This window comes from Microtus oregoni, unplaced genomic scaffold (assembly GCF_018167655.1).
Source record: "Microtus oregoni isolate MIOR12 unplaced genomic scaffold, Mior012 000050F_003, whole genome shotgun sequence".
Classification (NCBI taxonomy): Eukaryota; Metazoa; Chordata; class Mammalia; order Rodentia; family Cricetidae; genus Microtus; species Microtus oregoni.
In genome coordinates this window covers 1,478,532-1,550,620 of record NW_024543227.1, presented here as the reverse complement: position 1 = coordinate 1,550,620, position 72,089 = coordinate 1,478,532, and the positions used below count along the sequence as shown (strand labels likewise).

Genomic DNA, 72,089 nt, shown 5'->3' with positions numbered 1-72,089 from the left:
GTTTATTTCATGTGTATATATGCTTGCCTACATATAGGTATGAAGAGCTCATGCATGCCTGTTGCTCATGGAAGCCAAGAGTGGACATTGAATCCCTTGGCACTGGAGTTAACAGTTGAAAACTGCCGTGCTGGTTTTGGGAAATGAGTCTTTGCCTGTTGCCTGTTGCTGAGGTTGTTTTCAATTTCAGTGTCTTGTATATAAAGCTGTTGTGAACTGAAATAAATAAGTCTTTAAAAGAAAATATGTCCTCTTTCTCCAGGTTATATATTTGGGTTGTGATGGCCAGATGACAATTAACATATGAAGAAACAGAAAAAGATTTTTCCAAGTTATCATCCTGTTTTCCATGGCCACCAGCAGTGGGTATTTGAGAGTCATCCTCCACAAACTTGCCAGGTCTTTGTATGACAAGTCTTTATTTCTGAGTATTTTATATGGGTGTCGAGAGTCCCATCAGAATCACCTGTCTCTCTTCCCTAAGTGTTAAGCATGTTGCTGCTGTATGTTTCTCTTAGTGGAGCATCTACTCACCCTTCTGGTCAAGTTTTATTTCCTGAATTGTTTATTTTCTTAGTGTCTCCTTTAGAAGCTTTCTGTATTCTGGATACAAGAAGACTGTCATCTGATATACAATTTCCCACATTCATTTTCCCAGGTAAGAAAAATATGTTTCTATCATATATTTGGAAGAATAGACATTTTCTCACTTTATGGAATTCTTAACACTCCTGTTCTTCATTTAATGAAAGGGGGTTTGCCGTATCTAAGAAGTTTGTTTGTAATTCATGAACCTGAACATCCAATTGTATTCTGCTACAAGATTCATGTTTAGGTTGTAATTTGGACTTCTTTTAGGTTTATTTTCCCTATTTACTGAGGGTCTGCCTGTATGTCTGTGTGTGCCATATACACGTTTGAGTGCAGATGCCCACTGAGACCAGAAGAGACTGTCAGTTCCCCTGGATCTGGAGTTACAGACATCTGTCACCCACCATATGGGTGCTGGAAACTGAAGTCAGGTCCTCTGCAATAGCAAAAGGCACTCTTAACTTCTGAGATGTCTCTCTAGTCCTGTGTAGATCATTTGTTCATTCTCGATTGACTTTTGTATCCTGCGATATACGTTTGTCTATATTTATATTTGTGCATGGGGAGGTCTGCTTGTCCCAAAATAAGACAGAAAGACAGGGCATTGAAGGGGATATGAGAGGGAACACACAGCCCCTCACCCTGTAATCATTTTTACATTTTTCTGACATTCAAGAAACCTCAAGCCAACTGATAGAGCCAAAATTACCTGCAGATATGATGCAACTATTCCTAAAGACATCCCAAATAATGTTTAAAAATAACAACAAATAAACTAGAGTCTGAAGATAGGGTGTCAGGAGCTGTTTCCTCCTGAAGTCATTACAGGAACCATCACCCTGGGGAGTCTGCAGAGAACCCCACACCCCTAATTGTGTTAGGAATCGTTCTATTGACAGAGCCTACCCCATACCCAAATTGGCTGTTAATGGAGAGCTATCTGTTAGTGGAACCCGCCCCACATTCCAAACTATCTAGAGAACTAGGTGTGTCAACTCCTAGTTGTGAGTTCCCCGCCTATGTGATCTGACCGAATGTAACCTCCTGGCCTAGTGACCAACGTGAACTACGTGAACCATGCGACAAGAGTCCAGGCCCCTGTGCCCCCCCCCCAATTCCTTACCCTATATAAACTGTAAACCTGTCTCTAATAAGCGCAGGCTTCGACAAATCTACCTAGCCTTCTTCCTCTTTCCCCCCATATCTTCCAGATAGTGCCTCTCCGGGACCCTGGAATAGCTGAACTGCCAGGTGGGTTACAGACCCTAGACTGAGTAACCCACCCAAAGCGGTTTACAGTGGCGCCCGAACCAGTGACTCGGAGCACGGCCAACTATTGGATGAAGATGCGCTGTCCCGGGACAACAACAAGAAGAAAAAAGAAGATTCTGTGGCTGTAGAACTCAGACACATCTGCAGAATGAGGTAGGCGCAGGATCACTGTCGTCCAAAAAGATATGGGACTTTCAAAGGAAGAGAAATTCATACAGGAATTGGCGCACGCCTTTAATCCCAGCACTCGGGAGGCAGAGGCAGGCGGATCTCTGTGAGTTCGAGACCAGCCTGGTCTACAGAGCGAGTTCCAGGACAGGCTCCAAAGCCACAGAGAAACCCTGTCTCAAAAAAAAAAAAAAAATCAATCAATCAGGGAGAGAGGAGTAAGAGTCAAAAAGAGAGATTTATGTGTTTGCTTTATGTGTTTGCTTGCGGACTCAAAAGGGAGTCCCTCGAGGTGCGAGAAGTTAGGGTACAATCCACACAGCTATGCCTGCCAAGCAGGCTGGCTGCTAGGGCTAGAGAGCCTATGTCTTTAACCCCCTGCCATATGGAGCAAAAGCTGACAGGCAGGTTTGCTATAAAGGAATCTAGACTCAAAAAGCTGCAGCTTCATTTAGGACAGTAAATATGCTTCTTTTCCATTTTTAAAAATCTTGTTTCTTGGTCAAAAATCTTTAGTTTGTAGGTGTCTAAGTTTATATCTAAGGTAGATTAATTTCAGTACTGTGTTTCTGTAAAAAAGTTTTAAAATCAAAGATTGTAATACATTCAGAAAATTTTTAAAATTGTTTAGGCTATCCTGAGTTTTCATTTCTTTCTCATAAAGTTGAGGTTTGTTCTTTCGAGTTCCGTGAAAAGTTTTGCTATAATTTTAATGAACATTTACATTAAAATCTGTATGTGAGTTCTGTGAAAAATGTTGCTATAATTTTTTTTAATTTATTTATTTATTGTGTATACAACATTCTGCCTCCATGTATGCCCACACACTAGAAGAGGGCACCAGATCTCATTACAGATGGTTGTGAGCCACCATGTGGTTGCTGGGAATTGAACTCATGACCTCTGGGAGAGCAGCCGGTGCTCTTAACCACTGAGCCATCTCTCCAGCCCGTTGCTATAATTTTTAATGGACATTTACACTGAATCTGTAGATTGCTTTCAGTAAAATTGTCATTTTTGCTGTGTTTCTTCTGCTTTCCCAAGAAAGTAGGGGATCTCTCAAGATTTAAAATTCTCATACAAGTTTTTCCATTTGTATGGCCCGCTCTTGGGTGGGAGTCGTATTGTTTCAGCTTGAGGTTCTTTCCTGCTGACAGGTGTTGCTTCAGGCTAAACTGCTGAGACTCCAGCCTCTCACTAAATTTATCAAGGGCAGGAGTTATACTCTACCAAGTGATAATGGTTAAAAATAAAAAACATTTCTGCCTTCACACGCAGAGATTACGGGACTCAAACTTCTGTCCTGCTTGCTTAAAGTTATTCCAAGATATTTTGTGGTATTCATGGATACTTAAAAGGATGATGTCTCATTTATCCTAGGTGTAAAAGAGGTACATTTGGGTTATTTTCAGATTCTGGCTATGATAAGTAACTCTGCTGTAAGCAAGTCTGAGCCCATGGTCTTATGGTTAAACAACTTTGTATTTAGGCCCAAAAGGGTTATTGCTAAGTTTTGAGGTAAATATTTGCCTAATTTTAAAAAAATAGACATAATGGGGGTCCCCCAGTGCTGGGGAGACTCTCACTCAGGTCTCCCCATGGCTCGCTGGAGGCCATCCTTGCTGAGGTAGTGCACGTGGCTTTAGTTGGGGGGGGGTGGGGGGAGGAGTTCAGCCTCTAGTGACCTAAAGAGAAAATTTTTAAAAAGGGGCCACAGCCCAGTGGTCCAGGAGGGTCATAAATTCCAAAAATACAGTGGTGGTCGCAGGAGGACAGCTGCCTGCCTTGGGACCACTCCCAGGGTCATAATCCGCTAGTTCCTAAAACAGTACTGTGATAATTGCAGCTGGAAAACCCGTTTTTCGAGGTAAAGGTCTGGCTTTGTCTTCAGACAGTTCCTGGTACAGGGTCGCTGAACAGGCTAGTCCTGGATTTTTGATCCTTCTCTTCCTGATGAGGGAGTCTGGTTTATCCAGGTTTTTCAATACTATGTGTGATCCAAAGGTGACTGTCAGTTTGCACTTCCAGCAATGGAGTTTTTTCCCTACCCACATTTTCTTAAGCATAAATTGTTAGCAGTAATTTTTAATCTTGGTCATTTTTGCAAGGATAAAATAAAATCTCAGAGTTTTGGTTTGCATTTCTCTGAGGGCTAAAGGATGTTCTGCTTAAACATTTTTTAGGTGTCTCTCATTTTTAAGTTCGTCTGAGAGAGTTCTTCATATATTTTTGAAAGGGATTTATGGTAAGTAAAGATCTTTTCCCACTCTATAGCCTTGTTATACAAAAGTTTCTCAATTCAAGAGATCTAGTTTATGGTTTCTCACAATGTTTGTGCCACTGAGGCTGTGTTTGAGATGTGGCAAAGTGTACTTCAAAAAATTTTTTCTCTGTGAGGTTCAACATAATTTTTATATGCTGAGGCCTTTGGCTCATTTAAACTTAAGTTTTGTACATGGAGATGAATATGGATCTATTTTCATTCTTCTACATGTTGGTGTCTAATGAGGCCAGCATTATTAGTTAAAATGCTTCCTTTTTCCATTTTCCTATCTGTAAGGCAGACTTAAAACTTAAGAGGAGGATAGCTTGCAAACTTTTGGTTGGATGTCCAATGGTTAAAGCTCTAGTTATAATAGTCTTATGAGGGACCTTGAGCCAATAGATAAAATTCTTACAAAAAAAACAGTTTTCAATAGAAAGCTTAAGCAAGCTGCCTAACAGATACTCAAGCAGGTAAAATATAAATCAAAAGGTAAAGTATGCAATAATCAACAAATACAGTATATTAATTATAATTCAGCTATGGCAAGTGTGTATATTAAGTACAAACTTATTCTACAACAGTTTTATAAAAAAATGCTGTTTGTGGCTAAACCTTCCCAGTTTTGCCAGTTAAGATATTAAACTCTTAATTTAAAACAGTAGCCTGTCTGATACAAAAGGACAGGATAAAAGCTGAAAAATTGTTTGACAGAATATTGACTATGATCAGTGTTTCTTATACTAAACAATAGATTCATTGATAATTTTAAGACTGATTCCTGGACAATTGTCTTTGCTCAATTCAAAGGCAAAAACAATAATCTTTTCCCAGATCATTGCTACAATTCACACAACTGTATTTTGCTAATGTTATAGCAAAAAATCCCTTAAAGGATTTTATGCTAATTTTTAGCACATTTCCCCAAATTTATTTTTGTTTTTATGCTTATATCAAATACAAAAACATTCATAATATTATAGAATATTATACACTCACTAGGAATGTTGATAAAGATATTTGTTTATTCATTCACTTGGAGTTCTTAAGTAAAACAGTATAATAGAAAATAAGTTAGAAAAGACTGTATATTCCAAAATCCTAAAAGTGATCACTTAGGGGCAGTATAAAAATACACAGAGCATTGCTATCATGAAAGTTAACTAAACCGAGGCACTTGTGTGAGCCCCCATGCTCACATTCTCACTCAGGCTTCCCCCAACGCCTCAGCCACACCCCCTCCCACTACTCCCGCCCCACTCCAGGCCATGTGGGCTAGAAGTTACTTTCTCATACAATCCATTGGGTGTCCACAGTATTGGGGTGGTAGTCCGAGGCCAGCCTGAGACCCTTCCTGTGTACACACAGGACTCACAGACTCCCACTGTCCCACACAGGTCATCTGACTGTGACCTTGTCCAGCTCTTCCCTCTCAATAAGAGAACCAACTACAGAAGCCTGAAAGGTCTGTCAGCTATGAGGAATAGGTTCACAGCAGAGGTCTAAGTGTCACGGTTAGGCCACAGGAGATATCCATTTCAGGACCCTAAGAATATTTTATTAACAATTAACAAGTTTTCCTCTTTTTATGTGTGGTATTAGGGCAAGAACAGGTCTACGGGACTTCCTTCTAAGGGGCAAAAAACCCCAGTCAAGAACAGCGAAGCTCACGGTCTCTGCCACCAGGTGGCGTCATAGAGCAGTCCACAAGAACCTGGATGGGTGGTGGCAGCCACTCTACCTATCTCCTCCCTCCTCCTGGCTCCACAGCTGTCAACAGCTGACCCAGAAGAGATGAGGTAGGGCAGGAGGGAGTTTTCTTAGCCCTGGCAAGACAGAATGAAGACCCAAACGCCTTTCTTCTCCTTCTCTTTTAATCTCTTTTAATACCTAGATATAAAGATCCCAGAACCGACCACAGTAACAACAGCTGCATGTTGGCAGGTCCCTTCCAGGGCTGTCCTGAGCACCTGCCACGTGCCCAGCTCGCAGGCCCCGTTCTAGGAGGAGCTGGGGCTAGGGACTGCCTTCAGCCCACAGCCTCTCAGACCTCTGTTGGAAATGTGTGGTCCCAGTGGAGGAGGTCTTCCCTTGAACCAAGATGAGGGTTATTACTTGTGGAGAAACTTCATTTTATTGCCCAGACCCTTTAGGAACTTATTGACTCCGCTGTGTTCTCCGCTGGGCAAGGTTTCGAGGTATTCCTGGGCTCGGACCTCAAACAGACCTTTGGCATCCTGCCTGCGTAGTTCCCGCTCCTGGATGAAGCCACGGAAAGTCTGGGTCTCCATGAAGACCTGCAGGAAGCGGCGCAGGCTCTTGGAGGAGACAGCTTTTCTGAAGGCCTCTCGCTGCAGGCTCCTCTCCTCGTCCGAGGTCAGGAACGAGGAATAGTGGCCCACAATCTCCACGAAGAATCGGACAAAGGCTTCAGACGCCACCGCATTCAAGGGGCTGAACTCAGGGCCATGCACGCAGTCCAGTGGGCCTCCATCCTAGTCACAGGCCAGGTCATTCCTCTGCTCCAGAATGTGTTCCAGGGCTACCTGAAGCTTCCGGGGCAGAATGGAATCCTCGTCCTCCATCTGTCTGAGGAACCGATCATTGATGAGATGCACCACAAGGACCTCTTCCAGTGGCAGCTCCCTGAGCAGCGGCAGTGAGCTGGAGAGCAGCCCGATGAGGAAGGGCGTGGGTGAGCACACTATGTCAATCGTGGCGGGTGGCAGCACTGGGATGTAGGTGTGCTGCCAGCTGAAGGGGTAGATGAGCGCCACCACGGCATGGCAGCACTTGGACAGCGTGCTGAGTTTGTCCGCAATGAAGATGACCCTCCTTTCCAGGAGCAGGGAGGCAAAATCACTGATGAGGTGCCAGACGCTGAGGGAGGAGAACAGAGACTCAAAATCCACGTGCTCCAGCCGGGAGTCCAGGGGCCAACACAGCTCAATCACAACAGTCCCCGAGCTTGGCAGGAAGTTCTTGACAACGATGATTTTGCCCAGGACTGGGAAAGGGGCTTCCATGATGCTCCTCATGAGGGGCTGCACCAGAGCAGGGGAAATGCCTCTTCTCTTTTCCACCTCATCCAAGAACTTTGAAAAGAGGCTGAAACATCCCAGATGGCTCACAATGCAATAAACTTCAGGAAGCCTCTTCCCTTTGCCTCCAGGCAGCAATCTTTGGCAATAACCGAACCTTCTGCTCCCGTCTTCTCCAGTTAAGACAAATGAGAATGTTTCACTGGTAAACTCCTGGATGGAAGCCCAGTCCTTGGCGTCAGGAAAGCCGAACTGGGGCATTGCCTTCAGCTGGTCCTCAGCCTCCCTTATGAACTTGAATGACTTTTCTAACTTCAGAGGAAACTGCTGGGTGAGTTCTGGCACATAGGCAGCCCCTGCCTGCTTCTTGTGCAAAGACACGACCACAAAGTACTCGAAGAGTTGCCTCTACTGGTACTCGCTGAGATCCCGGTCAAGCGTGGAGTAGCGAGGGGCCTGCTTCAGGCGGGACTTCACATTGACCAGGCGCTGGCTGTGGGCTTTCAGCTTCTCCTCGGTGTCGCTGTCAGACTCGCTGTTCTTGTCTGTCACTTTTCCTGAGTTGCTCTCCGTGGACTGGGATAGCCTCTTCACCCGTTTCTTTCCTCTCCGGGCCTCATAAAAGGCATTGATCCGCAATACCAGCCTGGGGATCTTTTTCTTCTTCCTGCCATTCTGTAGGTCTCCAAGGTTAAAGAAAGTGTCATCCGGGTTGCTAGCTGTTTAGGGGGGGGCTGGCTCTCACTGGGGACCCAGCTCCCTCCCGACTCAGCTTCTGGGTGTCCAGCAGTTTGAAGTTTCTTCTCTCTGAATTTTGCCTGAAAAATGCAGACTTGGACAAGGATTGCTTGGTGAAAGTGTCCGGGATGGAAGAGGTGGGAGATCCAGGGAAAGTCAAGACACACTTCTTGCCCAGGCAGCGGCCATGTAGCTCGATGTCCTCATACGGATTTTCCTTCATAGGTGGATCTAGAATGTCTTCGTAGACGTTCTCCGATAAAGTGCATGTGAGTCCCAGCTTGGTCTGTGCGTACCAGTCCACCCTGCTGCTCTCAGAGGAGGACTGCAGTAGGTCTTCAAACTCATAGGACTTCCTGTGGTCAGCACTGGGTCTCTGCTTCCCAGTCCACAGTCTTCTATTCACAGAAGTAGGAGGCGGGGAGGAGGGTAGCGGTGGGGGAGGGGGAGGTAAAGTGGGCAGGGGAGGCAGGTTTCTCTTCTCTTTCCTGAAGCCAATGCCTGAGCTCCCAGGACTGCTGTCCTTGTCCCCTTCTCCTGCATGTTTGAACGTTCTGCGGGGCTTGGGAAGGGGGTTGATGAAAGGCTTCGGGGACACTGCCTGGAGCCCGGGTATACACTCTCCTGGCCTTTACACTTCTCTGAAGCCTCAGCCCCTGGCTCCTTGTCCTCCAAGGGGTGGGCCCTGCGGCCAGCTGCAAAAGCACCCCCACTTCCAGGACTCTCGGGAATGTGCTGGTCCTCTTCTGCTTTGTCAGGCAGACAGTGTGGGGAATAACAAGTCCCCAGCAACTGGGGGTTCAAACCAGCAGAGCCATCCTTCAAGGCCTTCTCCAGTCTCCTGACCTGTTTGAGCGCGGAGAGGTGGTCACTCTGAAAACGCAAGTCACTGGGCTTCAGCTCGACACCTCGGCGCTGGCTGGGCTCCGGCTGCCCATCACTCTGCCTCAGGCCTGGCCACCGGTCTGTGTCCTGACACGTGGTCTTTGCTGTCCTTCTGCTGTCATTTTCCAAGCTCTCTGTTTCAAGCCTCAACCCATTCTTTGTTCTGGTGACCTCGCTGCCTCTCCGCTCTACCCCGCAGGGTGGCAAGTAGTTCTCTTGGCCCTCCGTTGGCCTGGCAGGCTCAGGAGTAGGTGGCTCCTTCTTGCCTTCCCACTTGGATATCTTGTCCTTTATGCTGAGGGGCTCGGTCTCGGGTGGATGGCCCAGGCTTCTGGACACTGCCAGGCTGCTTCTTCGAGGGCCTGCTGGCCTCTTTAGCACCGAGGTCTGCAGCCGGGCCATTGATGATCATACTGGAGCCGAGCATGTCCACTCTTGCCTCCAGCATGAGGTTGTGGGGGTTCCTTGGGGAGCTCCTTCCCAAGGGCAGTGCTGGATTAGACTCTCGAGAAGGAACAGATCTCCCAAGTGGCCGCCTTCCAAGAACTTCCCCAGCCTTTGAACCCTCTGCCTTGATCCTCCCCGCAGGCGGGTTCCTGGGCGCATATTGCTGATGCCCATGGCGGCGGCAGGGGGGGGGGGCCCTGGGGCGCCAAGGCCTGCTGCCCTCAGCGCCTTGGTCCACATGGCCTCCCCCGCTGCCACTAGCTCCTTGGGTCCCTTGCGGGCGTGCCTTTTATGCTAAATTTTACAAATGGCTCTTCCAATGGAAGAACTGCATATAGGGCTAATAAAAAAAATTGTGGAGCATAACAAGGGTCCTTCAAAGCAAATCATAAAAGTTGTAAGCAGATCCTGATGCAAACGGATCTGACATGATAAAACCAAGCTGACCTTTGCTAGGGCAAGGTGGAAAAAGCCCTTACAATGCATTATGAAAAAACCCGACCTATATATATTTGGGGTCGATGATATGTTTATGCTTTTTTCACAGAAAGAAAATAAAATCTGGACCTGGATGATGTTGAGGCTGCAGATGCCCCACAGAGGTCTTCCAGAGGCAACTGGGGAGAGGTCCTTGGTCTGGCCTTTCCTGCCCCCAAGGAGAGGAGTGCCTGATAACAGAACCTGCTGCTCCACTCTGCAGGGTGTCATACTGCCTCTAGAGAGTCAGGGAGACCCGGCTGAGATAAGTGCCAGGATGTGCTCCAGATAGCTGAATCCAGCTCACCTCACTCAGAAATCCCACCTGCCCTGGAGCACAAATGCTAAACAGCTTCTGCAGCTTGAATTCTGGTTTGCTTTGGAGCTAAGGTGCAGACTAAACAATTGTTTTAATCTTTGGGACACAAAACTCATTTTAATTTAAAATATTAACCCTTCTTCACTAAAGAAGGGTGAAGATTGGGGTTCCTGTCACTGTTGCTCAGAGACTGGAACTGGGTGCTGGAAACTGAAGTCAGGTCCTCTGCAATAGCAAAAGGCACTCTTAACTTCTGAGATGTCTCCCTAGTCCTGTGTAGATCATTTGTTCACTCTAGATTGACTTTTGTATCCTGCGATATACGTTTGTCTATATTCATATTTGTGCATGGGGAGGTCTGTTTGTCCCAAAATAAGACAGAAAGACAGGGCATTGAAGGGGATATGAGAGGGAACACACAGCCCCTCACCCTGTAATCATTTTTACATTTTTTTTTGACATTCAAGAAACCTCAACTCAACTGATAGAGCCAAAATTACCTGCAGATATGATGCAATCATTCATAAAGACATCCCAAATAATGTTTAAAAATAACAACAAATAAACTAGAGTCTGAAGATAGGGTTCATTCTTTTATATCACTAGATGTCTTCCAGAGGATTCAGGGTTGATACCCAACACCTACCCGATGGTTCACAACTGTCTGTAACTCCAGTTCCGAGAGATCTCATAAAGTCTGGTACCCTCTGTGGGCTTTAGGTACTCACGTGGTGCACAGACTTCTCTGTGGAAAAGCATTCAAAAGCAGAAAATAAAAAACGCAGTTATGCTTTCTTAGGGGCAGAATACTTGTAGCCTTGAGATGGATGATGATAGCACTCTATTCTATCGCCTAAGTCACATAATCACCTTACAATTTAATTTACTGAAAGAAACTTTAAAAGGAATAAGCACATTTAAAAGCATTGCTTTTTATTTTCATTTTTTACTTTTTAATTACCTATTGAATATTTTTTCCTAATGGAAAAATAGAACCCATTTAAAGAGTAAAAATATTCTTATAGTTAATTTAAAAACCTGAATATAGGCTTTAATGTAATTTAATCTTGAAATTTTCTGAATTACATTCTTTCAGCAATGTAACTTTAGAGCCATAAAAATCCTCCCATTTCTCCCTCTCCCACTGTACCTCCCTCCCTGCCCACCTCACATACCCTTTGCAATGACACCTAATCTCAAGTCTCTCTCCAGTCCACTCTCAGGCCATCATGCAGGAGCCATCCTAATTCTGTGTGAGCTTCTATCCACAGGATTAATAAGCTCACAACCTTTGCTTCATCCTGGCTGTTTCTGAAATTCTTTACTGCATCCTAGATTCATCTTTACCAGGGTCAAGGTCATCAAAGGGACAGGGTTATCCTCAGGCTGCTGGTCACTGTGCTGGGCTGTACCTCCCTACCACCACCAAGAGTCCCAGAAAACCTCGTGAAGAGCATATGTTTTGTTCACTGAAGTGTCTTTGTGTCTTTGCTAAAGGTGTCCCCTACACATGTGTGACTCTTCTGTCCCCTTCATATTCTTTTCTGTCTTATTGTCATTTCCAATCAGGCACACTGTCTACATTTCTCTATGTTTATAAGGAGTCTGGAAATCATGTGTTCATCCTCCAAGTTTGTTCCTTTATAAGGTTGTTTCAAGCTGGGGTTTTTCATATTCACTGTGAGTTTCAGATTAAGCCCATTAGTTTATGAAAAGTCTGTTAGAGTTCTGTTGGTATTGCACTGGATCTATAGGACTGTATGAGGAGAACAGACACCTGTATATTCCATCACATGAAGATGATTGTAGCGTGAGTTCTAATTGGTCTTAATAATAAAATCTGGAGTCAGATATTAAGTGGTTGGAGCTATAAGATCAGAACAGCAGAGCAGCCAGACACTAGTTCTTTCCTCAACAAAACCCTCAGACCAAATGGAGCATCCTGTCTCTACAAGACCTCAGACTGACTGCCTGGATCTCCTATCTCCTCCCACCTTATATTCCTCTCTTTTCCCAGCCACATTCCTTTCATTCTCCATCTCCCTCGTGCTGGGATTAAAGGTGTGTGACACCAAAGCACTTTGATGAAAGATGTGAGTCACCACTGCCTGACTCTGTTTCTCTTTTAGACTGGATCAATCTAATGTAGCCCAGGATGGCCTTGAACTCACAGAGTTCTGTTTCTTAAGTGTTGGGAAAGGTGAGTTCCAACACTGCCTGTCTTCTGTGGCTAACTAGTGGCTATCTGCACACACTGATTCTCAGGCAAGCTTTATTGTCATGGAAGAAACAAAATATCGCCACAGTCGATGAATCTATACATCTTTACTCTCAGCAATGAGTTGTCCCATTCAGTGTCTAGGCACTACAGAGAAGTGGGCAGAGTTTTCCTAATTATTTCATATTTCCTGATGCTATCTCCAGTGACAGGGATTTTAAATTACAGCTTCCACACATTCATTTCACTGTGGTCAGCTGTCTGTGTTAAATTTAGACAGAGTTATTGATGAATCTTTTAGGTTAAAATATTTAATTACATTCTCTATGATGAAAATGTCTTTGATGCTAACATATATTTGCTGTGTTTAAAATTCAGTACTTTGAAGTTGCAAGTGAATTATGAGAACAGAAACAAATGTCCAACACCCAGTTTGGGGGAAAATTTCTAAGGCAGCCACAGGTCAAAGGTTTGCCCCAATGGCATCTTTGGAATCATAGAGATAGTCCTTTACCTCCCAGCTAGCTCCATCAGGGAGGTGCTGAGATCACGGTGGAGAGAAAGAAGGGGATACATGTGAAGAGTTAGGTATGTATGTGTAACTCCAGAAAGGTTTGTATTATGAAGAATACTTAGGTAATTATTTTCAAAATATCTAATATTATTTTCCCCAACACAAAAAGGAAAAGGTTAGTACTCGTGTGTTTTCCCTCTTGTTTTCCCATCCAGTCATGCAGATTTTAGCAGTGTTGCTGTGGACTTGTACAGAGGGGGTGTTTTATGTATGGTTCTTTCCATGTTTATTATAACCATGACGCCTGCTAAGTGTTGCTCTGATACCTACTTCCCTGTGCAGTTACTAGTATACAAGCATTGCTTGTCTTTGAGTAAAGTTTCCCTTTTATCTTTTGTTTATTAATGGATTTACTCATGCGTTTGTGTCTACTAAGAAACACCCATTTCTTAAAGGAGTACTCCTTTGTCATCATTATATACTGTGATGCTTAAATTATCCCATAACATGCCCGTGGGAGTACATTCAAGTGGACCTGCTCTTCATTTGTTATCTGTCTAGAATTCTGGATTATCTGACCACCCCTGGGAAGAAAGCCAAAAGCAAATGCTTCTTGTCAGTGATACTTTGTGTCCTCTGTCTATCAATGTCAGGTCTCTTCTATGAGAAGAACAGCAGACCTGCAGAGAGAACACGCAGAATGTTGACAAGAAGCTGACATGAGCCCTTGTTTCCAGTATGTGAGTCATCATTGCCACCAATGTGAGTGTGTGTGTGTGTGTGTGTGTGTGTGTGTGTGATGTGTACATGGCTGTGTATAAAGGGTCTGTGAAATGAACAAAGAAAAGGAAGATGTCACTGCACATCTTTGACTTGACTGGATGCAGACAGACTACTCCATCCTTATATTCAGTACAGTAGAGTGACAAGATCATGTGGGACTCACCAGGTGAGTCATTTCCTTTTCTCTTCCCATCTGTGTGACCAGCAGCTGGTCTGTGATGCCTTGTAGGAACACATCCTGTTGAGCAGGTCGCAGCAAAGAGCAGCACACTGTGAAACACTGGCATTCATAGACTCCCCAGATGACTGAACCCTGTAGGGGTCCCTTTAAATGACCAGGACTGAAATGGAAGCAATCCCCATCAGACCATTTCCCCGAATGGGCCATGCATGACTGCATCACATTTGGAGGGATTGCTTATTAAGATGGTAGAAATCTGGATCCACAACAGACACTGAATCATGCTTATTAAAATGGTAGATATCTGGGTCCACAGCAGACACTGATTCAAACCCTAGGAAGTGAGTGTGGCATAGCCACTTCTTTCTGATGGCTGTCCATGTTAAAACGTATTGCTAGTGTGTTTGATATTCTGTCTTCCAGGATATGAAGTCACAGACTGCTTAAGTCCATGCCATGTTCTCTTGTTACTGCCTTAAATACCACTGTGTTGCATGGCATATCAAATAGACAAATCAATTCCTTCGTGTACGTTTATCCAGATATTCACATAGTGGCCTCTTTAGTGAACACCTTGTTCCTGCACTGTGTAGACTAGCACGGGTCCTTGTATATCGTGTTAGATAGGCAAACTGTCAGTAAGCAGAAGAAATCAGTAATCACAGCAATTCCGTGTATTATTGGCGCTTTAAAGATCATAAAGGGGACAGGAAATAGTTGTGATGGGGATTGTCGTATGTGATGTTACCCCCAAAGGTTTCAGAAGTTAGCATGTGATCTGAGTCCTGAATGGCAAATAGAAGCAAGACCGTGCACAAACCAAGTTGTGGGCGTGCTTGCTTCCATGGAGAACAGTGGATCTAAGAGCAGAGAACAAGGCTAGTTGCCAGAACCTTGAAGACAACGTGGACACTGTTTGGGGATAGGACAGAAAGTAAAATGTTGTCATTGTCAGCTGTGTATGACATTTGGATTATATGATCTGTGTGGAAGGTGAGTTATGGAATTGTCATGATATGTTTCCTTTTGGTAGAAGGTGACTTGGCACTGAACAGAGAAAGGCCTGGGGAGGGCGGGATGAGGTAGTGTGTGGAGACAGTGGAGATGGTTCCGAAGACAGGGGAGGGATGGAGGTATGAAAGAGGGATGAAGCCATGCTGCAGTGATCAGCAGGAGAGCTGCCCTGTGCAGCCTTGTCTGGGAGAGGGCAGATAGCACCTGGATGCGCTGTGCATTTTCCTTGTGGAGACATTGCTCTAACATCTCTGGATTTGTCTGACCACATGGAGACACGGTGCTTCCATTTACTGACATCAGTTATTCCACGTGTATTGACACAGGATAGTTTGAATACCCAATCTAGTCATTGTAAAACTTAACAATTTGATAACGAGTTGCTGATGAATAATTTTCAGATGTAAAGTTTTCTAAGTACAGCTAACTGTAGCATAATTTCCAACAGAATAAGAATCTAACATTTGTCTCATAAAAAGTGAACACAAAATTCAGTGTATTTTTGAAAATGGCTGTTCTACAGCATGTACTGCTCTTGGTAGGTTTACAGATGAAGGAAGTGAGTAGGTTTTAGGCAGAGTTGAAGTGAAATCAGTCTCTAAATTCTGTAGCAACTGCTTGTCCCTATTCTTTCTCCAGAAGAAGACTGCCTTTAGAAATGCGTATTTTTGACATCTGGGCACGGAGCAAACATTCACAAGACAGAGGCAGTTGGATGTCTGAGTTCAAGGCCAGCCTGTAATTCCAATTGCATATATCAACATTAGTCTGTCACATATGCAGGAACTTGTGACTGGTATTTAAAGCAGGTATTATCACTAAAGACCCCCAAATTAGCACATGAGCAGTGTGATGCTCTCAATTCACAGAGTGGGAAGCACAGCTCAGAGCAGAGGGTCTCACTCTGTTTTCTCCTCACAGAAATTCCCAGCCTGTGTTTGGAAAATGGGTCCAGGACATCCTGGCTCAGGGAACCAAAGTTGCTGGGGCTAGGAAGGTACCACATATCTCTGACTCTAGAAAAGTGGTTCAACCTGTGACTTGACCCCTTCAGCAAACGTCTATCTCCAAAACTATTTCCATTGTGATTCTTACCTGTAACAACTTTACAGCGATGATGAAGCAACAGAAATAATTTTCTGGTTGGGATCACCACGCATGAGGGACTGTATTAAGAGTCATGTCACAGGGGGCTGGAGAGATGGCTCAGTGGTTAAGAGCATTGCCTGCTCTTTCAAAGGTCCTGAGTTCAATTCCCAGCAACCACATGGTGGCTCACAACCATCTGTAAAGAGGTCTGGCGCCCTCTTCTGGCCTTCAGGCATACACACAGACAGAATATTGTATACATAATAAATAAATATTTAAAAAAAAAAGAGTCACGTCACAGCATAGGAAGGCTGAGAACCATTGCTGTACAGACATCCAAACACAGAATCCGGCTTCTCAGATATCTCTGGGATCCCTTCATCATTGTCCCCATACTCCTAGGGAGGCACAGCCCCACATCAGGACACATACACTCACATCTCCGTGCAAGGGAAATCCTGTTCTTCTTTCTCCGTCATTTCTATTTCCACACACTATGCTATATTTCCAAATTTTCTTTTTTTATGTCTTCAGCACTGAGCTTAAGGATGTGTCTGATTCTTTGACCAACCTTTTTCCTGTTTTGTGATTCTTCTGCAGGGTCTGGGTCGTTGGCTTTGCACACACATCCACAGACAGTACAACAACAGCCTCTAGTCCCTTGTTGCTGACCTTTGGGAAGCTGGGCATGTAAGGTAGGTTTGCTGGCAGGAGACTTGCTCTCGGGAACAGGATGTCCTTGCCAGAGGCTGGACTCGAGGATGCTACAGCACTTAGATCTGCCCAGCATCTGACGGCCCTGTCCCAAGCTCTTCACAAATGTGGTGGGAGCACATTTGGGGATTTTTAAAAGTGGTCCCTAGACACTGCTATTGCTCCCCTGGCTGTGCACACATTCCCAGCTATATTCTTGATTTCTCTGGTAGCTGTTCAATGAGAATGCTATACCATGAAAAGAAATCACTGGTGAATTTAAAAAGCCACAGTATGGGGACTGGCGACATAGCTCTCGTGGCAGAATGATTGCCTAGAATGGAAATTGCTCTGTGTTCTTTGACCCTCTGGGCATGTTCACCCTCACCTGTAATACCAGCACTCAAGGCGTAGAGGGAGGAGGAAAGAGACAAGAGAGTCATTACTGTTTATGAGAGTATGGCTCCCAGCCCCCATGGCAGATAGCTCACAACTGCCTTTAACTCTAGCCCCATCAGGAGTCAATGCCTCTGCCAATCATGTGCATACCACAGACAGACAGACAGACATAATTAAAAGTATAACTAAAATCTAAACAAGAAAATAAAAGAAGCATCAGTGGAATTTAAAATATGAACATTATAAAGGCTAACGGAATCTAACAGTCTACAGTCTGGCAGGGGAGATGACTCAGTGGTTCAGAGTGCATTCTATTGTTGCTGAGGATCCAAGGTAGTTTCCAGCATCCATTTCCAACATCCTTGAAGGACCATACCTCAGCTCCAGGAAGGTATGACCTCTCCTGACCTTTGGAGGCACAGGAATTCATGTGTACATACACATAGGAATATACACAACGTAATTATTATTAAGTTATGTACATTTTAAAATTATGTACAAATTAAAATAATTGTTGTGAAACAATGAAGAAAAATGGTCAAATGCCAGGCAGTATTGAGAACAGTTTTCATCAGCGTTAGGTGGCAAATGCGTGCACTTCCAGCTATTTGAACACTGGGGTTACACGATCGATCATTAGTGCTAAAAAGTTTCAGAACAGCCTGAATAGCATAGAGAGGCCCTAACTAACAATGAAAACCAAGCAAAAACCTAAAATATCTCGTCAATGCTAAATTTCCTAAAATAGCAATCTTAGAATTCATGGTTTTTCAAGAGATGTGGATCATTATAAAATAAATTTTTGCAGGGAAATCAATGATAAAATTACTTATTTCTTGGGAATTCAACCATATACATGTAGAAATGGAATGAAAATGTTACTGGGCCGAGAAGAAAACAGTAGCATTAAGAATGTGTTTACATTAAAATGAATACTTGAGCTGTGGCAGTGTGCTAAGCTTGGAAGACCAGCAGCACTCTGAAGGCTGAGGGAGGAAGGGCAAGAGTCCCAGGCTGGGCTGGGCTTCTCTGAGACTCTGCACTAAACACACAAAGTAGTTAGCAGGACTATTATCATTCCATTCACTGTTGTAAAGTTTCAGCTTAGTTCTGGCATGGGAAGCCATCCTCTTTCCCCGGATATGAGGCACAGCAATGTACGCCCCTGGCCCAGACATTTTAAAGATTACCATCCCCTAAATGGGAAGGCAACTTCCTCACCACCACATACAGCAAGGCGTATAGAAAATGGTGGCTTGGACTGTACTCAGATTGCTCACTCTCAGGAGATTTCCCTGCAGACAGCCCTGTGCCTTAGGGGTAGGAATCAGCCCAGCGACAGACACAGATTTCCTTATGGTAGTACATGTGCTTTCCTGTGGTGTTTCAAATTTCGTATCCAGGAAGGAAAGTACTTTAAAGTGTAAACTGAGAAAAATGCTTGTGCTCGGGTGGTAAAAGTGGGGCTGGGGAGACAGCTAAATCAATAAATTGCTGGCCTTGTGGGCATGAGGCCCTGAGTGTCATTCACAGAGAGCATCATCAAGAAAATGAAGATAAACTACAGCAGGAAAAGTAGTAGGTGTGGTGGGACATGCTTGTGTGTGAAGGTGGAGGCAAGCTTTCCCTGGAGTGTGCTGCCCAGCCAACCCAGCCTGCCTTGCTTGTTCCAGGCCAGTTGGAAACCTTGTCTAAGAAAAACTTCAGGGGGATGGCACCTGAGGTACAACACCGGAGGCTGTCTTCTGTCCCCTGACCTCACGCGCGCGCACACACACAAACACACACACACACAATTGCTCACGCATTCACAGGCATGCACGAACCCACAATCGCACTTTGGATAAAGGATTATACACCTTCCATACTTCAGGAGAAGTAGTCATTTTGTTCAGTTTCTGGACCAGTAAGGACGAATGTAATCTATTTTGATGCTGTGTGCATGCCTCTGTGTGTGTGTGTGGTGTGTGTGTGTGTGTGTGTGTGTGTGTGTGTGTGTGTGGTGTGCATATGTGTGTGTGTGTTTGCACACAGAGCTCCACCATCTCTATCTAATGAGGCTGCTTTATCTTAGCCTTAGACTGGGATTGGTCTCCAATCTCGGGTTTACATTTGATATACCTAAGATGTCAAGTATTATGTGACAGGAAATCATAATGAAGTGAAAAAACACTGCCTTATCTTATCTAAGGTCCCTTCAAGTCCAGGTCACAGCCAATGTTCCCTCCCATCCAAACATAGACTCCACTGGGCCCAAGACTCTCACTGATGTAGTTCCCATTATGGCCAGGAGGTGGCATTCAAACTACATGCCTACATTTATTTTCTTCAAAAGGGCTGATGTTTTATGGAATAGCAATGCGTTTTTAGTGTGTTTGGAAAGCTGGCACACGTATAGAGCAGTTCCATTTATGGATTGCAGCAACTGTAGTGCTCCACAACTCACTTCATCCTCCCTGAGTGTAAAGTGGGCAGTGCACACGGGATACAGAGTGGTGCTCTGTAGAGAATATGAATGTGGTGGGCACCTTGAATCCCCTGACTCTGGGATGGATGGATTTCCTAGACTTTCCATCCCCTCTCCAGGAGGCTGTGGTACAGTCCCCAGATCGCTGCCTGCCAGGCAAGTTGTATCCTGGTCAGTCACTGCAATTGTGTTGCACCATGCCTGCTGGGGACTTCCAAGAGCAACCTGGTGTTTGTGGTGTGGTAGCCAAGTATGTTTCCACGGTGTTTGTGGTGTGGTTGCCATGTACTTTTCTATGAATATGCTCTGCATATGACTCAGATGTAATATGTATTCACCCTTACGATGTAGAACAAACTTGGGTTCCCTTCTCTATTGCAGGAAGATCTCCAAAGTATTTCCTTTACCTCACCATCATTTTGTAGCCACTAATTTGATATTGAAATAGAAATTATCCCCTGTGCCCTACAAGAAGAGATAACACAGAAGAAAAGAGGCAGGAACTGCAAGTCCCTTGACAGCCACAGGACATTGACTGAGCTACTGTTCTATTGCTGGGAAAAGGCGCTGTGCTGAAGGGAATTTACAGAACAAAGCATTAAATTGGGAGCTTGCTTTCAGTGTCAGAGGGTTAGTCCAGTACCATCACTGTGGGCAGCATGGCAGCAGGCAGCCTGGCAGGACACCGTAGCAGTAACTGAGAGTTTACATCCTGATCACAGGCAGGAGGCAGAGGTCTTTTTTTTATTTTATTTTATTTTTTTTATTGAGAAAAGAAAAAAAAAACAAATTTCCTCCTCCTCCCAGCCTCCCATTTCCCTCCCCCTCCTCCCACCCTTCTCCCTCTCCTCCCACCCTTCTCCCCCTCCTCCCACTCCTCTCCCCCTCCCTCTCCAGCCCAAAGAGCAGTCAGATTTCCCTGCCCTGCGGTAAGTCCTAGGTCCTCCCCCCTCCGTCCATTTCTAGGAAGGTGAACATCCAAACTGGCTAGGCTCCCACAAAGCCAGCACATTACGTAGGTTCAAAACCCCGTGCCATTGTCCTTGGGTTCTCATCAGCCCTCATTGTTCGCCATGCTCAGAGAGTCCAGTTTTATCCCATGCTTTTTCAGTCACAGTCCAGCTGGTCTAGGTGAGCTCCCAGTAGATCAGCTCCACTGTCTCAGTGGGTGGGTGCTCTCCTCGTGGTCCCGACTTCTTTGCTCATGTTCTCCCTCCTTCTGCTCCTCATCGGGACCTTGGGAGCTCAGTCCAGTGCTCCAGTGTGGGTCTCTATCTCTGTCTCCATCCATCACCAGATGAAGGTTCTATGATGATATGCAAGATATTCGTCAGTATTGCTATAGGATAGGGTCATTTCAGGTTCCTCATCCTCAGCTGCCCAAGGAACTAACTGGGGACCTCGGCTTGGGCATCTGGGAGCCACTCTAGGTTCAAGTCTCTTGCCAACCCTAAGGTGGCTCCCTTAACTAAGAACCGTGCTTCCGTGCTCCCCCATCCAACCTTCCTTCATCCCAATCCTCCCCCTTCCCCAAGCTCCCCCCATTCTCCCCCTATCCCCCTCTCTCCCCATCTCCCCTTACCCCCATCCCACCCCACCCCCAAGATCTCAATTGTCTCCCCGGCAATTTTGTCTACTTCCCATAGCCAAGAGGACATCTATATGCTTTTCCTTTGGTTCACCTTCTTACTTAGCTTCTTTGGTATCACCAATTGTAGACTCCGTGACCCTTGTTTATGGCTAGAAACCAATTATGAGTGAGTACATCCCATGTTCCTCTTTTTGGCTCTGGGTTACCTCACTCAGGATAGTGTTTTCTATTTCCATCCATTTGCATGCAAAATTTGAGAAGTCATTGTTTTTTTACCGCAGCATAGTACTCTAATGTGTAGATATTCCACACTTTCTTCATCCATTCTTCCATTGAAGGGCATCTAGGTTGTTTCCAGGTTCTGGCTATTACAAATAATACTGCTATAAACATAGTTGAACAAATGCTCTTGTCATATGATAGGGCATCTCTTGGGTATATTCCCAGGAGTGGTATTGCTGGGTCCAGGGGTAAGTTGATCCCGAATTTCCTGAGAAACCGAAACACCGATTTCCAAAGTGGTTGCACAAGATTGCATTCCCACCAGCAATGGATGAGGGTTCCCCTTGGAGGCAGAGTTCTTTTGAGTCATCAGAACTCACACCCAGTGACACGCCTTGTCCAAAAAGGACACACATCCTAATCTTTCTTAAATTATTCACCACTGAAACATTAACCATAGGAGCTTACGGGGACCATCCTCATTCAAACTACCACTGTCATGTAAGGGATTTCCTCTGCCCCATCAGCAGCTGCAAAGGGAGAATTGGGGCTGGTTGAATACTCATAAGTGCCTTGACTAGAATCTGTTCCAAGATGTCAGTCATTAATACAAGAGACTACTGTGGGACATTTGGGCAGAGCAGGAGGCCATTCCAGTTACTTGTCTAAAATAATGTGCTCTTCAGAAAACAGTAGTCCCCCTTTGGCCCTCTTCATGGACAAACATGTGTATACTAAAACTGTAAAGACCTTGAGCACACAGGAATTTATGAAACACCATCTGTCTTGGTCACTGTTCTATTGCTGTGAAGAGACACCATGAGCAAGGCCACTCTTATCAAAGAAAGCATTCACGTCCCTTGCTTATAGTTTCTGAGGTTGGTCTGTTACCATCACGGCAGGGAGCATGGTGGCACACAGGCAGACATGGTGTTGGAGAAGTAGCTGAGAGTTCTATTACCTGATCCACAGGGAGAGAGAGGCTGACACTGGGCTTGGCATGGGATTTTGAAATTCAAAGCCCACCCCCAGTGGCACACTTCCTTCAATGATGCCACATCTACTCCAACAAGGACACCACATCATCTAAGCCTTCTCAAAGAGTGCCCCTCCCTGGAGACTAAGCATTCAGATACATGAGCCTATGGGGAACATTCTTATTCAAACCTCCACACCACCTCCAGACTCCAAGAGATTTGAGCTCTGTGTTTGCCAGGCGCATATCCCTGGGATGGTCTATGCTGTAAAGCTTCCCTTTTATCCCACATTGATGCTTCCCCAATTTTCTGCAAAGAGGATGTGGGAAATTTCTCTCTTTTTTAGCATAAGGTGACCTTCTCCCAACTTTGTGCTCTTATAGGGGTAGCATGAACACAACTTGGCCAGTAAGGTTTCCCTTCCAATTCTGCAGTTGCTTCTAAGATACAGTCTGAGTCATTATACCAGGATAACAGATGTGCACATAGCCAGAGTTTTGTGGAACTCATCAATTTCTCAGACATGCACAGACAGGTGTTCTCTTCGGGTGCTTAGCTGACTTGGGGCAAATGAAAACATCGTGCAACTAACTAAAACGGGAAACTCGGAGATTTGAATTGTCAAGATGCTTGAAGAATCAGGCCCACTGGTAAAAGGAAGTGTCCTTTAGTCATTTCTTGTGAGTGGGCACAAATATCCACAGGGGAATTTCCTTTTGTAAGAAGCAGCTATAGAATGAGATGGTGGCGCATGCAGACAGGCTACCACCATAATAAATTCCTAATGCACTGAAGTAAGTTAACTATGTACGCCACCGTTGGGGAGCTGGAGAGATAGATGGTCCATGGCGAGAAAAATAATCTGTTAAAATTGGAGGCAAGTGGCTGGGCAGTGGTGGCGCACACCTTTAATCCCAACACTCGGGAGGTAGAGGCAGGTGGATCTCTGTGAGCTCAAGGCCAGCCTGGTCTACAAGAGCTAGTTCCAGGAGGGCTCCAAAACTACAGAGACACCCCGTCTCAACCCCACCCTCCAGTGGAGGCAGGTAACATCTGATGATTCATGTCAGAATGGCAGGATCACAAGCCGTCTAGACAGTTGGTCTATAGCCATGAGAACTGGGGTGGCTGTCGGGGATTCAAGGATCCATGCATTCGGGGTAACAGAAAAATCAGTACGCTCTGGTTGGTGGCATCTTCTGGACATAATAGGAAAGCTTTTGAGAAATTACATTTCCAGTGATTATCTCTCAAATGAGCCGAGGGATTTTTACAGAATTGCAATCCTTCACATACTATATGGTACATAGAAGGACCTTACCCTAACCCTAACCTTAACCCTTGGGGAGCTGAGGCAGTAGATGGTTCATTGGTTAGGAGCGATACTTGCTTCCCCAGAGGACCTGAGTTCAAATCCCAGCACCGATGACAGGAAGCTCAAACCATGTGCAACTCCAGCCTCCGGGATCCAACACTGCTGGACACTGACATTCACATACATAGCCCTCCTCCCCAGGATTAAAGTAAATCTAAAGGCAAAGACAACCAATGAAAATTGGGAAAAGTTTTTCCCTGTCCTGTTATATTTTGAGGAAAAGTTTTGTTTCTGTTCATTAACAACAACAACAAAAAAAGCATTTAAAAAATTTTGAAAGATGCCATTTCATGGTGATAAAATAATCTGTTAAAAATGGAGTCAGGAGACATCTCCTGATCCATGTGGGAACAGCAGGACTGTTTCCTATCACATACCCCAATCCAGAGCCCCTGCACATACAAACTCACTGTCTCTATTACGCTCCCACACTACTGGTGGGGATTTTCCACTGTAAACATAGTGAGGCCTGCTACCACATAGCTCAGGGAAGTCCATGAATTCCAGAGCTTTCTGACATTTTTTAGAGGGCTGGACTCCAAGCCCGCCTGTCACCTGGTGTGGAAGGAATACTGAAGGTTCCTGCCACGTTTTCCCCCTGTTTTTTCTTAATCTCATCTGCTGCTTCCTCTTGTGGAGGTTGTGTGGCAAGAGAGGCTGCTCATCTCAGCAACTGGGAGGACCAGACTCTTCCCATTTCTGCGGCCACCTGGACACTTACCTCACCCTGCAAGAGCAGGGATGGAAGGAACATTGTGAAACACCGCCTCAGGGTCAGGGTTCCCGAAGGAAAGGCTCTAGGGAAACTGGGAACATGGTCACCTCTGCCCTGAGCAGTGTGGACAGCGGGAGAAGAGGGACTGCTTCCTTAAGCAGTAGAAAAATTCATAGCTTTAACAAGAATTTATTGTATATATTTATTGTGGTGGTATGTAGCGTGTTCAAGATCAGAGGACAATTTACAGGAGTTGGCTCTTTTCTTCCACCAAGTAGCTTCCAGGCCTCAAACTCGTTGGGCTGGGCTGTAAGCACCTTTGCCTGGTGAGCCAACAGATGGGCCAAGAATTCCACAGTCTTGGTTCTTCCGTGTGCATGTACCAACCCTGCCATAAAAGAATGCATGTATGTTTCCAATTGGCCAAAATATGCAAGTCACCCAATTTTAGTAGATGTTGTCTATATTCTTCTAGTGTTAGAAAGTAGAATTGCTTTTTATTTTCTCTAATTTCCATGTGTGTGCAATAGTTTACATTGATGCCCCAACATATGTCTTGGGGTAATTCTGGACTTCATACTCTAGAAGGGAAAGCTTAATGACTGAGATGTCTCTATGCTACACCCATTTAAATGGAAAATGTGACAGAAGAAAAGCCCATACATTGCTGGAGGAGAAATTCCATGTACTCCCTATGTAGAAAAACAAATGCTGCCTTGGAAACCAAGGAAAATTTGGCCCATCCTTCCCACAGTCTTCGCTATCAGGCCCCACTCTTCTCCTGGCTATATCTCCCTTACAGAGGGGAGGGAGAATAAACCTTGTGTGGTGTCTGTCTTGGAAGTTATCCTCGGTGCGGAGTAGATTTTTTTCTGATTCTGCTTCCATTTGATAGTGCAGTTAACATGTATGGATGATCTATAAGAAAGCAATTTGTTTAAGGAGGTCATTGAGGTTACACCAAGCACGTGACTTCCCTTTCCCACACTGTGGGCCTAGAACCAGAGCCACAGGACTCAGAGAGGAAGAGGAACCACATCTTCAAAGACAAAGACAGGCAGAGGGTCCAGTCTGAGCATGTCACTCTCCTGATTTCAGGAAATGCTCACCACAGGTTTCTCACATAGCAGTCACCTCCTCTCAGCTCTCCCCGTGGGTAGTCTGTGAGCAAAAAGACACTCTTCTCCATTGCTGGAGAGAATGCAACTGTTCTCCAAGCCTATGGATGGATCTTATGCTAGTGAAAACCACAAGCGTGCATTCTGGGACCAGGGGTCTTTCTTCTAAGGATCCATCCCAAAGAACACGGAAGGGGACACAAAGAATCTGACAGAGCAACAATGTAGAACTCCAAGAGCAGAACTATGAAAAACATCTGTGGGAAGGAAAGAGGGACAGCATGATCTCAGGTGTATCTACCACTCAAATGACTAGGTACGCATGTGCTTAGCCAGGTATGATGGTATGCATCTGTGATGCCAACAGGCTGATGGTAAAGACAAGAGAATAGTCGTTTTGAGGCTATCCTGAGCTACATAGTGAGCTCAAGTTTTACCTGACTTATATACTGAGATTCTATCTCAAAACAAACAAAATAATTTTTAAGAAGGCAACATGAAGTCCATGATTATAATTATAGAGTGATCTCCAGGATATATTGTGAATACACAACACAAGGTGAAGAAATGAGGCCAGGGTTATCTGCCTAATGTTTTCCTCAGTTACATGCGGCACATGGAGGTTTATAAATTATATAACCCTATTTAAAATAAATAAAGTCAGCTTTAACAAACAAAATTTAATCATAATTATAAGTGTCACCTTCAGCACTGCTCAGATTTCCAGTGGCCAACAGCCACAGACAGCTAGAGCTTCCTGGGCTGGGCAGTGCAGATGCAGAGCATTTTCATCAATTCAGAAAGGTGCATTGGGAACAGAGAGTGCACACCTTTATTGTGAGTGGGAGAATTGATAAAATATGTATGCTTGTGCTTTGAAACACTGGATAGTTGAGCGCCCCCCAAGAAAAGAAAATGATCTCCTATAGAGTGCCCTGGAAGAAACCAGGACAGAGGCTGACATTTATGCTCTCGAAGATGCAGAAGTACTCATTCCATGCACTGATTCCAATCAACTACTTATCACCAACAACTCCATTGCTCAGATTGAGTACACTAAAAAAACTGCCCCCTCAAAGATGCCTGGGGAAAATGGCTGATTCCAGATTTGGGGCCAGGAATGCAACAGAAAAGTGCACAGTGACCTATCGCATCAGGAAGAATTTGGAAAAGACTAAAAAGTCCGTGTTAAAATGGAGATCTTCACTTGAGTGCAGCAAGTCAGACTTATCAGGGAGATGTGGAATATTTTCTCTTACAGACCGAATTAAAGACCAGATGTGATAGTAGTAGCCAAACCTACTATTTTATAATATATATGAATTTAATTGGAGTTACCTGACGAAAGGGATGATGCTTCTCCCAGAAGCCATGGATTATTAAAAAGCCCAGTGCCAAGTGTGGAACACCCCCTCCAGCTGTTGGTCAGGGCTGTTCCAGTGATCCCCCAAAACAATGCAGGTATTGTTTTGATCTTGTTTCCTATTGTCATTGCTCTTGATTCCTATTGCTTAAGACACCACACACGTTGGCCACAGGGTATGGAGAAATCAAGTTGACACTGACCAGAAACCTTCCTTCCTATTACCTAGTTTTCCTATTACCAGAAGATACTACCAGGCTATTGAGTGGAGGAAAGTTGTCAATGTTCTTATTCCTCTGTGAACTACAATAATGGCCAACATGGCAAGATATACCCATGGGTCAACAGTGGCATGAATATCACAGAGGTAACCAAGTAACTTTATGTTTCAATTTAAGGCCCACTCCACAGGAGGAAACACTTGCCTAGTACTATAAATCTGATCATGATCCCATGGTTGGCGAGTTCAGAGGTCCCAGAGGTGAAACTACAACCACCACCACCACCACCACTACCACCACCACCACCACAACTAACACCATCACCACCACTAACACCACCACCACCATCACCACCACCACCATTACCACTAACACCACCACCATTACCAACACCACCATTAGCACCACCACCATCACCACCACCACCATTACCACCACCATCACTACCACCACAACCACCACCACCATCATCACCACCACCACCACTAATACCACCACCAAAATCATCACCACCACCATCATCACCACCACCACCACCACCACTAACACCACCACCAAAATTACCACCACCACCACCACTAACACCACCACCATTACCACCACCACCACCATTACCACCACCATCACCACCACCACCACCATCACCACCATCACCACCACCACCACCACCACCACCACCACCACCACCACCATCACCACCACCACCATCACCACCAGCACCACCACCACCACCACTAACACCACCACCATTACCACCACCATCACCACCACCACCACCACCACCACCACCACCACCACCACCACCACTAACACCATCACCACCACTAACACCACCACAACCACCACCATCACCACCACCACCAATACCACCACCACTATCACTACTACTACCTTTACCACTAGTGCCATTACTACTACTCCTCTGGGAGGTGAACATTGTATGACACTTCCAGGTGTCACTAAGGTGAGCAAGTATTGCTGGAGAGATGAGAGAAGCTTCTTCATCAACTGATGTGTGTCATTAAATCACCAAGTTTCACGATAAGGGTCATTGGGTTTCCAAACCATCCAGGGAATGTCTCAAAAATACAAGAAACAACTGTTATCAGAAAACAGCACCACTATGTGGACATGGAGCCAGAAAAGCCCAGGAATTTTTGCCCCGCCTCTTCCCCATAAGCCCCATGCACAGTCACTGCCCTGCCAACAGCAGCCATGGCCAAAGGTCCCACTCTCTACACACTGCAGCTGCATGGCTCCTGTTGATCATAATGGCTGTTCCAACCCACTCTCGCAACAGTTTCTACTCAGTTCATTCTACACACAATAACATAACAACAACAAGAGTGAAATTGTGACTCTCTCCAAATCTTCCTTTCATAGTCATAATACAACTGAAAGACTATGAGAGTCATCTACCCTTTCCACCTCACACCGACATGACTACACTGTCCGCCAGCCTCTAGGCTTGTCCTCTGCTCGTAGACCAAATGAGGTCCATGTGGACAAGCCCACCAACAAGGCTTGTATATCCCTTCTTCTTCTTGTCAATCAGGACTCGAGTCAAATGCTACCTGATGAAACCGACCTTTGGGGGGAACCCCACCTACAACAATCCCCATCACAGCCATTTTATGTCCACCTTGAGTTCTTTAAAGCACAAATAACATATGGAGTTGCTGCAATTACTGCTATCCTCTACTTACTGACAATTTAGCCATCTAACTCTGCTAGTCTTCTCAGTGCAGGAACCCGGTGCTCACAAAAGAGGCCACTATGTGAATATCTGGATAAACATACATGAAGGAATTGATTTATCTATTTGCTATGCCATGTAACACACTGGTATTTATGGGATTAACAAGAGGACATTGTATGGAATTAAGCAGTCTGTGATCCATATCCTGAAAGACAGAATGTAAAACCCACTAGCAATACTTTTTTTTAAATTTTTTAATTTATTTATTTATTAAAGATTTCTGTCTCTTCCCCGCCACCGCCTCCCATATCCCTCCCCCTCCCCCAATTAAGTCCCCCCCTCAGCCCGAAAAGCAATCAGGGTTCCCTGTCCTGTGGGAAGTCCAAGGAACCCCACCTCCATCCAGGTCTAGTAAGTTGAGCATCCAAACTGCCTAGGCTCCCACAAAGTCAGCGTGTGCAGTAGGATCAGAAACCCATTGCCATTGTTCTTGAGTTCTCAGTAGTCCTCATTGTCTGCTATGTTCAGAGAGTCCGGTTTTATCCCAGGCTTTTCCAGACCCAGGCCAGCTGGCCTTGGTGAGTTCTCAGTAGAACATCCCCTTTGTCTCAGTGTATGGGTGCACCCCTTGCGGTCCTGAGTTCCTTGCTCGTGCTCTCTCTCCTTCTGCTCCTGATTTGGACCTTGAGATTTATGTCCGGTGCTCCAATGTGGGTCTCTGTCTCTGTCTCCTTTCATCGCCTGCTGAAGGTTAATATTCAGGAGGATGCCTATATGTTTTTCTTTGGGTTCTCCTTATTTAGCTTCTCTAGTATCACTCATTATAGGCTCAATGTCCTTGGTTTAAGGCTAGAAACCAAATATGAGTGAGTACATCCCATGTTCCTCTTTTTGGGTCTGGCTTACCCCACTCAGGATAGTGTTTTCTATTTCCATCCATTTGTATGCAAAATTCAAGAAGTCCTTGGTTCTTACTGCTGAGTAGTACTCTAATATGTATATATTCCATACTTTCTTCATCCATTCTTCCATTGAAGGGCATCTAGGTTGTTTCCAGGTTCTGGCTATCACAAACAATGCTGCTATGAACATCGTAGAGCATATGCTTTTGTTGTATGATAAGGCCTCTCTTGGGTATATTCCCAAGAGTGGTATTGCTGGGTCCAGGGGTAAGTTGATCCCGAATTTCCTGAGAAACCACCATACTGCTTTCCAAAGTGGTTGCACAAGTTTGCATTCCCACCAGCAATGGATGAGTGTACCCCTTTCTCCACAACCTCTCCAACAAAGGCTATCATTGGTGTTTTTTATTTTACCCATTCTGACAGGTGTAAGATGGTATCTTAAAGTTGTCTTGATTTGCATTTCCCTGATCACTAAGGAAGTTGAGCATGACCTTAAGTGTCTTTTGGCCATTTGAAGTTCTTCTGTTGAGAATTCTCTGTTCAGCTCAATGCCCCATTTTATAATTGGGTTGGTTAGCCTTTTACGGTCTAGTTTCTTGAGATCTTTATATATTTTGGAGATCAGACCTTTGTCAGTTGCGGGGTTGGTGAAGATCTTCTCCCAGTTAGTGGGTTGCCTTTGTGTCTTAGCGACAGTGTCCTTTGCTTTACAGAAGCTTCTCAGTCTGGACAGCCATCAGAAAGAAGTGGCTATGCCACACCCCACTTCTCAGGTATTGATTCAGTGTCTGTTGTGGACCCAGATATCTAACATTTTAATAAGCATGATTTAGTGTCTGTCGTGGACACAGATATCTACCATTTTAATAAGCACTCCCTGCAAATGTGATGCAGTAATGCATGGCCCTTTCGGGGAAATGGTCTGATGGGGATGGCGTCCATTTCAGTCCGGGTCATTTAAAGGAACCCATGCAGACTTCTGTCATCTGGGGAGTCTATGAATGTCATTGTTCTACAGTGTGCTGCACTATGCTGCTACCTGCTCAACAGGATGTGTTCCTACAAGGCATCACAGACCAGCTACTGGTCACACGGATGGGAAGAGAAAAGGAAATGACTGACCTGGTGAGTCCCACATGATCTTGTCACTCTTGCTCAGGTAACAGGCTGACCAGACCACACCACACTTGGTTCTTCTCCAGGAGTTGGTTCTGCATGGAAAGTTCACTGTTTTCTCCCCTGCTCTACTAGAAGGCAGAGAAGGAGGAGAGAAATCTCATGGAGAGAGGAGGAAGGCAGATGAGAATGCTCATGCACTCTACTGTAGTGAATATAGGGATGGAGTAGTCTATCTGCATCCAGTCAAGTCAAAGATGTGCAGTGACATCTTCCTCTTCTTTGTTGATCTCACAGACCCTTCCTATACAGACACACACACACACACACACACACACACACACACACACACACACACACACACACAAACACACACACACTCACACACTGGTGGCACTGATGACTCACATACTGGAAACAAGGGCTCATGTCAGCTTCTTGTCAACCTTCTGTGTGTACTCTCTAAAGTCTTGTTGTTCTTCTCATAGAAGAGACCTGACATTGACAACCTTGAAAAGGAACAAACTTGGAGGATGAACACCTGACTCCCAAACTCCTTATAAACATAGAGAAATGAAGACAGTGTGCCTCATTGGTAATTACAATAAGACAGAAAAGAATATGAAGGGGACAGAAGAGTCACACACGTGTGAGGGGACACCTTTAGCAAAGACACAAAGACACTTCAGTGAAGCAGGCATATGCTGGTCACCGAGTTTTTCTGGGACTGTTGGTGGTTATAGGAGGTACAGCCCAGCATCGTGATCAGCTGCCTAAGGATAACCCTGTTCCTTTGATGACCATGACCTTGGTAAAGCTGGATCTATGATTAGGCTGCAGAAAAGAATTTCAGGAAAAGCCAGAATGAAGCAAACTTGTGAGCTTATTCATGCTATGGAAGAAGCTCACATAGTATAGGGATGGCTCAGGAATGAAGGCCTGAGTGAGGACTAGAGAGACTTGAGATTAGGGTGTGTGAGGAGGGCAGGAGAGTGAGAAATGTGAAGATTTTTATGGTTCTCAGAGTTACATTGTTACATTATTACATTGTTTGAAAATTACATGCTTTGAGTCTTTGAAATGGTTCTGTTTTTCCACTTGAAGAAAATATACAATAGGTTATTAAAAGTAAAAAATAATAATGCTTTTAAATGTTCTTATCCCTTTTTAAAAAAAATTAGTAAATTAAATTGTAAGGTGAATATGTGATTCTGCAAACATTCTGGTCCTAAGTAAGCATAATTAATTAATTTTTTTAATGTTTTTCACAAGGAAGTCTGTGCACCATCTGAGTGAATACCTATTGCTCACAGAGGACACCAGAGTTTGAGATCTCTCAGAACTGGAGTACAGACAGTTGTGAATCATCAGGTAGGTGCTGGGTATCAACCCTGGATCCTCTGGAAGACATCCAGTGATATTAAAGAATGAACCCTATCCTCGGACCCTAGTTTATTTGCTGTAATTTTTAAACACTATTTGGGATGTCTTTAGTACTACTTGCATTATATCTGTGGGTAATTTCGACTCTATCAGTTGGGTGGAGGCTTCTTGAATGTCAGTTAGAAAAATGTAAAAATGATCACAGGGCCGGGCAGTGTTGGCTCACGCCTTTAATCCCAACACTTGGGAGGCAGAGGCTGGCAGATCTCTGTGAGTTCGAAGCCAGCCTGGTCTACAAGAGCTAGTTCCAGAACAGGAACTAAAAAGCTATGAAGAAACCCTGTCTCGAAAATCCAAAAAAAAAAAAAAAAATGATCACAGGGTGAGGGGCTGTGTATTCCCCTCTCATATCCCCTTCAATGCCCTGTTTTTCTGTCTTATTATGGGACAAGTGGGCATCCTCATGGACAAATATAAATATAGACAAGTTGTTTATCACTGGATACAAAAGTCAACCAAAATTAACAAATGATCTACATAGGACTAGAGAGACATCTCCGAGGTTAAGAGTGCCTTTGGCTATTGCAGAGGACCTGACTTCAGCTTACAGTACCCATATGGTGGCCCAGAGATACCTATAACTCCAGATCCAGGGGAGCTGACAGTCTTTTCTGGTCTCAGCAAGCATCTGCATTCAAATGTGCATATGGCACACACAAACATATAGGCAGATACCCAGTAAATAGTGAAAGCAAATCTAAAAGGTAATTAATCCAAAATTCAACCTAAGCATGAATCTTGTAACAGAAAGCAATTGAAAGAATTATAGACAAAATTCATAGATATAACAAACCCCTTTTATGAAAAGAAGAACTGGACTGTTAGGACTTCCATAAAGTGAAAAATGTACACTGTGATATAAAAGATATTTTCCCTGCCTGGGAAAAAATGAATGTAGGAAATTGTGTATTAGATGACAGCCTTATTGTTTCCAGAATACAGAAAGCCTAAAAAAGAGTCACTAAGAAAATACACAATTCATGAAATAAAAGTTGTCCAGAAGGGTGAGTAGATGCTCCACTAAGCGGAACATACAGCATCAACATCCTTAACACTTAGGGAAGAGAGACAGGTGACTCTAGGGGACTCTTGACACCCCCACAAAATATTCAGAAATAATAATATGAAGACCTGGCAAGGTTGTGGGGGATGAAACTATCATACTGACTGCTGGTAGCCATGGGAAATAGGACAATAACTTGGAAAAATATTTCTCAGTTTCTTGATATGTTAATTGTCATTTGACCAAAGCTGTAACAACTTTCCTGATGGAGCAGAGCTGTTACTTTGAGGAAAGCTTTCCCTGAAGCAGATCTGTAAGCTGCTAAGCTTATACTGACTTTGTGGTATTCCTTGCATCTGGACGGCCAGGATCCCTTTACATTTGAGCTGAAATGTTTACACTACACATATATGTTTTTAATTGTACTCATTGTCTGGCAGAAAGACATCTCCACTCTGCCTTATGGCATCCAGGTCCAGAAGGTGCTAGCCAATCACAGACCAGCCAGAGTCCTCAAAGCCTGGTCTGGCTGGTAGACAACCAGAGGCCTGCCCAGAGCTACAAGGCTTCCATTACAATGAGCAAAATGTGTGGTGGAGAAACAGGAGAGAAAGAGTAGCGGGATGGTTCATGTGCTGTGAAAAGAGGGGGAATAGAAGGTGGTAAGGAACAGGCTGAGGGGGTGGTCTTCTTGTCATTCATGGTCATGGGGTCATCAGGACCGAGGTTGCTACCAAAGGTCATTTCTGGGTCTCTGGTCTTATTGCAGCTTGGGTCTATGTTAACATCCATGGTCCACGCTGCCACCAAAGGTCACACAGGAGCCTGGAGTCTGGGCTGTGTCCTCTGGCCTTGTTGGGATCTGAGCGCTGTGTTGCCATTGGAGTGACAATGATCTGAGAGACCCGAGCTGCCAACCTGGGCCATGGTGTTGTCCATGCCTGAGCTGCTGACCAGGGCCATATCTGTGACCCAGCAGTAGCCAGGGTCTTTGTCTTCCTGACTCCTGTTACCAATGAAGGCCATGCGGATGCCTGAGGTGTGGGCCACCACCTGAGGCCACGTTGGTGTCCAAAGGCTTTGCTGCAGCTGGTGCCATCCTGATCTGTGTGGTCTGTGAAACCACCCGGGAAATGGTGACATCAAGGACGAGTTGCTGCCAGGATCATGTTGGGTCTATGGTCCTACCAGAGCTAGGGTATGTGCTGATGTTTGTGGCCCATGTTACTACAGGGGGCCTTAAGAGCCATGAATGATGATATCCAAGGGCCAGAGTGAGCTGGTTCTGCGCTTTGGTGGACATTGTGTCAAGAGCTGGCCCTGACTTTCACAGGAGAGCTAGTCCCACACCTCACCATGGGCATTGGAAAACTGGGCCTGGTGCCATGGGCATAGGTGAGCTGGCTTCGGCCCTATCCTTAGGCAGGCAGCTGATCAGCTCAGCTACCACCCAGGTCCATATTGGGGTTCTTGGCTTGGCCCATCCTAACATCTACACCATCTAAGGCCTACTGGAATGCTGGAATTGACTGGTCCTGGGGAACAATACCTGCAGAATCTCTGTTACTTGGGGTGACTGCAGGATATCCTAGAGGAGTTTTGTTGAGGGTCCCATGATGATAGTGTACCAGAAACTAGAGGCCATGAACAAGTTCAATGACTCATTGCAATGAATGTTTACAAGTAAATATGTTGGACAAAAAGGTATACTGTATGACTCACCTTATATGTAGATCGTATTAAAGTGTAATAGAAGCCCGAGTACTGCTTCTGATGACTTCAGTTGGATCCCCAGGATCCACATTGTGGAAGCAGAGAAATGACTCCTGCAAGTTGTCCTCTGACCTCTACAAGTACACTGTAGATCATGTATGGCCTTGCCAGACACACAAAATAGGCAGACAAATAAATGTAAAAAATGTAAATGGACATAACTTACCAAACACAAAACAAAAGCCAAAAATAACCGATGTTCTTATTGCTGACTGAAATAGACTCTAAAATGATTGCTTTTTTCAAGACATATATCTGAAACAAAGGCATTAAAATGTTAACTTGAACACTTAAAAAGAAGTAAACACATACCATCCAGGAACGAATTATTAGAAATCTAGAGTTATAATCTTAACGTTTAAGAAAGAACTAAAACTAAAGTGGAATAAAACAATTTTAAAACATGCAGTAATGTTATGTGTAAAATTCATTAGGAGAATGCTAATCTTTCATACTTATATTTCAGTCACACAGCAAAATATGGATTGAAGGAGAATTACAAGAAAGTATAAAAGCCGGTTAATAATTGCAGATGAATGCAAAGTAGTTTTCTCAATGTGACCACAATCATAGGAAAATAATTTATTAAATGAGAGGCCCTGCATAACCTAACCTCAAAGGCATATGCCCTGGGAAGACATATGGAACTCTTAAGTCTGATATAATCTTTTTTGTTGAAAGCATGGATTATTCCGTGATGGGAACTTCATTTGATGTGTAATGCAGTTTCTCCCCCTTTCCTTATCAGCATTTACAGGTTATTATTGACAGTCAGAAACAAATGAGAGAAATGTCCCAGAGACAAGTCCATGGCCATCGTCACAGATATCACACGCAAAAGACATACATAATTTTGTAGCTCTCACTATCCTGTGTGTGGTCAGAGATGAATCTGTTTTAACGTGGTTGTACCCCTTGAGCTCTCAGTAAACACCAGGGAGCTAGGAGAGTGAGAATGAGAGGTGTCGTGTGTGTGTGTGTGTGTGTGTGTGTGTGTGTGTGTGTGTGTGTGTGTGTGTACAGGAATTCCTTGGCAGAGGCTGGTCTGCAAAGCCTGGTTGATTGACTCTTAGACCTGCAGTGATATGGAGATGGTGGAAGTCGCAGTCCCAGGGCCTAATTACAATTTCCTTTGTGTTCTCTTGAGCCCATGAGTAGCCACTCCTTGGGCCCCCTGTGCTGGACTTACTTAACAGCTTGTCACTAACAGATGACGTTGGACCTGACATTTAAAATATCAGAATATGTCTCCTTAACAAAGCTTTAATTTTCTACCAGTCAAAGGACTGCTTTTCATCACATAGCAGCTAGTGCCTGTAGCTGAGCTTTCTCTGCTTTACCATAACAGTCTACTTAATATTATCACCCATGTATTTAAGGAGAGTCTATAGTTTCTTCATTCTGTGATTATAAAAACTTCATGAAACTGTTTCCACATTGTAACATGCAATTTGTACTAACATAAACCTGTCTCACTCATGTTTACTCACATATATTTGACTCCAGAATGAACTCTCTTCTTCCTTCGAGGTGAGAGCTGTATGTTTACATTGACATTTGTTAGTGTGTGTTGTGTATATACTCATGCTTGTGCAAATATGTCCCTGGATATATATGTGTGAAAGTTAGTTAATCACTTACTGCTGTGATAGGCTATGTGTTATAATTCTCCTGGTCCTCTTCAATGATGACCTGGTGTGTAGTATACTGCTTACTTATCTCCATAGTTCTTTACTCATGTGCTGACCAATATCAGTATGGCTCAACACCCATTTTCCCAAACTGTTTTCCTCTATTGCTGTTCTCTATTTCCATGCTCCCTTTGTCCCAGTATGGCTAGAGGAATCCTTTTAAGATGGCATCTGTGTTCATCTGGTGCCTCTGGAGAATTTCCTGGGTCTACGCATTGTACTCTCTGAGCCCCTGTATGGAAAGGAAGTAATGATGCCTACCTCAAAGAATCATTTTCAGGGCCTGAATGGAGAGGAAACAAAACCTGTGTATTTTTGTGGTTGGCCGATTTCCCTTGCCCCCTTTGTGCTGCCCATGGAAGGCTGTGGCATGAAAGTAGGGGCCTGAGTGCACACAGAGAAGGGGAGTTCTTGCCATGGGAATGGGAAATGCACAAGCTCACATTCCCAGTATGTGTCTGCAGTCACAGTTATCACTGTATATGCCCAGGGTGGTGAGATGACCTGGGAGGAGGAAAAACATCATTGTGTACCTTCCATTGATGTCGTCTGCACAGACAAGGCACCATCATTCCATCCCCTGGGATTTATGTGCTTCCTCATCCTGGTTTCCTCTATTTCATGAGTTTTCTTTTCCCTTCTGCTACCTTCTAGTGTAAACATAAAGGGAAATATCTGCAACCCAGAAGCAGGAGTTTGTATGGAAGAACCCAGTGTGCTGTGATGTCTGCCAGACCGGACAGAACATTGGGACAAAAGGGTGAGTTAGATCCCTTCCCCCATCCTTATCCATTCAATATAATAACAATACCTCATCTTCTGTTCATTAGCAATCCTGAGGTTAAACATGATCCTGTGTGCATAAATGCCTTCTCATCTCAGCTGGATAGAAAGACCAAAGCACTTTGGAGTAAGTATGTTACAGCAGCTATCCAAGATCTCCCTGATAAGAGCTAGAGAGTGGAACTCAAACATTGTGATTGCCTGCGAGTCTAACCCTATTTGATATTATTGTAATTATAGCTCCTTCACAATCACCCCTTGTAAGAACAAAATCTACAATACATTTACTCTATGTCTATAGAGGACCACATCACATCACTATGCTTCCTGCTTAAAACATCACACAGAACTGAGAGGTATTAAGAGGAAAATGAAATTTGTGTTTTGTTTAATCATTTTCTGCATTGATTTTATTTTTCCTTCTTCCAGATATTTCTATGTTTCCTCTATATGTAGGGATAGGTCCCGCCCCTTGGGGGGCGTGTTCGCCTCGGGCTAATGTCTGCCTATAAATTTGGTGAGCATGCTCCCAGCCATTGCTTCTGCTTTCCTGGTCTCCTCTGGAACGGTGGTTCTGTAAGTCTATTTCTACATTAAAGCTATAGATATATATTTTTTTACAATCTGTCTGCATTTGTTTACGCCGTTACAGATTGGCGCCCGATGTGATGGACTAAACCCACTTAAAAAACCTCAGAAGGCTTACAAATAAGGGAGAGAGAGTTTAACACAGATTTTTGCTGTTCGTTGGTGGCATGCTGTAGAGAGATTTCCTGATTCGGCAACAGTAGCAGAAAAAACGCTGTGTCATTTTAAAGTGCGACTTCCTGGGGCTGTGCCGCCATTGCGATCTCTTTCTGGCTCCTGAGGGAGACAGAGCTTTTGAATAGAGCATTTGGAGTAAAGTGCTACGATTTGTTTGATGGCAACTAGACTCGCTGTGTTCTCGGGTCTGCTCTGCTTGCTAGAGGCAAGCAAGCGCCTCATCTAAGAGAGGCTTCCTGACTCAGCTTCAGCTGCAAAACCCTGCAGCTCTTAAGAGGTCCTGCCACGAAACACTTAAATGGTGTTGACGAAAAGCTGAACGCATGCTTTTCAGTTTTCAGCCATAGCAGGAAAAAAGCTGCGCCATTTAAAAATGCGGGGAATGCAATCTTGTGCAACCACTATGGAAGTCAGTGTTTCGGTTTCTCAGGAAATTCGGGATCAACCTACCCCTGGACCCAGCAATACCACTCTTGGGAATATACCCAAGAGATGCCCTATCATATGACAAAAGCATTTGTTCAACTATGTTCATAGCAGTATTATTTGTAATAGCCAGAACCTGGAAACAACCTAGATGCCCTTCAATGGAAGAATGGATGAAGAAAGTATGGAATATCTACACATTAGAGTACTATGCTGCGGTAAAAAACAATGACTTCTCTAATTTTGCATGCAAATGGATGGAAATAGAAAACACTATCCTGAGTGAGGTATCCCAGACCCAAAAAGATGAACATGGGATATACTCACTCATAATTGGTTTCTAGCCATAAATAAGGGTCACGGAGTCTACAATAGGTGAATCTAAAGAAGCTAAGTAAGAAGGGGAACCCAAGGAAAAACATATAGTTATCCTCTTGGCTAAGGGAAGTAGACAAAATTGCCGGGGAAAAAATTGGGATCTTGGGGGTGGGGTGGGATGGGGGTAAGGGGAGATGGGGAGAGAAAAGTTAGAAGGGAAGGAGGTCAGGCCTTGGGAAAACAGGAGGATTGGGATAAAGGAAGGTTGGACAGGGGAGCACGGAACCACAATTCTTAGTTAAAGGAGCCACTTTAGGGTTGGCAAGAGACCTGACTCTAGAGGGGCTCCCAGGTGCCCAAGCCGAGGTCCCCAGTTAGTTCCTTGGGCAGTTGAGGATAGGGAACCTGAAATGACCCTATCCTAGAGCAATACTGACGAATATCTTGCATATCATCATAGAACCTTCATCTGGTGATGGATGGAGATAGAGACAGAGACCCACACTGGAGCACTGGACTGAGCTCCCAAGGTCCCAATGAGGAGCAGAAGGAGGGAGAACATGAGCAAAGAAGTCGGGACCACGAGGGATGCACCCACCCACTGAGACAGTGGAGCTGATCTATTGGGAGCTCACCTAGACCAGTTGGACTGTGACTGAAAAAGCATGGGATAAAACTGGACTCTCTGAACATGGCGAAAAATGAGGGCTGATGAGACGCAAAGGACAATGGCACGGGGTTTTGATCCTACGTAATGTGATGGCTTTGTGGGTGCCTAGCCAGTTTAAATGTTCACCTTCCTAGATATGGACAGAGGGGGGAGGTCCTAGGACTTTCCACTGGGCAGAAAACCCTGACTGCTCTTTGGACTGGAGAGGGAGGGGGAAAGGAGTGGGGGGAGGGGGAGAAGGGTGGGAGGAGGGGGCATAGGGTGGGAGGAGGGGGAGGGAAATGGGAGGCTGGGAGGAGGTGGAAACTTGTTTTTATTTTTTCCTTTTCTCAATAAAAAGAAAAAAAGAAAAAAAATAAATAAAAATAAAAATAAAAATGCCGGCTTTCTGGGCTGTCCTGCCAGGGCAAACTCTGACTCTTTTACGCAGGCGGTTCGTGTGGTTTGCAAGCACAGGCTGCTGACGTTCGCTTGCTGGCAGGGACCTTGAAATGCCATAGAGTTGTGGCAGTAAACATGGCTACAGCCAGTACCTCAGCCAAGAGGCTGGAAAGCTAAGGAATGGGCTGGATCCAGTCGGCAAAGCCACACCTTTAATCCTACTGATATTGCTTGGTAAATTAAAGACTCATGTGGTCAGAAAAAGAGAGATATACAGTAAAGAGAGATTCAAAGACAAAGAAAATTTTTAAATGGTTTAAAGTGTGTTAAAAATATATGCAGACTAAAAGTTGAAGTTCTTAAAGTAAAAAACAAAAAAAGGAAGAGAGTTGTTGTGTGTGGTAGCACACGCCTTTAATCCCAGTGCCTAGAAGGCAGAGACAAACAGATCTCTGTGAGTTCAAGGTGTAGTAGTGTACACCTTTAATCCCAAATGCCTGGGAGGCAGAGACAGGTGGATCTCTGAGAGTTCAAAGACAGCCTGGTCTACAGAGTTACTACAGGTCAAAGATACAGAGAACCTGTCTCAAAAAGCAAAGAGTTAAAAGTAAAAATAAACAAAATAGAGGTTAAAACAAAGCTGCACAAAGATGGAAAATACACAGAGAATTTTGATACTGTATGCTATTATGCTCTCTTTGAATTATTTGAATGCTGAGGAAGGAGCAACAGCTGCTAAAAGATATTTATTTATAAATGCTGCTGAACTAATCCAACATAGATATTTAGAATTTGGATCTAAGGATATGATACTTTGGAAAAGAGATTCTTCTTTTGTTTTCACAGAGGATCAGACCTTGTGGATTGCATTTATCCCGATATGGTATGATGGACCACGCCCTCCTGAAGGGTTGTTGTGAACATCTTCAGAAAATTGCTTCGCTCAACTGCCAACTGAGATGAAACTAGCACACAGGTTATACCACGAAAGACCTAATTAATGACACCCCCATTCAGCAGGAAGCAGTTTGGAGAGAAAAAACTGCGCCCATGTCCCCAAATATTGTTTATAAATGTTCTTTTACATTTAAAGGGGCAAATGATATAGGTATGAATAATTTGCATTGGTATGGATTTTAAGGTCAATTTTGTTATATGTATATGTATTTCTTGATCTTGATTAAGGTATTGTGATTGTGTAGTTCATTTAAAAATATAATGTATAATTAGAAATATAGATTGTTAATAGATAATCATAATAGTCAAGTTTGTAGTCATGTTAGTTAAGATTTTCTAGATGTACATAGATATATTTTAGATAGGCATTCTTCATATCTTTCAAAGATTATAGAATATGGCATTTTAAATGTTTTAATAACTTTGGACTTTTCATGACAATGAGTCACTCTGCTCCTGGCAGCACCAATCTATTTCAAGAGGAAGATGGGCATCGAAGAGGCACCTTATGGAGTTTGATAGCCATTTGGGCAAGAAACTGCTCTTGCCTGGACTATTGCATAAACTGGACACAGAGAACCCACAGAGAGAGGACTACTGAACTTGCCTAAGGTGAGATGATCTTTTGGGGTTCCTGATTCATGAAAGAGTCTGCGAGACATTCTGCAGGACACAACAGATAGTGACTGAACTGACTTTGAATTTTCCTGCTTTATGGAAATGTCTGCTGAATACCATGGGCCTGAAGGCTGAAGATGGATGCCCCAACGGTACAGAGGAACCTTGGGTGACTATCCAGGCAGCAAGATGTCTCTGTCATTTCTAGAGTTTTAAAAGTTGCTTTTTTCTTGTTTGCTTAGGTAGTATTGTATCTTTCTGGAGTCTTTGATGGAGTTAAGAATAGTTAGTTATAGTTATAGTTTTCCTTAGTTATGATAAAGATTATTGTAACTTTTACTTGATAACTGTTTTGTTATATGTAATTTTGCTATGTTAAAGTTAAAGCCTTTTTTTTTGTTTAAACAGAAAAAGGGGAAATGATGGAGGAAGGTCATTGGCTAATAAAGGAACTGCCTTGGCCCATTTTATTGGTTAGAAGATAGATGGGAGGAGTAAACAGAACAGAACGCTGGGAGGAAGAGGAAGTGAGCTCAGACTCCACAGCTCTCCTCTCGGGAGCAGACGCCTGAGAGAGACACCATTCTCCTGGCTCCTGGGCAGACACACGCTATGAAGCTCAGGCCCAGGATGGACATAGGCTAGAATCTTCCTGGTAAGCGCACCTAGGGGCGCAACACAGATTATTAGAAATGGGCTAAATTAATATGTGAGAATTAGCCTAGAAGAGGTTAGATAGAAATGGGCCAAGCAGTGATTTAAATGAATACAGTTTGTGTGTTGTTATTTCGGGTAAAGCTAGCCGGTGGTGGGAGCTGGGTGGTGGAATGCAACCCGCAGCACCCCACAACATCTATAGATTTGCTTCTGTTTGTAAACTTCCTTTAGTCCTTTTTAGCAGTATGTCTCATATTGAGAAACACTTATGTTTACTTTTGATGATATCTTTTTATCTCCACTATAACCCTGGAGAATAATATATGTAGACCAAGAGATTCAGATTTGAAAATTGCTTCTATTTCAGCACTTTAACAAATATTGTGCTTTATCCCTTGGACTACATGCCTCATTGTAATTACGTGGTTTTCTTTTTGTCTTTTTTCTTCTACCAAAAACAGAATTCCTTCAACGTGATCTCAAGGTTTTTTTGCTTTTATTTTCTGAAGTTTGCCTATATCAATCATTTCATGTATTTCTTGGGTTCATACGCTACCTGGTTTAATCAACACTGTTTTAGGCATATCTCTTTGTGTTCCCATCCACAAGTAGTTTGCACCTTCTGTTTTCATGGCCCACATATTTCACTGCCCTCTCTTTTCCATCCTCTTTTAAGCCCGTGTTCTTCTCCTTGTAGTCTAATTCTAGTTTCATGACCTGCAAGCATGACCACACACAGCCAACTCATAAACGAATTCAAGTCTTGATTCAATATCTGAGAGAAAACTTGGGTCTTTTATCCTTACTGAGTCTGGTTTGTTTTACTGAGCTTCTGGAAAACGTGGGTCTTCTCCTACATTTATGGATGCAAAGAGTTCACCATTCTTGGAATATTTTTCTCTTTTTGGGTTAGCCAGGATTTCTACTGCTGTGAAAGATGCCATGACCAAATGCAAGGTGGATAGGAAAGGGTTGATTTGGCTTCACTTCCACAGCACTGCTCACCGTAAAGTTAGTCAGGACAAGAACTTCAGTAGGGCAGGCACCGTGAGGCAGGAACTGGTACAGAAGTCATGGAGGGGTGCTGCTTACTGGATTGGTCACAGGGCTTGTTCAGACTGGTTTCTTATTGAACCAGGACCACCCTCCATCAGTCACTCTTAAGAAAATGCTGTATGGATCTGCCTACAGCCTGATCTTATGAAGGCATTTTCTCAGTGAGGCTCGCTCCTGGCTGAGGACTCCAGATTGTTTCAAGTTGATGTAAAACTATCCAGCACACTTGGGTACGCTTTATCCCTTCATTTATGTATATATTCTTCTGTGGCTTGATTTTGTTTTGACATGTATTTCTAGCCGGCCTGGAACTCACTATGTAAAGCAGGCTGGACTGGGACTTTTCATCATCTTCCTTCCTTTTTCTCTTTAGTGCAGAGATTTTGGTCACTCTGTACCACACTTATCTTGCAGTTTATTTTTCTAACCCCTTCATTTCTAAACTGATGATTAAGTATTATTTTATTTTACATAGTGGACAATTTGGGTTTCTCTCTGAAGGTAAAGAATAATCTTATTTCTTTCCAAGAAAAATCACAAAATGTAGGCAAGCTGTAAGTTTCGGTGACTGTCAGGAGGAACAAAATGGACTAGAGGGGTAGAGAAGGTCATTGCCTTTGAGTTAAGGTTCCAGAATTTAGGAAGGTTCAATAAGCAGTTGCATTGGTGGTGGAGCACGTTTAGGACAATGGTTTTCCCAAAAAGAACGAGATGTCCACAGTGTCAGGACAGGCAGGCTTAGGATTTTTACTGGGGTCTGGAAAAAGTAAAAAGAAAAGTGACACCTTTGATTTATAATTCTGAAACGGTAAGGGGCTGGGTAAATTGTTCTGTTCTTGCTTCTTTGTTTGTTTGTTTTTTGACTTGCAGATGGTTCAGTAAGGAAAAGTGCTTACTTCGAGGGCAAGCCTGATGATCTGAGTTCAGATCACAGAGCCCATGTAAAAGCCAGATGTGGTGCTCACATCTGTAATCCCAGGATTCCTACAGCAAGATGGGAGGTATAAGCATGAGAACTGGCTGAAAGATTGTGGTCCAGGGACCCTGGAGTACACAGTGGATGCGGCAGAAACTAGAGAACTCTGCCTCAAAAGGTTGAAGACAAGAACTGGCTCCAAAATAATTTGTTCTCTTACCTCCTCTCTTGTACGATGACATTTCCATACCTGTGATCACACAAATGTGTGCTCACACGCACACAAACACACACACACACACACACACACACACACACACACGTTGGTGTACTTAGTACTATAGATCTCTAAGCAGCTGTCATGGTGACCAATTATTTGGGGTTAAAAAGTGTGTGTGTGTGTGTGTGTGTGTGTGTGTGTGTGTGTACCTTTCAGGGAACCAGTTCCAAGGTGCATGTGTGCCGATCAAAGACAGTTTGTGATGATTGGTTCCCTCCTTTCACCTCATGGGTCTGGGTATTGAACTCAGTAGGCAGGCAGGATTACATGTGCCTGTCTTTTTCCATTGAGTCACCTGCAAATTGAAATATTTCAATACATATGTGCATTTGTATACAAATTTAACAGCTTCATGTGGAGTTGGTTTTGGTGAATCTTCCATATTTATCTGGAGAGTGAGTAGGTTGTCTTCTATCAGGTTTCAGAAATTCATTGAGCTACATATAGGATCTACAGGGAAATTAGCTTTCATAAATCTTTTCAATGTATTATTTCCCATATGATTATTGTTGCATCGAAAGCAGTGTGTTCCAATCTACTATTGTTCCTGAGCTTTTCCTTATCCGTTGCATTAGTCAGATCTCACTAAAGCAGTGGTTCTCAATCTTCCCAAAGTTGTGACCCTTTCTTTAATACGGTTCATCATATTGTGCTGACCTACAACTACAAAGTTATTTAATTGCTTCTCATAACTGTAATTTTGCTATTTTTATGGACAACAATGTAAATATCTTTGTTTATCTATGGTCTTATCTGATCCCTGTGAAAGGGGTCAAACTCAAAGGTTGAGAATCACTGCTCTAAAGAAACATAACTGATAGAATGTGGTCAAGCTAGTCCATTAAGGGCTATTGTCCCTGCACAGAAAAGCCATAAATGGTAGTTGTTCAGTCAACAAGACTGGATGTCTCAGAGGTTGTCAATTGGCATGGGAGTTCTAGAGGATTCTTAGGGACCTGCTATTAGTCTTTGTTCAGTATTGGACTCCGCAAAACATAGGTTCACCTCCAGCCAAGGCCTCAGAAGCAGGGTAGATGAACTTGTTGGTAAGAATGAGGGCACACAAAAGCAAAAGCTTTCCTCTTCCATGTTATTTGATGTGGTCTTCCAACAGAGATGTTGCCCAGATTAGGGTGGGTCTTCTCACCTCAAATAATTCAGTGAAGAAAATCTCCAACGGGAGTGTTCAGATGCTTGAGTTTTAGTTGATTTCAGATATAGTCAAGTTGAAAACCAAGATTAGCCATCACATTCCTCAAAAAAAACTGCCCATGATTGCTATATCCCTTGAAAAATTAACATTTTGCCACTAAAGTTGAGCCCATAGAATTATTGTGGGTTTCAAAGATATCTCTTAATTGCATATTCTTTTAAGCATTTCTCAAATATCAGAATTTTTATCTCAGGTTTCCTTTTATTTGTAATTGGCTACTATGTTTTTGTTCATTTCTAAGTGTTCAGTGTAACATTTAAGGGGTATGTGCTTTAAAAGTCAGTAGTTATCTTAACAGGCAACCTGAAGAGTATTTTCTTTGCTTGATAAATTCATATACATTTACATTTCTTATGATATCAGTACGATTGGTCATTTAGAATCATCTGTTCTATTATATAAGTAGCACTTACCTTAATGATGTCTGTGAGATGCTCTGTATCCTAGATACAAGAATTCCTTGATCTTGTGCATGGTTTTCAAACTTGTATTTCCCCATCAGGGCATTGTCTTCATTTATCAACCATTACTTGGAAGAGTGTACATCTGACACTTGATGGACGTCCTAACAACACGCTTCTCAACTTATGAAAAGAGGTTTGTTATATCTAAGAAGTTTGGTTTTTATTGTTTTTATTGAGCTATACATTTCGCTCCGCTATCCTACCTTCCTATACTCTCCCCTTCCTCCTCTCCTTTGACCCCCCCCCCCACGGCCAGTTTTCTCAGGAATTCTTATCTTTTTCTCCTTCCCATGTAGACCGGCAATGTCTCTCTTCCTTCTCTAGGTTGTCTGGGGTTGTGGAAAGTAAGCTGGTTTTTCTTTGCTTTATGTCTAAAAGTCACTCATGAGAGAGTACATATTACATTTGTCTTTCTGGGTCTGGTAAGAAGTTTGTTTTTAATCCATGTTCCTGAGCTTGAAGGTATTTAAGTTGTCTACTTATTATATTGTCTATTTAGATTGATTATTCAGTTTTAACTTATTTTTATTTTTCGTCATGAGATTGGAGTGTATTTGTGTGTGAAATATGTACACATGAATTCACATGCCCATGGTGGCCAGGAGAGGACACTGGTTCCCCTGGATCTAGAGTCACAGAAAATTGTAAGCCACTCAGGTCCTCTGCAGTGGCACAGTGCACTTTAACCCCTGAGACATCCCTGCAACCTTACTTAGACCTGCTTTCTCTCAGGGTGCATTCTCACAGAGCCCAAAGGTCTTCAAAGGCATTTTGCTCTCAGAAAAAGTCTAGGGCACAAGGGAGGATGGGCAGGGCATCTCTATATGCAGCTTGTGCCAGATTGTGGTCATAGAAACCAAGATGACATTTATGGAACACAAGAATACATGACAAGGACAGCAGACGTTCCCCGCCCCCAATAATGGGACTGAGCTGAGAGTGTGAGTGCCCTATGGTGGGGGCTGACCCCTATGGACACAGGAAGATAAAACTCTTAGATGCAAGCCAGAAAATGCTGCTTCACTTCCTGAGGGAGAAAGACATGGAGGCTTCTGGATATACAAGCATGTACCCGTCCTGATTCAGAATGACCATAAACCATTTTCTGGGAAAAGGTGGGGTGTTTGTGGAAAATAAAATAGGCATCAGTGCCTGCACTCGCCCAACTCCCGGCTCTGTGAAAAGGGATGTGAATGGCTCATCCACAAATCTCTTGAACCTGTAGTGATAATGCCTGCTTAAACCATCACCAGTGATAAGCGTGAATGTCTCAGATGGATGTGAAAAGACTCCTTTGACAGACTTGCTAAGAATGTGATTTGAACATAAAAACTTTTATTGATTTTATAGAGCTATACATTTTTCTCTGCTCCCCTCCCTTCTTCTCCCCTCCCCTTTTATCCACTCCCATGGTCTCCATGCTCCAAATATACTCAGGAGATCTTGTCTTCTTCTACTTCTCATGTAGTTTAGATCCGTGTATGTCTCTCTTAAGGTCTTCATTGTTTTCTAGGTTCTTTGGGATTGTAGCACAAACTTTTCTAGATTTTAACAGAGACTTTTCTCTGGGCACCAGGCTGGTGCCAAATACTTAGAAATGTACTTTAACAAATTCTGTTGATTACAATTTCAACATAATTTCTTTATAGATCCTCTGGGAATTTCACATCATGAACCCAAATCTGTTTGTTTTGAGGTACCTGCATATATGCCCCTCACCCAACAAGAGAATAAGCCACTAAAACAAAGGTAAAACAAACGAAAATCTGAACCCAAGCCAACGACCAACCTCTTTGCCCCTCGATCTTTCCCCCCCATACAACACATCTGGTCATTCATCTTAGTGGCATTGGGATCCTTGGTGATCACATACCACACCATTTTGTCCAATCAGCTCTTGTTGCAAACATTTATTGCAATAAGTCTTTTGTCTCATTTGTGGCCTCTGGTTTCTGGTACCCATCGTCAGTGTACCCTCACCAAAACTCACCTCAGACATTCCGGGTCCACCATGAGTAATGGAGATCATACAGGTATCATTCCAGAAGACCTGTCCCTTTACGAGTTCCAGCCAGTTAATGATGGGGGAGATGTTAGGATGGGCCAACCCAAGGCCCTGAATATGGGCCTAGGATGTAGTTGAGCTTGTTAGTCCAGCCCACTCGAGATACCCCCCTCAGGCTAGGGGCAGAGCAGCTGTCCTATGGCCATGCCATCAGCACCCGTTCTTGTGAACATACTTCACTGTGGTTTCCCAGCCACCCAGACCCGAGTAATCACACAGAAACTATATTAACAAAACAGCAGCAATGCAGGCCCCACAGATCGGCATGGCCCCAGTGTCATCATGACACTCAGACACCAGCATGGCCCCAGGTGGTAGTCCAGATCTCTAACAACCACATGGCCTTCAATGCTGACAAGAGCCATGGACATGAACTCAGACCCTGGCCTCTGTAGGGCCACAGAGCCAGACAAGACCCTTGGCAGCAGCTCAGGAATGGACAACACCAAGGCCCCGGTTGGCAGCATGCGTCTCTCAGATCAGGGACACTCCAGTGAGAGCACAGCCCTAGGACACCAACAAGGCCAGTGGACACAGCCCAGACTCCAGGCTTCTGTGTACCCTTTAGTGGCAGCATGGACCATGGACATTAACACATACCCAGACATATCAATTAAAAACAGCTTGAGTCCTGATGGTTGGCGTGGTAAGAAGACCACCCACCTCAGCTTGTTCCTCACCACCTTCACGTCCTCCATTGTCCCTCTTTTCATAGCTCATGAACCATTCGGCTGCTCTTTCTCTCCCATTTCTCCACCACACATTTTGCTCACCATAATGGCTTCCTGGAAGTACCGGGTCGACCTGTGAATGTCTTCCCGCCAGCCCAGGCTTTGACAATGCAGGCTTGCCTGTGGGTGTGTGGCACCTGCCTGAACAGAACGGTGTCAGGCAGCCTGGGGATATCTTCCCGGCACCCAATGACTGCAATGTTTTAAAAATTGTGTGTATATGTTGTAAACATTGCTGCTCAGATGGAAAGGGATCCTGGCAGTCGGGAGGCAAGGAATACCACAATTCACCATAAGCTTAGGAGCTCACAGCCCTGCTTCAGGGAAAGTTTTCCCCAAATGAACAGCTCTGCACTGGTAGGGGAGGGTTTCCCCAGCCAAGTTGTTGCAGCTTTGTTGTTACAGTCTCTGAGAGATTGGTTAGTTTTTTGCCGAATTGGTCAGTGGAAGAGTGTGTTTCTATGGCTTTGGTTTCAGGGGCAAAGTGTGTTTCTTTCACTGGCCTGTTTAAACTTTTGTCTGTGGTTTCAGGGCCAGTGAATTGATTCTAATCTCAGGGTCAGTGTATGTTTCTTTTGCTCTGGTTTCAGGATCAGGGTGTGCTGCTTTGGACAGAAATGGGTGTTGTTTCCCCTAGAAACAGATATGCAGTCCATTGTGGTCCACCAAGTGAGTGCTGAGAACCCAGCCCAGGTCTTCTATAAGAGCAGCAAGTCCTCTTAACCATGGAGCCATCTCTGAAGTCCAAGTCATCGAACATTAAACGTAATTACTAGTTTTCTACTTTTCCCCATAATGACAATAGACATCTTCTTATACTCAGGTAGGTATAAGTTTCATTATTATTTACCAATCCATAAAGTTTCATTTCTATGTTCCTTAGGTTCTCAATCCCAACCACTGCCCTATCCTGTCTGCAGGAAAATACAACAATCTGATATTATAGATAAATTTATATATGCTGGAATGTATTAGGATAGAACCAGAGTTCAGAGACATCTGGCCTTCATTCATCTTGAATATATGTTTAAATTTATCTATTTTGTTGCCCATGATAATTGTTCATTCTTACTATTAAATGGTGTCGCAATGTATAGCTACGCTGAAAGTTTTATAATTTAGTTTTATTTCATGTGTGTATATGCTCGCCTACATATAGGTATGAAGAGCAAATGTATTTCTGGTGCCTGTGGAGGCCAAGAGAGGGCATTGGATCCCTTGGCACCATAGTTACAGACAGTAGGGAGCGCCATGCCAGTTTTGGGAAATGAGTCTTTTACCTGTTGGCTATTGTTTAGGTTGTTTTCAATTTCAGTGTCTTGTATATAAAGCTGGTGTGAACTGAAATAAATAAATCATTAAAAGAAAATATGTCCTCTTTCTCCAGGTTATATATTTGGGAATGTGATGGCCAGATGACAATTAACATATGAAGACATTGGGAAATACTTTTCCAAGTCTCTGTCCTGTTTTCCATGGCCACCAGCAGTGGGTATGAGAGTTTCATCCTCCACAACCTGCCAGGTCTTTGTATGACAAGTCTTTATTTCTGAGTATTTTATGGGGGTGTCGACAGTCCCCTCAGAGTCATCTGTCTCTCTTCCTTAAGTGTTAAGGATGTTGCTGCTGTATGTTTCTCTTAGTGGAGCATCTACTCACCCTTCTGGCCAACTTTTATTTCCTGAATTGTCTATTTTCTCAGTGACTCTTTTTGAGGTTTTATGCATTCTGGAAACAAGAAGACTGTCATCTGATACACAATTTCCAACATTCATTTTCCCAGGTAAGAAAAATATGTTTCTAACATATATTTGGTAGAGTGGACATATTCTCACTTTATGGAGTTCTTAACAATTCAGTTGTTCATTTAATGAAAGGGGGTTTGTCATATCTAAGAAGTTTATCTATAATTCATTCAATTGTTTTCTGCTACATGATTCATATTTAGGTTGTATTTTGGATCAATTACCTTTTAGATTATTTTCACTATTTACTGAGTGTCTGCCTGTATGTCTGTGTGTGCCATATGTACGTTTGAGTTCAGTTGCCCACCGAGACCAGAAAAGACTGTCAGTTCCTCTGGATCTGGACTTATAGGCAACTTTGGGCCCCCATATAGGTGCCTGAAACTAAAGTCAGGTCATCTGCAATAGCCAAAGGCACTCCTAACCTCGAAGATGTCTCTCTAGTCCTGTGTAGATCATTTGTTCATTTTGGGTTGACTTTTGTATCCTGTGACTAACAACTTGTCTATATTTATAGTTGTGCATGGGGATGTCTGCTTGTCCCAAATAAGACAGAAAGACAGGGCATTGAAGGGGATATGAGAGGAGAAAGAGTCTCTCACCCTGTGATCTAATTTATATTTTTATAACTGACACTCAAGAAACCTCAACCCAACTGATAGAGCCGAAATTATCTACAGATATAATGCAGCTTTTTCTAAGACATCTCAAAGAAAGTTTTAAAATAACAAAATATAAACTAGAGTCTGAAGATAGGGTTCATTCTTTAATTTCTCTGGATGTCTTCCAGAGGATCTAGGGTTGATATGCAGCACCTACCGGATGGTTCACAAGTGTCTGTAACTCCAGTTCCGAGACATCTCAAACTCTGGTGCCCTCTGTGGGCAGTAGGTACTCACTCATGTGGTGCATATATTCCCTGTGGAAAAACATTAAACAAATAAAAATAAATTAATGAATTGTGCTTACTTAGGACAAGAATACTTGTAAATTCACCTAATAACCTTACAATTTAATTTACTTAAAGAAATTTTAAAAGGGATAAGAACATTTCAAAAGATTATTTTTTCATTTTTGACTTTTGAATAACCAATTGTATAGTTTTTCCTAATGGGAAAACAGAACCCATTTAAAGACTCAAAGTATTCTTACATGTAATTTTAAACAATGTAACTTTGAGAGCCATAAAAATCTTCACATTTCTCACTCTCCTGCCCTCCTCACACACCATTGGCAATGACACCCAATCTCATGTCTCTCTCTAGTCCTCACTCAGGCCTTCATGCATGAGCCATCCATATTCTATGTGAGCTTCTGTCCAAAACATTAATAATCCCACAACCTTTGCTGTATTCTGGCTTTTCCTGAAATTCTTTTATGCAGCTTAGTCATAGATCCACCTTCACCAGGGTCAAGGTTATTAATGGGACAGGGTGATCCTCAGGCTGCTGGTCACTGTACTGGGCTGTTCCTCCCAAACACCACAGGGAGTCCCAGAAACACTCGGTGAAGAGCATATGCCTGCTTCACTGAAGTGTCTTTGTGTCTTTGCTAAAGGTGTCCCCTCACACATGTGTGACTCTTCTGTCCCCTTCATATTCTTTTCTGTCTTATTGTCATTTCCAATCAGGCACGCTGTCTTCATTTCTCTATGTTTATAAGGAGTTTGGGAAGTCAGGTGTTCATCCTCCAAGGTTGTCCCTTTTCAAGGTTGTTTTCAAGCTGCGGTTCTTCATATTCCTATGAGTTCCAGGATAAGCCCATTAGTTTATGAAAAGTCTGTTGAGAGTTCTCTTGGTATTGCACTGGATCTACAGATCTGTTTAAGGAGAACAGACACATGCATATTCCATCGCATGAAGGTGATTGTAGCGTGAGTTCTAATTGGTCTTAATAATAAAATCGGGAGTCAGATATTAAGTATTTGGAGCTATAAGATCAGAACAGCAGAGCAGCCAGACACTAGTTCTTTCCTCGACAAAAACCTCAGACCAAATGGAGCATCCTGTCTCTACAAGACCTCAGACTGACTGCCTGAATCTCTTATCTCCTCCCACCTTATAGTCCTCTCTTTGCCCAGCCATATCCCTTTCAGTCTCCATCGCCCTAATGCTGGGATTAAAGGTGTGTGACACCAAAGAACTTTGCTGAAAGATGTGAGTCACCACTACCTGACTTTGTTTATTTTTTAAACTGGATCAATCTTATGTAGCCCAGGATGGCCTTGAACTCACAGAGTTCTGTTTCTTTTTTTTTTTTATTGAGAAAAAGAGAAAAAAAAACAAGTTTCCACCTCCTCCCAGCCTCCCATTTCCCTCCCCCTCCTCCCCCCTTACTCCCCCTCCTCCCCCCCTTCTCCCCCTCTCCCCACTCCTTTCCCCCTCCCTCTCCAGTCCAAAGAGCAGTCAGGGTTTTCTGCCCTGTGGTAAGACCTAGGACCTCCCACCTCCGTCCATATCTAGGAAGGTGAACATCCAAACTGGCTGGGCTCCCACAAAGCCATCACATTACGTAGGATCAAACCCCCGTGCCATTGTCCTTTGCGTCTCATCAGCCCTCATAGTTCGCCATGTTCAGAGAGTCCAGTTTTATCCCATGCTTTTTCAGTCACAGTCCAGCTGGTCTTGGTGAGCTCTCAATAGATCATCATTATATATTGTGATGCTTAAATTATCCCATAATGTGCCCATGGGAGGACACACATTCAGGTGGACCTGCTCTTCACTTGTTATCTGCCTAGAACTCTGGATTATCTGACCATCCCTGGAAGACTGTCACCAGCAAATGCTAATTGTCAGTGACACTTTGTGTCCTCTGTCTATCAATGTCTGGTTTCTTCTATGAGAAGAACAGCAGGACTGCAGAGAGAACACGCAGAATGTTGACAAGAAGCTGACATGAGCCCTTGTTTCCAGTATGTGAGTCATCAGTGCCACCAGTGTGTGTGTGTGTGTGTGTGTGTGTGTGTGTTTGTGTGTGTGTGTGATGTATACATGGGTGTGTATAGGAAGGGTCTGTGAGATGAACAAAGAAGAGGAAGATGTCACTGCACATCTTTGACTTGACTGGATGCAGACAGACTACTCCATCCCTATATTCAGTACAGTAGAGTGCATGAGCGTTCTCATCGCCTTCTTCCCCTCCCCATGAGATTTCTCTCCTCCTTCTCTGGCTTCTAGTAGAACAGGGGAGAAAACAGTGAACTCTCCATGCAGAACCAACTCCTGGAGAAGAACCAAGTGTGGTGTGGTCTTGTCAGCCTGTTACCTGAGCAAGAGTGACAAGATCATGTGGGACTCACCAGGTCAGTCATTTCCTTTTCTCTTCCCATTCGTGTGACCAGCAGCGGATCTGTGATGCCTTGTAGGAACACATCTTGTTGAGCAGGTAGCAGCAAAGAGCAGCACTCTTTGGAACAATGGCATTCATAGACTCCCCAGATGACTGAACCCTGTAGGGGTCCCTTTAAATGACCAGGACTGAAATGGAAGCCATCCCCATCAGACCATTTCCCTGAATGGGCCATGCATAACTGCATCACATTTGCAGGGAGTACTTATTAAAATGGTAGATATCTGGGTCCACAACAGACACTGAATCAAACCCTGGGAAGTGGGCTGTGGCATAGCCACTTCTTTCTGATGGCTGTCCATGTTAAAACGTGTTGCTAGTGGGTTTGATATTCTGTCTTCCAGGATATGGAGTCACAGACTGTTTAATTCCATACCATGTCCTCTTGTTACTGCCTTAAATATCGGTGTCTTATATGGCATATCAAATAGGCAAATCAATTCTTTAGATATGTTTATCCAGCTATTCACATACTGGCCTCTTTTGTGGGCACCGTGTTTCTGCACTGAGATTACCACGGATCTTGGAGTATTGTGTTATATGGGTAAACTGTCAGGAAGCAGAGGAAAGCAGTCCTAGATACACCTGAGATCATGCTGTCCCTCTTTCCTTCCCACAGACGATTTTCATAGTTCTCCTCTTGGAGTTCTACAGTGTTGCTCTGACAGTCTTTGTGTCCCCTTCTGTGTTCTTTGGGATGGATCCTTAGAAGAAAGATCCCTGGTCCCCAGAATGCACGCTTGAGGTTTTCACTAGCATAAGATCCATCCATAGGCTTGGAGAACAGTTGCATTCTCTCCAGCAATGGAGAAGAGTGTCTTTTTGCTCTCAGACTACCCACGGGGAGAGCTGAGAGGAGGTGACTGCTATGTGAGAAACCTGTGGTGAGCATTTCCTGAAATCAGGAGAGTTACATGCTCAGACTAGACCCTCTGCCTGTCTTTGTCTTTGAAGACGTGGTTCCTCTTCCTCTCTGTGTCCTGTAGCTCTGGTTCTAGTTCCACAGTGTGGGAAAGGGAAGTCACGTGCTTGGTGTAACCTCAATGTCCTCCTTAAACAAATTGCTTTCTTATAGATCATCCATACTTGGTTAAGTATGGAGACATGTTAACTGCACTATCACATGGAAAGCAGAATCAGAAAAAAATCTATTCCGCACCCAGGATAACTTCCAAGACAGACACCACACAAGGTTTATCCTCCCTCCCCTCTGTAAGGGAGATATAGCCAGGAGCAGGGTGGGGCCTTATAGCTATCACTATTTGAAGGATGGGCCAAATTTTCCTTGGTTTCCCAGGGCAGCATTTGTTTTTCTTTGTGGACCAGACAGTTTAAGGCAGTCTCTTTGAATGGTTTCCATGGGAATCCACTTGAGCAGATCAAAGAAGGGAAAAAGGAATTGTGTGAGACATGTAGATGTGGGGTTAGAATGATGATGCCTGGCCCACCATAAACTACTAATTCACAGAAATAAATTGATGACATGGCTGAAGAAAGTGTGTGTGTGTGTATGTATGTTTGTGTGTGTGTGTGTGTGTGTGTGTGTGTACGTTCACTAAATCTTGTATAATTCCTGTGTGCTCAAGGCCTTTACAGTTTCAGTATACAGTTTCAGTATCCATGAAGAGAACCAAAAGGGGACTACTGTATTCTGAAGAGCACATTATTTCCGACAAGTAACTTGAATGGCCTCCTGCTCTCCCCAAATGTCACACAGTAGTCTCTTCTATTAATGACTGACATCTTGGAACCGATTCTAGTCTATGCACTTATGCGTACTCAGCCAACCACAATTCTCCCTCTGCAGCTTGATGGGGCAGAGGAAATCCCTTATAGGACGGTGGTAGTTTGAATGAGGATGATCTCCATACGCCTCTTTTGGTGAATGTTTCAATCCCAATGGTGGATGGTTTAAGAAAGATTAGGATGTGTGGCCCTATTGGACGAGGTTTGTCACTGGGTGTGAGTTCTGATGACTCAAAAGCCCTCTGCCTCCTGCCTGTGATCAGGATGTAAACTCTCAGTTTCTGCTACAGTGCCCTGCCAGGCTGCCTGCTGCCATGCTGCCCACAGTGATGGTACTGGACTAACCCTCTGACACTGAAAGCAAGCTCCCAATTTAATGCTTTGTTCTGTAAATTCTCTTCAGCACAGCGCCTCTTCCCAGCAATAGAACAGTAGCTCAGTCAATGTCCTGTGGCTGTCAAGGGACTTGGGGTTCCTGCTTCTTTTCTTCTGTGTTATCTCTTCTTGTAGGGCTCAGGGGATAATTTCTCTTTCAGTATCTAGTTAGTGGCTCCAAAATGAGGGTGAGGTAAAGGAAATACTTTGGAAACATTCGTGCAACAGAGAAGGGACCCCAAGCTTGGTCTAAATCGTAAGGGTGAATACATATTACATCTAAACCATATGCAGACCATATTCATGGAAAAGTACATGGCAACCACACCACAAACACCAGGTTGCTCTTGGAAGTCCCCAGCAGGCATGGTGCAACACAATGGCAGTGACTGACCAGGATACAACTTGCCTGGGAGGCAGCGATCTGGGGACTGTACCACAGCCTCCTGGAGAGGAGATGGAAAGTCTAGGAAATCCATCCATTCCAGTGTCAGGGGATTCAAGGTGACCACCACATTCATATTCTCTACAGAGCACCACTCTGTATCCCGTGTGCACTGCCCACTTTACACTCAGGGAGGATGAAGTGAGTTGTGGAGCACTTCAGTTGCTGCAATCCATAAATGGAACTGCTCTAGTATTGTATCAAGTTTCCAAACACACTGAAAACGCATTGCTATTCCATAAAACATCAGCCCCTTTAAAGAAAATAAATGTAGGCATGTAGTTTGAATGCCACCTCCTGGCCATAATGGGGACTACATCAGTGAGAGTCTTGGGCCCAGTGGCGTCTATGTTTGGGTGGGAGGGAACATTGGCTGTGACCTGGACTTGAAGGGACCTTACCTCTGGAGATAAAGCAGTGTTTTTTCACTTCAGTATATTTTCCTGGTACATAAACCTTGACATCTTAGGTATATCAAATGTAAACCCGAGATTGGAGACCAATCCCAGTCTAAGGCTAACATAAAGCAGCCTCATTAGATAGAGATGGTGGAGCTCTGTGTGCAAACACACACACACATATGCACACAGGCATGCACAGAGCATGAGAGTAGATTCCATTTGTCCTTCTACTTCATTGCCCAGAAACGGAACACAATGACTACTTCTAAAGTACAGAAGGTATAAACATCGTTTATCCAGTGTGTGGTTGTGTGCCCGTGTGCATATGTGTGTGCTTCTGCAATTGTATGCATACATGCATGTGGTCAGGGGATAGAAGGCAGCCTCCGGTGTTGTACCTCAGGCGCCATCCCCCTGAAGTTTTTCTTAGACAAGGTTTCTCACTGGCCTGGAACACGCAAGGCAGGCTGGGTTGGCTGGGCAGCACACTCCAGGGATAGGCTTGCCTCCACCTTCACACACAAGCATGTCCCACCACACCTACTACTTTTCCTGCTGTAGTTTAACTTCATTTTCTTGATGATGCTCTCTGTGAATGACACTCAGGGCCTCATGCCCACAAGGCCAGCAATTTATTGATTTAGCTGTCTCCCCAGCCCCACTTTTACCACCCGAGCACAAGCATTTTTCTCAGTTTACACTTTAAAGTACTTTCCTTCCTGGATACGAAATTTCAAACACCACAGGAAAGCACATGTACTACCATAAGGAAATCTGTGTCTGTTGCTGGGCTTATTCCTACCCCTAAGGCACAGGGCTGTCTGCAGGGAAATCTCCAGAGAGTGAGCTATCTGAGTAGAGTCCCAGCCGCCATTTTCTGTGCACCTTGCTGTATGTGGTGGTGAGGAAGTCACTTCCCCATTTAGGGGATGGTAATCTTTAATGTGTCTGCCAGGGACACACAGGGCTCTGCCTAACATCCAGTGAAAAGAGGATGGTTTCCCATGACAGAACTAAGCTGAAACTTTCCCACAGTGAATGGAATGATAATAGTCCTGCTAACTATTTTGTGTGTTTAGTGCAGAGTCTCAGAGCAGCCCAGCCCAGCCTGGGACTCTTCCCCTTCCTCCCTCAGCCTTCAGAGTGCTGCTGGTCCTCCCAGCTTACCACACTGCCCCAGCTCAAGTATTCATTTTAATGTAAACACATTCTTAATGCTACTGTTTTCTTCTCGGCCCAGTAACATTTTCATTCCATTTCTACATGTATATTGTTGAATTCCCACGAAATAAGTAATTTTATCATTGATTTCCCTGCAAAAATTTATTTTATAATGATCCACATCTCTTGAAAAACCATGTACTCTAAGATTGTTTTTCTAAGAAATTTCACATTTTCTGAGATATTTCTGGTTTTTGTTTGGTTTTCATTTTGAGGCAGGGCCTCTCTGTGCTATTAAGGCTGTTCTGAAACTTCTTAGCAGTAATGATCGTGTAACCCCAGTGTTCAAATAGCTGGAAGTGCACGCATTTGCCACCTAACGCTGATGAAAACTGTTCTCATTACTGCCTGGCATTTGACCATTTTTCTTCATTGTTTCACAACAATTATTTTAATTTGTACATAATTTTAAAATGTACATAACTTAATAATAATTACGTTGTGTATATTCCTATGTGTATGTACACATGAATTCCTGTGCCTCCAAAGGTCAGGAGAGGTCATACCTTCCTGGAGCTGAGGTATGGTCCTTCAAGGATGTTGGAAATGGATGCTGGAAACTACCTTGGATCCTCAGCAACAATAGAATGCACTCTGAACCACTGAGTCATCTCCCCTGCCAGACTGTAGACTGTTAGATTCCGTTAGCCTTTATAATGTTCATATTTTAAATTCCACTGTGTTTTCCCCTTGGTCAATGACCTGGAGTTGATGCTTCTTTTTTTTTCTTGTTTAGATTTTAGTTATACTTTTAATTATGTCTGTCTGTCTGTCTGTGGTATGCACATGATTGGCAGAGGCATTGACTCCTGATGGGGCTAGAGTTAAAGGCAGTTGTGAGCTATCTGCCATGGGGGCTGGGAGCCATACTCTCATAAACAGTAATGACTCTCTTGTCTCTTTCCTCCTCCCTCTACGCCTTGAGTGCTGGTATTACAGGTGAGGGTGAACATGCCCAGAGGGTCAAAGAACACAGAGCAATTTCCATTCTAGGCAATCATTCTGCCACGAGAGCTATGTCGCCAGTTCCCATACTGTGGCTTTTTAAATTCACCAGTGATTTCTTTTCATGGTATAGCATTCTCATTGAACAGCTACCAGAGAAATCAAGAATATAGCTGGGAATGTGTGCACAGCCAGGGGAGCAATAGCAGTGTCTAGGGACCACTTTTAAAAATCCCCAAATGTGCTCCCACCACATTTGTGAAGAGCTTGGGACAGGGCCGTCAGATGCTGGGCAGATCTAAGTGCTGTAGCATCCTCGAGTCCAGCCTCTGGCAAGGACATCCTGTTCCTGAGAGCATGTCTCCTGCCAGCAAACCTACCTTACATGCCCAGCTTCCCAAAGGTCAGCAACAAGGGACTAGAGGCTGTTGTTGTACTGTCTGTGGATGTGTGTGCACAGCCAATGACCCAGACCCTGCAGAAGAATCACAAAACAGGAAAAAGGTTGGTCAAAGAATCAGACACATCCTTAAGCTCAGTACTGAAGACATAAAAAAAGAAAATTTGGAAATATAGCATAGTGTGTGGAAATAGAAATGACGGAGAAAGAAGAACAGGATTTCCCTTGCACGGAGATGTGAGTGTATGTGTCCTGATGTGGGGCTGTGCCTCCCTAGGAGTATGGGGACAATGATGAAGGGATCCCAGAGATATCTGAGAAGCCGGATTCTGCGTTTGGATGTCTGTACAGCAATGGTTCTCAGCCTTCCTATGCTGTGACGTGACTCTTAATACAGTCCCTCATGCGTGGTGATCCCAACCAGAAAATTATTTCTGTTGCTTCATCATCGCTGTAAAGTTGTTACAGGTAAGAATCACAATGGAAATAGTTTTGGAGATAGACGTTTGCTGAAGGGGTCAAGTCACAGGTTGAACCACTTTTCTAGAGTCAGAGAGATGTGGGACCTTCCTAGCCCCAGCAACTTTGGTTCCCTGAGCCAGGATGTCCTGGACCCATTCTCCAAACACAGGCTGGGAATTTCTGTGAGGAGAAAACAGAGTGAGACCCTCTGCCCTGAGCTGTGCTTCCCACTCTGTGAATTGAGAGCATCACACTGCTCATGTGCTAATTTGGGGGTCTTTAGTGATAATACCTGCTTTAAATACCAGTCACAAGTTCCTGCATATGTGACAGACTAATGTTGATATATGCAATTGGAATTACAGGCTGGCCTTGAACTCAGACATCCAACTGCCTCTGTCTTGTGAATGTTTGCTCCATGCCCAGCTGTCAAAAATAAGCATTTCTAAAGGCAGTCTTCTTCTGGAGAAATAGGGACAAACAGTTGCTGCAGAATTTAGAGACTGATTTCACTTCAACTTTGCCTAAAACCTACTCACTTCCTTCATCTGTAAACCTGCCAAGAGCAGTACATGCTGTAGAACAGCCATTTTCAAAAATACACTGAATTTTGGGTTCACTTTTTAAGAGACAAATGTTAGATTCTTATTCTGTTGGAAATTATGCTACGGTTAGCTGTACTTAGAAAACTTTACATCTGAAAATTATTCATCAGCAACTCGTTATCAAATTGTTAAGTTTTACAATGACTAGTTTGGGTATTCAAACTATCCTGTGTCAATACACGTGGAATAACTGATGTCAGTAAATGGAAGCACTGTGTCTCCATGTGGTCAGACAAATCCAGAGATGTTAGAGCAATGTCTCCACAAGGAAAATGCACAGCGCATCCAGGTGCTATCTGCCCTCTCCCAGACAAGGCTGCACAGGGCAGCTCTCCTGCTGATCACTGCAGCATGGCTTCATCCCTCTTTCATACCTCCATCCCTCCCCTGTCTTCGGAACCATCTCCACTGTCTCCACACACTACCTCATCCCGCCCTCCCCAGGCCTTTCTCTGTTCAGTGCCAAGTCACCTTGTACCAAAAGGAAACATATCATGACAATTCCATAACTCACCTTCCACACAGATCATATAATCCAAATGTCATACACAGCTGACAATGACAACATTTTCCTTTCTGTCCTATCCCCAAGCAGTGTCCACGTTGTCTTCAAGGTTCTGGCAACTAGCCTTGTTCTCTGCTCTTAGATCCACTGTTCTCCATGGAAGCAAGCACGCCCACAACTTGGTTTGTGCACGGTCTTGCTTCTATTTGCCATTCAGGACTCAGATCACATGCTAACTTCTGAAACCTTTGGGGGTAACATCACATACGACAATCCCCATCACAACTATTTCCTGTCCCCTTTATGATCTTTAAAGCGCCAATAATACACGGAATTGCTGTGATTACTGATTTCTTCTGCTTACTGACAGTTTGCCTATCTAACACGATATACAAGGACCCGTGCTAGTCTTCACAGTGCAGGAACAAGGTGTTCACTAAAGAGGCCACTATGTGAATATCTGGATAAACGTACACGAAGGAATTGATTTGTCTATTTGATATGCCATGCAACACACTGGTATTTAAGGCAGTAACAAGAGAACATGGTATGGACTTAAGCAGTCTGTGACTTCATATCCTGGAAGACAGAATATCAAACACACTAGCAATACGTTTTAACATGGACAGCCATCAGAAAGAAGTGGCTATGCCACACCCCACTTCCCAGGGTTTGAATCAGTGTCTGCTGTGGACCCAGATATCTACCATTTTAATAAGCATGATTCAGTGTCTGTTGTGGATCCAGATTTCTACCATCTTAATAAGCAATCCCTCCAAATGTGATGCAGTCATGCATGGCCCATTCGGGGAAATGGTCTGATGGGGATTGCTTCCATTTCAGTCCTGGTCATTTAAAGGGACCCCTACAGGGTTCAGTCATCTGGGGAGTCTATGAATGCCATTGTTTCACAGTGTGCTGCTCTTTGCTGCGACCTGCTCAACAGGATGTGTTCCTATAAGGCATCACAGACCAGCTGCTGGTCACACAGATGGGAAGAGAAAAGGAAATGACTCACCTGGTGAGTCCCACATGATCTTGTCACTCTACTGTACTGAATATAAGGATGGAGTAGTCTGTCTGCATCCAGTCAAGTCAAAGATGTGCAGTGACATCTTCCTCTTCTTTGTTCATTTCACAGACCCTTTATACACAGCCATGTACACATCACACACACACACACACACACACACACACACACACACACTCACATTGGTGGCAATGATGACTCACATACTAGAAACAAGGGCTCATGTCAGCTTCTTGTCAACATTCTGCGTCTTCTCTCTGCAGTCCTGCTGTTCTTCTCATAGAAGAGACCTGACATTGATAGGCAGAGGACACAAAGTATCACTGACAAGAAGCATTTGCTTTTGGCTTTCTTCCCAGGGGTGGTCAGATAATCCAGAATTCTAGACAGATAACAAATGAAGAGCAGGTCCTCTTGAATGTACTCCCACGGGCATGTTATGGGATAATTTAAGCATCACAGTATATAATGATGACAAAGGAGTACTCCTTTAAGAAATGGGTGTTTCTGAGTAGACACAAACGCATGAGTAAATCCATTAATAAACAAAAGATAAAAGGGAAACTTTACTCAAAGACAAGCAATGCTTGTATACTAGTAACTGCACAGGGAAGTAGGTATCAGAGCAACACTTAGCAGGCGTCATGGTTATAATAAACATGGAAAGAACCATACATAAAACACCCCCTCTGTACAAGTCCACAGCAACACTGCTAAAATCTGCATGACTGGATGGGAAAACAAGAGGGAAAACACACGAGTACTAACCTCTTCCTTTTTGTGTTGGGGAAAATAATATTAGATATTTTGAAAATAATTACCTAAGTATTCTTCATAATACAAACCTTTCTGGAGTTACACATACATACCTAACTCTTCACATGTATCCCCTTCTTTCTCTCCACCGTGATCTCAGCACCTCCCTGATGGAGCTAGCTGGGAGGTAAAGGACTATCTCTATGATTCCAAAGATGCCATTGGGGCAAACCTTTGACCTGTGGCTGCCTTAGAAATTTTCCCCCAAACTGGGTGTTGGACATTTGTTTCTGTTCTCATAATTCACTTGCAACTTCAAAGTACTGAATTTTAAACACAGCAAATATATGTTTGCATCAAAGACATTTTCATCATAGAGAATGTAATTAAATATTTTAACCTAAAAGATTCATCAATAACTCTGTCTAAATTTAACACAGACAGCTGACCACAGTGAAATGAATGTGTGGAGGCTGTAATTTAAAATCCCTGTCACTGGAGATAGCATCAGGAAATATGAAATAATTAGGAAAACCCTGCCCACTTCTCTGTAGTGCCTAGACACTGAATGGGACAACTCATTGCTGAGAGTAAAGATGTATAGATTCATCGACTGTGGCGATATTTTGTTTCTTCCATGACAATAAAGCTTGCCTGAGAATCAGTGTGTACAGATAGCCACTAGTTAGCCACAGAAGACAGGCAGTGTTGGAACTCACCTTTCCCAACACTTAAGAAACAGAACTCTGTGAGTTCAAGGCCATCCTGGTCTACATTAGATTGATCCAGTCTAAAAAAGAAACAGATTCAGGCAGTGGTGACTCACATCTTTCATCAAAGTGCTTTGGTGTCACACACCTTTAATCCCAGCACGAGGGAGATGGAGAATGAAAGGAATGTGGCTGGGAAAAGAGAGGAATATAAGGTGGGAGGAGATAGGAGATCCAGGCAGTCAGTCTGAGGTCTTGTAGAGACAGGATGCTCCATTTGGTCTGAGGATTTTGTCGAGGAAAGATCTAGTGTCTGGCTGCTCTGCTGTTCTGATCTTATAGCTCCAACCACTTAATATCTGACTCCAGATTTTATTATTAAGACCAATTAGAACTCACGCTACAATCATCTTCATGCAATGGAAGATACAGGTGTCTGTTCTCCTCATACAGTCCTATAGATCCAGTGCAATACCAACAGAACTCTAACAGACTTTTCATAAACTAATGGGCTTATCCTGAAACTCACAGTGAATATGAAGAACCCCAGCTTGAAACAACCTTATAAAGGAACAAACTTGGAGGATGAACACCTGACTTCCAAACTCCTTATAAACCTAGAGAAATGTAGACAGCGTGCCTGATTGGAAATGACAATAAGACAGAAAAGAATATGAAGGGGACAGAAGTGTCACACATGTGTGAGGGGACACCTTTAGCAAAGACTCAAAGACACTTCAGTGAAGCAGGCATATGCTCTTCACCGAGGATTTCTGGGACTCTTGGTGGTGGTAGGGAGGTACAGCCCAGCACAGTGACCAGCAGCCTGAGGATAACCCTGTCGCTTTGATGACCTTGACCCTGGTAAAGATGAATCTAGGAAGCAGTAAAGAATTTCAGAAACAGCCAGGATGAAGCAAAGGTTGTGAGCTTATTAATCCTGTGGATAGAAGCTCACACAGAATAAGGATGGCTCCTGCATGATGGCCTGAGAGTGGACTGGAGAGAGACTTGAGATTAGGTGTCATTGCAAAGGGTATGTGAGGTGGGCAGGGAGGGAGGTACAGTGGGAGAGGGAGAAATGGGAGGATTTTTATGGCTCTAAAGTTACATTGCTGAAAGAATGTAATTCAGAAAATTTCAAGATTAAATTACATTAAAGCCTATATTCAGGTTTTTAAATTAACTATAAGAATATTTTTACTCTTTAAATGGGTTCTATTTTTCCATTAGGAAAAAAATATTCAATAGGTTATTAAAAAGTAAAAAATGAAACTAAAAAGCAATGCTTTTAAATGTGCTTATTCCTTTTAAAGTTTCTTTCAGTAAATTAAATTGTAAGGTGATTATGTGACTTAGGCGATAGAATAGAGTGCTATCATCATCCATCTCAAGGCTACAAGTATTCTGCCCCTAAGAAAGCATAACTGCGTTTTTTATTTTCTGCTTTTGAATGCTTTTCCACAGGGAAGTCTGTGCACCACGTGAGTACCTAATGCCCACAGACAGTACCAGACTTTATGAGATCTCTCGGAACTGGAGTTACAGACAGTTGTGAACCATCGGGTAGGGTTGGGTATCAACCCTGGATCCTCTGGAAGACATCCAGTGATATTAAAGAATGAACCCTATCTTCAGACTCTAGTTTATTTGTTGTTATTTTTAAACATTATTTGGGATGTCTTTAGGAATAGTTGCATCATATCTGCAGGTAATTTTGGCTCTATCAGTTGGCTTGAGGTCTCTTGAATGTCAGGAAAATGTAAAAATGATTACAGGGTGAGGGGCTGTGTGTTCCCTCTCATATCCCCTTCAATGCCCTGTCTTTCTGTCTTATTTTGGGACAAGCAGACCTCCCCATGCACAAATATAAATATAGACTATCGTATATCGCAGGATACAAAAGTCAATCGAGAATGAACAAATGATCTACACAGGACTAGAGAGACATCTCAAAAGTTAAGAGTGCCTTTTGCTATTGCAGAGGACCTGACTTCAGTTTCCAGCACCCATATGGTGGGTGACAGATGTCTGTAACTCCAGATCCAGGGGAACTGACAGTCTCTTCTGGTCTCAGTGGGCATCTGCACTCAAACGTGTATTTGGCACACACAGACATACAGGCAGACCCTCAGTAAATAGGGAAAATAAACCTAAAAGAAGTCCAAATTACAACCTAAACATGAATCTTGTAGCAGAATACAATTGGATGTTCAGGTTCATGAATTACAAACAAACTTCTTAGATATGGCAAACCCCCTTTCATTAAATGAAGAACTGGAGTGTTATGAATTCCATAAAGTGAGAAAATATCTATTCTTCCAAATATATGATAGAAACATATTTTTCTTACCTGGGAAAATGAATGTGGGAAATTGTATATCAGATGACAGTCTTCTTTTATCCAGAATACAGAAAGCTTCTAAAGGAGACACTAAGAAAATAGACAATTCAGGAAATAAAACTTGACCAGAAGGGTGAGTAGATGCTCCACTCAGAGAAACATACAGCAGCAACATCCTTAACACTTAGGGAAGAGAGACAGGTTGTAGTAATAAGGGCGGCGGGGCTGCGTCCCCGGCACCCGGCCGCCCCCACGGCTAGCTTTACCCAAAATAATTACACGGAAACTGTATTCATTTAAACACTGCTTGGCCCTTTAGTCCTAGCCCTTACTGGCTAATTCTGTTATCCCGATCAACCCATCTCTAATAATCTGTGAGCACCGGTCTTACCGGGAAGATTCTAGGTCGGAGCTTCATCTCGTGTGTCTGCCCAGGAGCGGGGCATGGCGTCTCTCTGAGGCTTCTGCCCCCGAGAGGAGAGCTGTGGAGTCTGAGCTCACTTCCTCTTCCTCCCAGCGTTCTGTTCTGTTTACTCCTCCCACCTATCTTCTAACCAATAAAATGGGCCAAGGCAGTTCCTTTATTAGCCAATGACCTTCCTCCATCAACAGGTGACTCTGAGGGGACTCTAGACAACCCCATAAAATACTCAGAAATAAAGACTTGTCATACAAAGACCTGGCAAGTTTGTGGAGGATGACTCTCCCATACCCACTGCTGGTGGCCATGGAAAACAGGATGATAACTTGGAAAAATCTTTTTCTGTTTCTTCATATGTTAATTGTCATCTGGCCATCACAACCCAAATATATAACCTGGAGAAAGAGGACATATTTTCTTTTAAAGACTTATTTATTTCAGTTCACAACAGCTTTATATACAAGACACTGAAATTGAAAACAACCTCAGCAACAGGCAACAGGCAAAGACACATTTCCCAAAACCAGCATGGCAGTTTTCAACTGTTAACTCCAGTGCCAAGGGATTCAATATCCTCTCTTGGCTTCCATGGGCAACAGGCATGCATGCGCTCTTCATACCTATATGTAGGCAAGCATATATACACATGAAATAAACTAAATTATAAAACTTGCCGTGTAGCTATACAATGCTACACTATTTAATATTAAGAATGAACAATTATCATGGGCAACAAAAGAGATAAATTTAAACATATATTCAAGATGAATGAAGGCCAGATGTCTCTAAACTCTGGTTCTATCCTAATACATTCCAGCATATATAAATTTGTCTATAATATCAGATTGTTGTATTTTTCTGCAGACAGGGTTGGGCAGTGGTTGGGTATGAGAACCTAAGTATCATAAAGAAACTTTATGGATTGGTAAATAATAATGAAACTTATACCTACCTGAGTATAAGAAGATGTCTATTGTCATTATGGGGAAAAGTGGAAAAATACAAATTACGTTTTATATTTGGTGACTTGGACTTCAGAGATTGCCCCATGGTTAACAGGACTTGCTGTTCTTACAGAAGACCTGGGCTGGGTTCTCAGCACTCACTTGCTGGCCCACAATGGACTGCATATCTGTTTCTAGGGGAAACAACACCCCTTTCTGTCCAAAGCAGCACACCCTGATCCTGAAACCAGAGCAAAAGAAACATACACTGACCCTGAGACTAGAATCAATTCACTGGCCCTGAAACCAGAGCCCAACGTTTTAAAAAGGCCAGTGAAATAAACACACTTTGCCCCTGAAACCAAAGCCACAGAAACACACTCTTCCACTTACCAATTCAGCGAAACAAACTAACCAATCTCTCAGCATAAAAGGAACCAATCCCAGAGCAGGAAAACAAGCTAATCACTGAGCATGAAACCACCCTGTACCTGTTCAGTTGGTAGCTGCCTTTCACACTCTTGCAGGGTCAGCCACCTCCTGGACTCTTCCCTCCCAGTGAATCTCTTGAATGAGGCTTGGGTAAGACCTTCTTTGCCTAAGAAGAACAGAGAAGCAATGACTTCAACTGGAGCCAAGCGGAGGAGAGGGGAGCAGAACTGGAAAAGTTTCTCTTAGCAGAGCAGAGTTGTTACTCTTCTGAGGATCTAAGCAGAGCTGTAACAACCTGGCTGGGGTAACCCTCCCCTACCAGAGCAGAGCTGTTAATTTGGGGCAAACTTTCCCTGAAGCAGGGCTGTGAGCTCCTAAGCTTAAGGTGAATTTGCGGTATTCATTGATGCCATCTTAAATGGATTCCTCTAGCCAATACTGGGACAAATGGAGCATGGAAATAGAGAACGGCAATAGATGAAAACAGTTTAGGAAAATGGGTGTTGAGCCATACTGATATAAGTCAGCACATGAGTAAAGAAATATGGAGATAAGTAAGCAGTGTACTACACACCAGGTAATCATTGAAGAGGACCAGGAGAATTATAACACATAACCTATCACAGCAGTAAGTGATTAACTAACATTCACACATATATATCCAGGGAGATATCTGCACAAGCATGAGTATATACACAACACACACTAACAATTGTCAATGTAAACACACAGCTCTCACCTCGAAGGAAGAAGTGAGTTCATTCTGGAATCAAATATCTGTGAATAAACATGATTGAGACAGGTTTATGTTAGTACAAATTGCATGTTACAATGTGGAAACAGTTTCATGAAGTTTTTATAATAACAGAATGAAGAAACTATAGACTCTCCTTCAGTGCATTGGAGATAACATTAAGTAGACTATTATGGTAAAGCAGAGAAACCTCAGCTACTAGCTGCTATGTGATGACACACAGTACTTTGACTCGCAGAAGCTTAGAGCTTTGTTAAGGAGACATATTCTGATATTTTAAATGTCAGGTCCAACGTCATCTGTTAGTGACAAGGTGTTAGGTAAGTCCAACACAGGGGGCCCAAGGCGTGGCTACTCATGGGCTCAAGAGAACACAAAGGAAACTGTAATTAGGCATTGGGACTGCGACTTCCACCATCTCCATATCACTGCAGGTCTAAGAGTCAATCAACCAGGCTTGGCAGACCAGCCTCTGCCAAGGAATTCCTGTACACACACACACAGACACCTCTCATTCTCACTCTCCTAGCTTCCTGGTATTTACTGAGAGCTCAAGGGGTACAATCACGTTACAACAGACTCATCTCTGACCACACACAGGATGGTGAGAGCTACTAAATTATGTGGTCTGAATGAGATTCCTGTGACGATGGCCATGGATTTGTCTCTGGGACATTTCTCTCATTTGTTTCAGACTGTCAATAATAACCTGTAAATGCCGATAAGAATTTAACGACAAACTGCATTACACATCAAATAACGTTTTCATCATGGGATAATCCATGCTTTCAACAAAAAATATCCTTTGTAAGTTTCATTGACACTTGTTTCCTGACAGTTTACAGAAGATTTAATAATTTGTTCACAGAAAAAACAATATGTATAAATTTGTTTAAAAAATAATAGCAGTTATAGATGAATCAAAAAGTACAAATATTTGTGCATTATCCCGACAGATAGATCCATAGTGCTGATAGGCCGAGAGATTTCCAAACATTGCTGAATTGGAGACAACCTGTCTTAATGAAGGACAACTATGTTCGCGGCTCAAACAATTCATTATTAGTAAGATTTCTGTTGATTCAAAACTGAGCTACAGATTGGATGCACTAACAACAAAATAGCACTTATTCTTTTTAAAAATTGAGTGGATAACTCTAAACATTGTAGACTAAATATATAGCTTGTGTAAACCTTAGAAACAGACAAATGTTAGAGAACAGCATTGCCTGATAGGAGACCTCTGTTTGAACCTACAGTAATTGGACCAGCATGCTATTGAATCAAAGTTGGCAAGAAAAAGTCCAAAACCAACATTCCACGCTCACATCCACACATTTGCAGACCACTGCCTATATCGAGTCAACATTTTTCCTGTACCTGATGCTGGCATCAAGCTTGTGTGTAGTGCGTGTAGTGTGTGCTGAGAAGAACTGACCATACTCCTGCTGCAGCCTCCCAGGCACTGGGATTACTGGCATATGTACCATGATTGGATAATTGGAGAACTGATGTTTCACAAATAAACAAGGCAATTTGATGCATAAAGATGGCCTTTCAGGAAGCAATACTGAGGCAAGTGTATATCCATACCCACAAATATAAACAAGGACCTACATCGTATCATATGTGAAGACCATTCAAAATAAATTACGGATGTAAAAATATAAAAATCAGCCTATAAATGTCAAACAGAACACAAGAAGAAAATCCCTGTCACTGAGTGCCAGGCAAAGATTTCGCAGACAAGACACCGAATAAAAACCGTAATTGAAGAACTAGAGAAGGTGGGATCTTACAATTTAAAATCTCCCGCTCTTCCAAAGACATGGATGAGAATTGAGATGATAAGTCTGAGGCTAGGAGAAAAGTTAGAAATACACATATCTGATAAAACATTTCTAACATTTCTATGAAACATACGGAAAACCTCAAATGTCAGCGAGCAATCTCACGCACAGAGTGGGAAGTCGGGATCACAGAGTGCTCATTTGGCCTCATTTCCCTCCTGCTCACTCTCCGACAACTCCCCTCCTGGACAATGGCTCCAGCACAGCCCTGTACAGAACAGCACAGGAGGAGGCAGAATGGTCCCAAGTCTCTCTCCTTCCGGAGAAACACAGGCTGCAAACCCCGAGGTAGGAGTGGTCCTACTTGGGTCTGGAATCCCTGCATCTGCCTCCCAACCCTCAGAAAGATTCTGGTGCTCACCTCCGGGAATCCATAAGCTCAACTCAGTCCAAACACCAGGAACTGAATGCTCCTTTCCAGGACATCGTCAGGTCGCCATTTGAAAAGAGTCGCCATAATGACCCCGGTTTCTATGACAACCGCAATGCTGCCTCCCCCTTTAGTAACCAGGAATGGCTCCGCCCAGCCCTCCCTTACTTCCTCTCAAAGGAAGAACTCTTCACCCTTGTTTTCACCCAAGAAAGCATACCCATTAGAGAAACTGTCCCCACTACGAATGCAGAGCTTTTCTTTTTTTTTCCGCTCTGTGAACAAAGCATATCCCTAAAAGCCCGACCACATTGTACTCACCAGACCATGGTGGTATCTATGGAAATGTCGTCACAAAGATGAACATTGCTGTCACGGTGACAAATGAGCAATTTTATCCAATAATTAGCTATGCATATATAACCTCATCACGGGACTTTAAATTCTGGGACACCTTGTACAGAAACATCCTGAAAAAAGGAAATCAAAGGTTAAAAGTATTGTTTTGGAGATGCCGGGGCTCAAACCCGGGGCCCCATATATGCGAAACATGTGCTCTACCTCTGAGCTACATCCCCACACCTGGTAACAGCTTCATCAAAGCCCTTGTGAAGTCAGAGGAACCGCGCCAACGTTCAGAGTCTCTGCAAAGGGTCTGCATCAGGTCCTTTGAGCATACTGGATTCCAGGTTGAGTTTAGTGCTTTGATAGGATTCTTGGGACATTTGTTGCATGAGAAAACAATCTATTTTCAATCAAAGGAAAACTAATAACAATAAAAATAATAACAACAACAATTATAAGAACAAACCTTATATTCTTTGAAGCATGGTAAGCTAACAATGAAGGATACTTTGAATTACTCAGTCCCATCAATTTTACTTCAACTTTACCTGCAGGTGGTTCAACATGCCAGTATCATGGGGAATTAATAATAATATGTTGCTGATATGCGGTCATATTTGAGAGTATGGGTAGCTTCCTGAAACCCTCTCTAGCATACCTCCTTTCTCTTTTAAAAGACGCCTTAGTTTCCGGGCTTGAAAGGCAGTTTTTATAATCTTGGTCAGGCTGCTCATTTTGTTTCTTAACGTTGCCAATACTGTCCATCACTCCATTTACGGCAATAACTAAATGTGCGGTAGCTATTGGTTCACAAAACCCTAAGGTGCTGTCACTTTCTGCATGTTTATGTATCTCACTGCA

General features: G+C 43.5%; 2 long non-coding RNA genes, 1 other non-coding gene and 1 pseudogene across 3 annotated transcripts; all 4 read right to left on the bottom strand.

Moving 5' to 3' along the window:
* Positions 1 to 5,294: 5,294 nt before the first annotated feature.
* Positions 5,295 to 9,577, bottom strand: LOC121436770 (annotated as a pseudogene).
* Positions 9,578 to 34,740: 25,163 nt separating this feature from the next.
* On the bottom strand, positions 34,741 to 62,502 carry LOC121436821. Its single transcript, XR_005972839.1, has 3 exons — positions 62,484 to 62,502; positions 59,681 to 59,775; positions 34,741 to 35,183 (listed from the first exon to the last, which is right to left on the bottom strand). It is a non-coding gene; the product is annotated as an uncharacterized LOC121436821 (long non-coding RNA).
* A 5,149-nt stretch (positions 62,503 to 67,651) lies between these two features.
* LOC121436782 lies at positions 67,652 to 70,932 on the bottom strand. Its single transcript, XR_005972787.1, has 4 exons — positions 70,875 to 70,932; positions 68,649 to 68,686; positions 67,969 to 68,075; positions 67,652 to 67,718 (listed from the first exon to the last, which is right to left on the bottom strand). It is a non-coding gene; the product is annotated as an uncharacterized LOC121436782 (long non-coding RNA).
* A 457-nt stretch (positions 70,933 to 71,389) lies between these two features.
* On the bottom strand, positions 71,390 to 71,461 carry Trnaa-cgc. Its single transcript has one exon. It is a non-coding gene; the product is annotated as a tRNA-Ala (tRNA).
* Positions 71,462 to 72,089: the final 628 nt, after the last annotated feature.